At 43.9% G+C, this 72089-nt stretch overlaps 1 long non-coding RNA gene across 1 annotated transcript; it reads right to left on the bottom strand.

Annotated features, from left to right (window-relative positions):
- Nucleotides 1–25084: 25084 nt before the first annotated feature.
- LOC126203841 (uncharacterized) lies at nt 25085–53191 on the bottom strand. The gene is made up of 3 exons (XR_007540392.1): nt 53037–53191; nt 34214–34365; nt 25085–25293 (listed from the first exon to the last, which is right to left on the bottom strand). It is a non-coding gene; the product is annotated as an uncharacterized LOC126203841 (long non-coding RNA).
- Nucleotides 53192–72089: the final 18898 nt, after the last annotated feature.

Genomic DNA, 72089 nt, shown 5'->3' on the forward strand with positions numbered 1-72089 from the left:
TTCTGCAGTATTTTAATGAAAACAAACTAAAATTAAACACAAATAAATCTGTCTATATTGAATTTGATCTTGGGAGGCAAAAAACTCATGAAAACCAAATCTTAATGGGTGACGAATACATTAAAAAACAATACTCGACCAAATTTCTTGGCCTGACAGTAGATGCAGAGTTAAACTGGTCTGATCATGTGAATGATATTTGCAAAAAGCTATGTACTACCATATATGTCCTGAGAAAACTGACACCTTTTAGCAACATCACCACTCTGAGGCAAATATATTTTGCACTATTTGAATCCCATCTAAGTTATGGGATAGAGGTATGGGGATCCAGCAGTAAAGGTAATATGAAAAGTGTACTTACCTTACAAAAGAAGGCACTTAGAATTATGGGAAAGAAATGTGCCAGGGAGTCCTGCAGAAATTTGTTTAAAGAATTTAAAATACTAACTGTTCATAACCTGTATGTGCTGAAGATAATCATTATGGCAGTCAACAGTAACAAAACACTTAATAAAGAAATACACGATCACAACACTAGAGGTAGAGAGAGACCCCACATCATCTTTCATAGAACAACACTTTATGAGAAAAGCCCTCACTATGCAGGCATAAAACTACTGAATTGCTTCCATCCCAATATCTCCAAATTTCCCATTACAAAACTAAAAATGAAATTAAAATTATGGCTCCTAAACAATCCTGTATATTCAATAGATGAGTTTCTAGATTTAGTACACTCGTATGATGGAAGACCATCTATCTAAAAATATATGTAATATCAGGTCTTAGACTGTGTCACAAACTGTAAATATTTGAATGTCAGATATGAATACTGTTACAAACTGTAGAATCCTTAATCTAAGTATGGCAATAACAACTTTTTTTTTCTGTATAGTCCATATATGTAACTCTGTTCTCTCAACTAAATTTAGAAAAAATTGTGCAAATAAAAGTGCCAGCCAATAATATGTAACCCTAGTAAGTAAGGCTCTGACTTATCCAGAAGACTGGAACAAAAAAAAAAACCTTTTTTTGTAATCAGTTGATGTTGGATCAAAATAAAATAAAATAAATAAATAAATAAATGTACTATTTGTTCTAACAGCCTTTTCTGTTTTAGACAAAACATCAATTTTTTGTACTGTAAAATGTTTTGATAATACAGTTGTGCCCCAATTTCACTCATCCACATTATGTCAATAGCAAAAAATATTGTAGCATTCTGTTTTCTACTGGGAATACCCATTTTTGTAAACATCACAGCAGTGTCAGAACAACTTTCCACATCTCAGTGGAAATATTGGGATGACTGGCCCATTAATGGTTCAGAGCAACTTAAGCCCTAGAACCAATTGTGCTTACTCACGCTAAGTTTAATTTAGTAAAATTAAGAGGAAAGTTAGAGTCTTTAAGTGATGCTTCCAAGTATCGAACATATTATTAGTGTTATCCACATAAGGTCACCCATATTTATCATAAAATAATAGCTATCAATGTATGTTACAAGAGCAGAACAGGAATCTAGTCACTGAATCTGCACAGTTGTAGCATGTAGATGGAGTACTTGGAATGCAATGTTTTTCACTTTCCTTAAACATCAAGTTTTTTCTGTGTCCTTTATATCAAATTGTAGGTAGTTGATGGTAAATTAAATTGAAATATCTTATACTGAACTTGAGTGAAGTACCATTTTTATGAAACTGATGGCTTATTATGATAGTTTAATGTAACAAGAAGTTTGATAGTACACTAATGTACCAAGTTCAATCAGTCACATCTGTAACAGAAAATACTGTTCACTCTTATCTCCCATTGGGACAACAACTTTCCATCTTTTAGTGAACACTTCACAGCAACAAAATTGTCCATTATGTAACATTATTCCCATAAATATGTAAATTATTTGTGCTTACTCAAGTTGGTTTAACACAGCATAATTAACTGGAAAGTCGGTTTTTTAAGAAAGATATAGCAGATACCTTTTTTTATTTCTCAGTTACTAGTATTATCCACATAACCATATCCATATTTATCACAAAATAATTGTTATCTTAGTTTTTTTAAGAACATACACTCCTGGAAATTGAAATAAGAACACCGTGAATTCATTGTCCCAGGAAGGGGAAACTTTATTGACACATTCCTGGGGTCAGATACATCACATGATCACACTGACAGAACCACAGGCACATAGACACAGGCAACAGAGCATGCACAATGTCGACACTAGTACAGTGTATATCCACCTTTCGCAGCAATGCAGGCTGCTATTCTCCCATGGAGACGATTGTAGAGATGCTGGATGTAGTCCTGTGGAACGGCTTGCCATGCCATTTCCACCTGGCACCTCAGCTGGACCAGCGTTCGTGCTGGACGTGCAGACCGCGTGAGACGACGCTTCATCCAGTCCCAAACATGCTCAATGGGGGACAGATCCGGAGATCTTGCTGGCCAGGGTAGTTGACTTACACCTTCTAGAGCACGTTGGGTGGCACGGGATACATGCGGACGTGCATTGTCCTGTTGGAACAGCAAGTTCCCTTGCCGGTCTAGGAATGGTAGAACGATGGGTTCGATGACGGTTTGGATGTACCGTGCACTATTCAGTGTCCCCTCGACGATCACCAGTGGTGTACGGCCAGTGTAGGAGATCGCTCCCCACACCATGATGCCGGGTGCTGGCCCTGTGTGCCTCGGTCGTAAGCAGTCCTGATTGTGGCGCTCACCTGCACGGCGCCAAACATGCATACGACCATCATTGGCACCAAGGCAGAAGCGACTCATCGCTGAAGACGACACGTCTCCATTCGTCCCTCCATTCACGCCTGTCGCGACACCACTGGAGGCGGGCTGCACGATGTTGGGGCGTGAGCGGAAGACGGCCTAACAGTGTGCGGGACCGTAGCCCAGCTTCATGGAGACGGTTGCGAATGGTCCTCGCCGATACCCCAGGAGCAACAGAGTCCCTAATTTGCTGGGAAGTGGCGGTGCGGTCCCCTACGGCACTGCGTAGGATCCTACGGTCTTGGCGTGCATCCGTGCGTCGCAGCGGTCCGGTCCCAGGTCGACGGGCACGTGCACCTTCCGCCGACCACTGGCGACAACATCGATGTACTGTGGAGACCTCACACCCCACGTGTTGAGCAATTCGGCGGTACGTCCACCCGGCCTCCCGCATGCCCACTATACGCCCTCGCTCAAAGTCCGTCAACTGCACATACGGTTCACGTCCACGCTGTCGCGGCATGCTACCAGTGTTAAAGACTGCGATGGAGCTCCGTATGCCACGGCAAACTGGCTGACACTGACGGCGGCGGTGCACAAATGCTGCGCAGCTAGCGCCATTCGATGGCCAACACCGCGGTTCCTGGTGTATCCGCTGTGCCGTGCGTGTGATCATTGCTTGTACAGCCCTCTCGCAGTGTCCGGAGCAAGTATGGTGGGTCTGACACACCGGTGTCAATGTGTTCTTTTTTCCATTTCTAGGAGTGTAGTTACTTGCCATTCAGCAACAGGAGTCTTTAGTTTTTGATTCTAATTAATCGTAACAGTGGAGACAGAGACCAACAAGTTATGTTTTTAAAATTTCTCTTGAACTGTCTCATGTCATTCTATTTTTTTTTTTTTTTTTTCAGAAATGAGTGTTCCACCAATGAACCAGCTACTACAGACACTCGGATACTTTGCCTCTGGTGAATTCCTTCTGTCCATTGAAGACTTAATTGGTATAATTGACAAGGGGCAGCCAGCAGGATTATTAAGGGGATGTGTATGCATAAATAACATGCTTGAGAGACAGTTTTTTGTTATTTCTTTTCTCTGATATACTTAAATGAAAATAAAATTAAATCAATGTATATTAATATTTTTTATTCTGAAATCAGTTGCTTTAATTTTTATGTTCTGATCCTAATTCTGAGCTCTTTTTCAGTTCTTCAATTCTCTGGTTCTTGTCAAGCTACTTTTAGTTTTGAAGGAGCACCATATGCAACTCTGCCAATTCTTTCACATTTGAGAACACATATTTTTATTCTGAAAACAAAACTGACAGCTCTAAGCTGAGATGACTCAAGGAAAATAACACAGTGAAGGTGTCACATCTCCAGTTACTTCTCCTCCTTAACCAGATTACATATAGCTGGTAGAGATCATTACACTAGCCAAAATTATGCATGAAATAGTTATACAATTCCTCAGACATTTGTGGAGAGACAATGACAGCCTCCAGTTTGATATGTGCCATAGGTACATTTCTACTCCAGGATTATAAAAAAAAGATAATGGTTACTTATCATAAGTGTTGACATCTTATTCTTCATATATACACTTAATATATTTAATAAACATCACACCATAGAAGCAGGATTTATATATGCCAAAGAAGTGCGAAGTGGATGCAAAAATAGTGTTCAGTAACTCAGCAAGGATATTTCCTGTAGAACACCCATTGTTGCTGTAATGAATTAACCATTCTAAGATGCAGCTAGCCAGTAACATCTCCGAGAATTTTCTGTCAAATCAATATCTGTGTTGTCACAGTTTATTGGAGATCACTATTTACCATACACCTACGTTTAATGTAATGTTATTGTGTGTAGAAAGGTTTCATCTGAATCGAACTGCCTGCGACGTCTTTCTGTTGACAACTTTATCAAATGGTGTATTTCATAGTAAATAATTTGGAACTTATATTTTATGTACGGGGCAGCACCAAACTGTCGTCTCTGTTACCTTTTCTGGGCATAATATTTACGTGTATCTTTCTTACAAAAGGGGGAAAAAATTGTTCGTCTGTTACAGCTGCTCCGTCGATCTATACAAAGTTGTTTGTGAATGGAAACTGTTGCGTATTTTTCCCATACTTTATTCAGAAATCTAGAAAGATCTCTTACTGGTCGAGCAACAAATACCTGATCATTTAACTAATTTCAACATGGGTTGTTATACACTCCTGGAAATGGAAAAAAGAACACATTGACACCGGTGTGTCAGACCCACCATACTTGCTCCGGACACTGCGAGAGGGCTGTACAAGCAATGATCACACGCACGGCACAGCGGACACACCAGGAACCGCGGTGTTGGCCGTCGAATGGCGCTAGCTGCGCAGCATTTGTGCACCGCCGCCGTCAGTGTCAGCCAGTTTGCCGTGGCATACGGAGCTCCATCGCAGTCTTTAACACTGGTAGCATGCCGCGACAGCGTGGACGTGAACCGTATGTGCAGTTGACGGACTTTGAGCGAGGGCGTATAGTGGGCATGCGGGAGGCCGGGTGGACGTACCGCCGAATTGCTCAACACGTGGGGCGTGAGGTCTCCACAGTACATCGATGTTGTCGCCAGTGGTCGGCGGAAGGTGCACGTGCCCGTCGACCTGGGACCGGACCGCAGCGACGCACGGATGCACGCCAAGACCGTAGGATCCTACGCAGTGCCGTAGGGGACCGCACCGCCACTTCCCAGCAAATTAGGGACACTGTTGCTCCTGGGGTATCGGCGAGGATCATTCGCAAGCGTCTCCATGAAGCTGGGCTACGGTCCCGCACACCGTTAGGCCGTCTTCCGCTCACGCCCCAACATCGTGCAGCCCGCCTCCAGTGGTGTCGCGACAGGCGTGAATGGAGGGACGAATGGAGACATGTCGTCTTCAGCGATGAGAGTCGCTTCTGCCTTGGTGCCAATGATGGTCGTATGCGTGTTTGGCGCCGTGCAGGTGAGCGCCACAATCAAGCCTGCATACGACCGAGGCACACAGGGCCAACACCCGGCATCATGGTGTGGGGAGCGATCTCCTACACTGGCCGTACACCACTGGTGATCGTCGAGGGGACACTGAATAGTGCACGGTACATCCAAACCGTCATCGAACCCATCGTTCTACCATTCCTAGACCGGCAAGGGAACTTGCTGTTCCAACAGGACAATGCACGTCCGCATGTATCCCGTGCCACCCAACGTGCTCTAGAAGGTGTAAGTCAACTACCCTGGCCAGCAAGATCTCCGGATCTGTCCCCCATTGAGCATGTTTGGGACTGGATGAAGCGTCGTTCACGCGGTCTGCACGTCCAGCACGAACGCTGGTCCAACTGAGGCGCCAGGTGGAAATGACATGGCAAGCCGTTCCACAGGACTACATCCAGCATCTCTACGATCGTCTCCATGGGAGAATAGCAGCCTGCATTGCTGCGAAAGGTGGATATACACTGTACTAGTGCCGACATTGTGCATGGTCTGTTGCCTGTGTCTATGTGCCTGTGGTTCTGTCAGTGTGATCATGTGATGTATCTGACCCCAGGAATGTGTCAATAAAGTTTCCCCTTCCTGGGACAATGAATTCACGGTGTTCTTATTTCAATTTCCAGGAGTGTATTTTTATACATGCAAGTACCCCAATAACTTAGTTAAATGTCTGGCACTAATATTTCAGTGAATGAGACCTCAGCAGTTTTCTGCTACGCTCTTTAACTAATTTACAGTATCTACCAGCCTCAAAGTATCCTCAAGCAAATAGTCTTGCGATCTGGAACGCTTATCAATAATGTTTGACATGCTATTTCTGCAGACGACGACTTGTAAATATGAAATGACATACGCGAAAATACCAGGAGTGCTCTACAGTCGTTGCCAACTTAACTGGAGATGAACGCCACAGAACACCAATATATGAACGCTATTGTGAGAATAATTAACTGGGGAATAAAACGGCGTCATACAACGCGCGCTCCAAGTTAACCCATGGTTAGCCTATTCCTCGGTTAGCTACCTCCGGCCCCAAAAACAAGACTGTATAAAACGGGAGCAAATGTTACCTGTTACCCACGTATAAACATCTTTCATCTGCTTTCCATACCTTCGCTAGTATGTCAAATGTTTCAGTTGTAATGAACACGTTACAGCCATTTGTTTCACAGAATGTACAACTTGTAATTGTGACTTATCCATGTGTAACAAAACACAAAAGAACTTATGGGACCATTGAAAATAACATCACATAAGAAAATTAGAAACGCAGACTTAATGTTAGTCTTCTGTCTTGGGAAAAAGAAGATTCCTCTCAATTTGATGATGTACTACAAGGACCTAATAAACTGAATTGAATTTATTCGATATTTCAAAGCCAGTCATAGCTTAAATAGTAGTTCTTTAAGTTCGTGACGCATTAGATGGAGAATTCTGTAGATGCGACTTAATTATGCAAATAAAGTAGATTTTTGTAGTGCATTGAAATTGCCAGTACCCGTTAGAGTAACTTTAAAATAAACTGTAAAAGAGCGTAGAAATTAAAAATTTTGCCATACACCATTCGCAGATAGCAAATGATTAAAATGCAGCACTAATAAATATACCTCATGTTTGATACTGGACGATTACGATTTTACACTCGTCCCAGTTCTTGCAGGTCTACCGCGCTTTCTTCTTTGATGGGGAGTCCATTGCCATACACGTTTTGGCCATCTTGTGTCTGGCATACGCTGCAAGTAACCATAAGTAGGCGCTTCCTTTCTATGTAGTCTAGGATTGTGCTTTCGACATTCATAACCTCTCTGATCCTATCATTTCTAATATGATCAAGCCTGGAATAGCCACAACTCCGTCTCCAGAAATCCATCTCGACAGCCAGCAGGCGATCTCTCTGCCTCTGAGTTAGTTTTAATTACCATTGAAATCAATTCTTCGTTACGAATATGGAATAACTTTCGCTAAACCAACCACTCCGATTTCAAATATGTCTCTACACTGCTCCAGAGGGTAGGGTAAAATGAGTTAAGTAACATAAAATATAACTTTGATTCTATACGTTCTAGGGCGCTGTTGACCAATTAAGTATAATAATATATCCACTGTGCCTTGTAGTGAGTTAATCTGACTTAAATGCGGTCGTTTACCACAGTTGTGTTAAAGGGAAACACGCTGGTTTAACTTTTTATTTTTTCCTCCGTTAAAATGAAATATCTTAAGCTGGGGAAAAAACTACATCTAAATCTTCATCTACAGTTACCTATAAATACCCTGCAAACCATTGTGAAATTTGTGGCATAGGGTACTTCCCAATGTACCACTTATTAGCACTGTTGTCTGTCCACTGTTACGGGCACGGAATGCCAAAATATAAGTAGTGCAAGACTCGTGTTACGATACGGAAGCAAAGAACGACAGCAATGCTCCAAGTGGCCTGGCACTTGCGGGATGCAGAATGACATGCGGAAATGTTGCCACGAAACGTGCCACTTTATTAACACAAATCCACACATAGTAAGAAACGAACAATGCAGTCACAAGAGTACACAGAAAGTCGTATGCGAGAATGTGCTTAATTCTTGTAATTTCGGAGAACATTCTCAGGGTTGCATGAATAAAGCAATTCGGAGAACATTTTTCACCTGAGAATGTTATCACCTTGAGCATAAGGGTGAAGGAAGTTGCTCAACGCTAAGAACATTTTCCAGTTTCGTATGAATAAAACTAGACAAGATTTTCACAAGAACATTCCCTGAGTTTTTGAAGAGAGGTACGTTAACATGCTTCTAGTTGAGGACGTTTAGTTGAAGTTCGGTTTCTTGAGTTTTTTTAAAGTAAAATCGCAGAATTTATGCTGCTTGGAAGCAAATAACGATATATTTAGCCCAATGATATACTGAAGAGAGAAACTGTGGTAGTTTATACAGGTTTAACGACAAAAAATATTATTTAGTCGATGAATGACGCAACGATCCACAATTTACCAACAAATCACTTCCTTCCCGATAATCATGATAGAAGGGGACGACCTTTCAAGCAAAGTAAAAATGAAAACTCTTTTGTGTTATTTGGAAGACCCAGGTTTTCAGGCTCGTCTAGAAGACTAAGTTATACACAAGGCCGTGGCACTGAGATTCTTATATGTTCATCATCATATTACACAAAAATCACCTTTATGGATCCTATTTTCTAGAAACGTAGGAGAACTAGAAACAGTAGAAGTTAAGCAGCAACAAAGTTACCAGTTTTCATGTGCAGTGGGGACCCTCGATTGCACGTACATGCTAATCATGAAACCTACCGTACATGGAGGTGAATAAATAAACCGAAAGCTTTTCTGATATCAGGGTGCAGGCGATGTGTGATTATAGTGAACTATATACTAATGGCAGTGCTTCATGATCTGACTCCGTACATGAGGCTAAGATATGGAAAAACCTTGATGCGTGCCAGGTACTAATAGACAACTTGTGTAATGCTTTAATTTTAAGAGGTGAAAGGTATGGCGTTGCACGATGTTTAATGACACCATTCCAGAATCCTCAGACACCTGATTAAAGGGCCTGCAAAAGTCTTCAGCATGGCAGAACGAAGCTGTTTTGAAAAATTCAGGGGAAGAGATGATTATTTCACTAGGTAACTACAGCAACAGTGACACTTCAAACATCTTTCATCATGACGGGAGTGATGTCAATGGAGTTATTCCATTATCACCATAGAAATGAAACACAGATGGATCCAGCAGCCTGTTTGGAGTGCATAGTTTGTAACTGAAAGTAGCTACATAACAGAATTGTATTGCTATAAGTTTTGAAATTTTAATAAGAAGGCCTTAGCAGTAACTAATTCCACATGAAGTTCATTTCAGGAATTCAGTCTGTATCAAACAAAATAAATATTGCTGCAATATAAATGTACTGTGTTTTGTATCGCTTTTGTTCATTCTCCCAGTCAATTGTCTTATTGAAGATACGTTTTCTCACAGCATCAGTCTTATGTTTTGTTATGTTAGAAATAAGTAGGATTATCAGATAAATTAATAACTGGTTAATTACAAATCTAGTGATCTGTTTCTCATAACGAAACGGCACTGACGACCGTTTTAGTACAGAGTATTCTAAAGTGACTTTGCAACTTGAACTACATACGTAATTTTACTGAGAAGACTTATACAAGTGTTACAGGTGTCATCTTGTAGCAAAATACTGCAAGTTACGTTCTATACATTCGCTTTCACTTTAACTACTGCTTTAACTTTCAGTCTGAATGAATGTGTCTGCCATTGACCAAACAGCAAACGTCCCATCTGACATAAAATCTTGCCACTCTTTATTCAGCACATCAGGCGCCACTTCCGCAATTTCAGTCTGTACAGCTTAGGTGGTATCTTTTTCGTAACACTCTACAGAGTGTAGATTTAGGAAATCCAAGCTCTTGTGACTCATGATGCCTTGATTTCCTTAGACCTCGAACAAAACTCTCTCTCACTCGCTCGACAACAACCTCAGTATCTTGTGGGCGACCTGGAGATTTGTTGTGATGAATGCTACAGCCAGTTAGAATGAAATTCAGGAGGAATAAATCGTAGGCCTACTAGCAACTTCCTTACGGTACTCCGTACGAAATTGTTGAACCCTTGTTGCTGACTGTTTTTTTTTTTTTTTTCGTCCAAAACACGCAACGAGCATATTCTGATCCTGTGAGGTCTACTGTTTTGGTTTTCAGTTTTGTGTCGTTGCCAGTGGCGGAATTCGGTACTAGAACATTAGGCGAATGAAACTTTTACTACAATATTGCACCTTATGCACTAGATTTTCAATTTTATTGTCGTCCTAGTGACGTTATTTGGTTCTGCAACCATAAGCGAATGAAACTTTAAGTATTTTGTTAGAAGATGGCACCTTAACCATACGTCTAAGTCGTCTCAGTAAAATTCTATATGAATGTGAAGTTGTAAAGTGCTTTAGAATCATTCTATTCTTGACGAACGACCATTGTGTGTCTTACTTAACCAAAATAAACTCGTGGTAGAAAACTCTGACAGAGTTTCGGTGATGAAAAAGTGACATATTCGTAAGAGTACGTTAACATTATGTGCTCACCTAACATAAATAACAAAAAAATTTCCCGCATGTCGAAAATTCGGTAATATCGTCAAAATGCATTTTCGTAAACTGTCTGCAATGGTCTTAATAATTTGTTGCTGCGCATAAAACATGAATCGGAACATAATCCAATTCTTCCAGCACACATTCCAGGCAGTTCCATATTTGTACAGTGAATAGTTTGTCCGATTGGGCGAGTTGAATAAACTGGAATATTATGCATGTGTTCTGTGCGGGACGAGTCACACAACGCATACCGAGAATATTCTCAAGAAGGACGGGAAGTAATGAGAAAGAAATGTCTCGTCAGAGAATATGTTTAGAACTTTTTATTAATACGAAATTGAGAAGTTTCTCAGAGAATATTCTTTTACTCTGAGAATCTCCTCTGGAGAATGTCTTCTTTTCTCTTCGTACGACCCAATAACGAAACAGCGAGACAAAGACAATAATCAACATAAAGAGATATACTCGTTCATTGTTCTTAATGTCGATTTTGTATGTTTACATCGTTTTGGCGGTCCAGAGCAGAACACCGCGGAGGGGATAGGAATGGGACCCTACTCCAGAGCTTAGTCTTGCAGAAATGTGGGACACTGAAGCGGCCTACTGTAGCGAGAGCGGGGTGGAGGCAATACTTGAAGCAGTTGACTTGATGTCGAAATTCGCAGAGAAAGGTAGGATGACTGGCCCGACAGTGTGTGTCGCTAGATGTTGGTGTGGCTGAAGGAACCACTAGTAACTGTGGTTAGTTGTCTTCTTCCACATGGTTCCTCAACATCCAGGCTGACTTGAGGCACAAAATGGAGACAGTTAAAGGATTACCATTAGGTAATATGGTAAACGTTTGTTACCATTGTTGGAGTTCTCTCTGGGGTCGGGATAAGGCTCATGGAGTGCGCATGAACTGTGTCGACTCAGAGAGTCACATAGGTGCAATTGCTTAATGCGTTATACACGAAAACTTGCTGTACAGCGTGAGCTTGATGAGGTGGTATATGGATGTCAGCTATGTGATGTCTATTTTATTTACGAAGGTCGGCAATTCTGAAGTTGCAAGAGGAAGGCCACACCAGTGTCAGACATTCACCACACAAAAGGTCGGCGAGAGAGGATGTCAGATGATCCTTATAAATTCTCCATATACCTACTAGAACCCAAGTTAATGCTTTGGTCCGCTGCAAATCGTGACACATCAACGCGGCTTTCAGGGTTTGGTGCCACCTTTCAATCACCCCATTATTTTAAGGCTGGTAGATAGTTGTGTAGAAGCTGCTGTACCGATGCTTAACACTTGCAGTGTCAGCAGCCAATATCACTTCAGTGCTATGAAGGTGCCTAAAATATAGGGGGCAATTCTGCGAAAGACAGAGTTTCATGGTCGACCGCCCACCAGGAGGTGGCCCAAGCACTGCTAGAGGCCGCTGTGACGTCGGTGGCATTCGTTACGTCATATACAAAAGAAATTACATATATATTTTGTATATTTTTATTTTTAATTTATCAGCATGATTCTTTCTCTCAGGGATATTGTCTTTTCTTATCACTTTTACTTACGTGCATAAGTAAATATGAAACGGGTTCTTGAAGGGCCGCTGTTATTCATGTACCAACCTTAGATTTTGAACGTGGTGACTAAAATATAGTTGCCGTTAACTGAATTGAATGTAATTTTGTTAATTTCTATTTATTGATTGCAAAGCAAGGTTCGAGAGAATTTCGCTTGTTCCCGTGGAGCGGCCAAGATAAAACTTACTGAACTCATGGAATCTGTATAATTTAAAAACATGAACTTTAACGTAAATTAATTATCTGTTGTAATTTAAAAAGGTTCTTACAACGAAATCTCTCGCATTTACAGTTACTGTTAACACTGAAAAATAAACTAATACTTCGGCGCGTAATGGCCGACCAGAGGCTGCATCGGAAGATGAGCTTCTCGCAGCGCAAATTACTGCAAAAATGGTTATTAAAAATAATCAGCCACTGCGAGCATTTCAGGTGACAACTATTACAAAGAAATTCATTTTGTGATAATAATAACAATTTTATTTTAGCAATAAATACGAATAACTTACATAAAATATGTGTAGCCGCTCAATGGCTGCCTTCCGTACCACGAAACAAAACAGTGTGTGTCCCATAAAATACGTCCTTCCTCCTCGGCCGTACAATCGCGCCTCTTTCGATCCTTTTTTTATTTTCATAGACATTAAATAAAGATGATACTCTTAAATTATCGCTGCATATCTGTTGTTTCAAGAACATTAACTATATCTTTTACACTAATTATATTCATAAAATACTTCAACTGCGGTTTACAACCGATAAAAATGTCAATATTTATGCGACGTACCGTTACACCGCGGACCACACAGACCTGTTCTCGTCTGCAAGACATGTGATCGAAAATAAAACCAGCTGAATTCTAATACTGAGTAGTATCTAGGGCATCTCTTGGACCATACCAGACCAGTTCCCTCTTAGCGAACTTTCCTGGGCCGGGAACCGATTCTGCAAGGATTCCATCAATCAGGATTCTCATTCGAGAGCCACCTCCACGATGTCACTGCCATTCAAGTCTGCCTTTGCAACGCCAGGAGCTGCTAGCTGTAGACTTAGAGTGTTTGTGGCTTCCTTGTTGAATAAGATGGGGACTATGTTGTCATGGCAGACTTTTGGACTCGTCAGTCTATTTCAACTTACAAATGGCTACATATCAGACTTAGACGGTTTTGCTCCCTATGGCACTTAAACTTTGTTAATTCAGTTTGCGCTTTAACTTTGAGCGTCCTGTGGGACTTAGACTTTTACAAAGAGTGTATTTAAGGAATTTAATGACAATGTAATCGAACTTCAGCCACCAGAAGTATTACTGCTATATTTTAAGAAGTCATTTATATTTTGTTTCAGTCCACATCGGAGCAGATAGGCTATTAATCTTTAATAAATAAACTTCTTTAATCATTACTACCTGGATATTTTTTGTGCTCATTAGAAGCATTGCACTCCACACAATGCGCACAATTCTGTTGAAGGACATATTAGTTGGCGATGAGGTTTTGTGCTCACATAACGCTCACAAATGTGCTCCAATCCAGGTTGTCAGCGTTTGTGTGTGTTATCCACTTAACTGTGCGCTCATTACAACATTGCTTACAGCATTACAGAACCAGTGGATCCCTATATCCAGTTGTATACTGCGATAGCAATGGAAATATTATCTATGGCAGTGCTGCTAAAGCAGAGTTAATAAGCACAGCCTTACGAAATTCCTTCACTAAAGAAGACGAAGTAAATATTCCAGAATTAGAATCAAGAACAGTTGCTAATATGAGTAACTTAGACGTCGGTATCCTCGGAGCTGTGAAGCAATTTAAATCACTCAATAAAAGCAAGTCTTCCGGTAAAGACTGTATACCAGTCAGGTGCCATTCAAGTATGCTGATGCAATAGCTTCATATTTAAAAATCATATACAGCCGCTCGCTCGATAAAAGATCCGTACCCAGACTGGAAGTTGCACGGGTCGCACCAATATTCAAAAGACAAAAGAAGTAATTCACTAAATTACAGATCCATATCACTAACGTCGATATACAGCAGGATTTTGGAAAATATATTGTATTTGAATATACCTCGAAGAGAATGTCTCTTCACACACAGTCAACACGGATTTAGAAAACATCGTTCTTGTGAAACACAACTAACTCTTTACTCACACGAAATGTTGAGTGCTATCGACAAGTGATTTTAAATTGATTCCGTATTTCCAGATTTCCAGATGGCTTTTGACACCGTACCTCACAAGCGGCTTGTAATCAAATTGCGCACCTATGGAATATCACCTCAGTTATGGGACTGGATTCGTGACTACCTGTCAGAGAGATCATACTTCGTAATAATTTACAGATTCAAATGGCTCTAAGCACTATGGGGCTTAACATCTGAGGTCATCAGTCCCCTAGACTTAGAACTACTTAAACCTAACTAACCTAAGGACATCACACACATCCATGCCCGAGGCAGGATGCGAACCTGCGACCGCAGCAGCAGCGTTGTTCCGGACTGGAGCGCTTAGAACCGCTCGGCCAAAGCGGCCGGAAGTAATTTACGGAAAATCGTCGAGTAAAATAGAAGTGATTTGTGGGGTTCCACAAGGTAGAGTTACAACCCCTCTGTTCCTTATCTACATAAACGATTTAGGAGACTATCTGAGCAGCCGTATTAGGTTTTTTGCACATTATGTTGTCGTTTATAGTCTAGTTGTCTTCTAAAGATCAAAAGCAATTGCAAAACGATTTAGATACGGTATCTATATGCTACAAAAATTGGCAATTGGCCCCAAATGAAGATAAGTGTGAGGTCATCCACGTGAGTACTAAAAGGAATCCGTTAAACTTCGGTTACACGATAAATCTATCAAATCTAAAGGTGGGAAATTCCTGTAAATAGCTAGGAATTACAATTACGAACAAATTAAATTGGAAGGACTATATAGAAAATGTTGTGGGGAAGGCGAACCAAAGACTGCGTTTTACTGGCACCATCCTTTTAAGATGCAAGAGATCTACTAAGGAGAGTGCCTACACTACCCTTGGCCGTAATCTTTTGGAGTACTTGCCAGATAGGGTTAACGGAGAGACAGGCACGGACACGAAACAGGATCTGGGATGGACATCATTAACACAAAAGGGAAACCAGAGTTCCCACGAAAATATATAGAAGTCCGTTTTTGTTCGCGAACTGTTCGATATTGGAGTAATAGAGAATTATTGTGAAGTTGGGTCGATGAACCCTCTGCCAGGTATTTAAGTTTGATTTGCAGAGTAGGCACGAAAGTATATATATAGGTGCATATATGTATGGAGTGCCTTTCGTGAATTGACTTCATGTAATGTAACGTGGTACTTTTATGACAAGCTCCATAAGATACGTGAAATACTGTATTTTATATAACAGGTGAAATTAATTGTAGTCTCTCCACTCCACCCCTCATTATATTCACGTTCTTCCCTTGGATCGGATGATAGCAGCGTAAGACCTTTGAAACCGGTCACCTTGGAACAATGAAAGTTCCCACAGTGCGATAGCGGCGTACGAAGTTCGTTCTTCATTTCCGACCGAGAGAATTGCTATCTCTATTCTCATAAATGAAACGACCTGGGCTCCCACTTGTATTGATAAAAAAAAAACTATAGACAGCACTGCCGTTCTTGATGAACTCTGGCTTTCAAATGTGGGTTTTGTTCGCTAGTGCTATCGCCCCACTATGGAAGACTGGTGCACATGTTTTTCGGCACTGGAATCAAAGATAGCACTCATGGCACACCCTTCCCCACACGATTAAACTTAGCGTGTTTAACAACCTTCATCACCTCCTCTCCAGGCAGCCTGCCGAAATAGCCACTCGTGGCAGCCAGGACCTGAGTCAAATCGAATCTGGGTTACATCTATACTGTTCAAACCACTTTAAAGTGCGTGGTAAAGGATATTTCTAGTACCACTTTCTGACCCCCCGTCCCACTCACAAATGACACGTAGTAAAAATATCGGTAAACCTCCATATTGGCACTGCCTAACATATTCAGTTGCCACACACCTGCTCATTTCTGTTACATGCTGAGGTGACAAAAGTCACGGGATTCCTCCTAATATCGTGTCGGACATCCTTTTTCCCAGCGTAGTGTAGCGAAACGACGTTGCATGGACTCAACAAATCGTTGGTAGTCCCCTGAAGAAATATTGGGCAATTCTGGCGCTATAGTCACCTGTAATTGCAGAAGTGTTGCCGGGGCAGGATTTTGTGCACGACCTGACCTTTCAATTGTGTCCCACAAATATTCGATGGGATCATGTTGGGCGATCTGGTTGACAAATTATTCGCTCGAATTTTCCAGAATGTTCTTCAAACCAGTCGCAAACAACTGTAGCCTCGCAACATGACCGATTGTCATCCACTAAAATTCCGTCATTGAATGGCTTCAGATGGTCTCCAGGTAGCCGACCATAACCATTTTCAGTCAGTGATTGGCCCAGTTGGTGCAGGGGATCCAGTCCATTCCATGTAAACACAGCCCACACCATTATGCAGCCATCAGCAGGTTGCATCACGCCTTGTTGACAACTTGGGTGCATAGCTTCATGGGAATTAAGCCAGACTCGAACCCTATCATCGGCTCTTAGCAACTGAAATCGGGTTTCATCTGATGAGGCCATGGTTTTCGAGTCGTCTAGGGCCCAACCGACATGGTTGGCCCAGGAGAGGTGCTCCAGATGATGTCGTGCTGTTAACAAAGACAGTCGGCATTGTTCATCTGCTGCCATAGCCCATTAACGCCAAATTTCGCAGAACAGTCCTAACAGATACATTAATCGTACATCTCACAGTGATTCCTACAGCTATTTGATGCAGTGTCTGTAAGCATATCTGTTAGCACTGACAACTCTACTCAAATGCTGTTGCTCGTGGCCATTAAGTAAAGGCCATTGGCGATTGCGTTAGTAGTGGGCCAAAGACAGCAAGATCCCACTCTTCATTGTTGCCAAATTTATTCAAGATGGGGGATCTAAGATGGCAGCCATATATTTGGCAATGTCACTATGACGTCATGGTGGGAAGTACAATTTTGATACGTAAATAGGTCAACTGGGCTACCTCCACTGACTTTAACCCCACCCACCTTCCAACTCCTTCCCCATCTCCCCTCCATCCCCTTCCCTAACTGGAAATTGATGGGAAAAGGACACAGGCTGTGCTGGGCTGCTGGGCAGGACGGACTTAAGTCATTATTTTGTATGCATTGTTTATTTAATCAATTTGAGTAGTTATAACAGAAGCCCCTTCCTGTGTTCACCTTTAGGTCCAAAGTCCAACTGACCTAATTTACAGCATCAAAAGCAGGGGGCACTGTTGGCCCTCCCTCCCTCCCTCTTCCAGCAGAGACTCTGGGGTGAACGTGCTGCCTCTTGCACTTTGGAAGACTGACTGGACTTTTATCGAATGATCTACAGTTACAGCACATGCATTTATCAGGATAATCTGCGAAGAGCAACTTAACCCCATCCTAGTGCATCTTCATTATTTGATGAAGCATATTCATCTTCTTCCTACATTTACCAAAATTGCTATTGAGCATCATGCAGGTAGCTATTGACACAGTCCTCAGCTGCATGATTGCAGCTAATGTACCCATTAAACTCTTCTTTCTCCAGCACAGACATCTCATCCATTTGACAAATAGTAAACAATTATGCCCGTTGTCCCATTCCAGCAGTGAGGCACACAGTGAGCGAATTTCCCACCTGTTTGCATTGGACTGCCATTCTGGATTTCATGACAGGTGGGGAGGGAGGGAAGACTGACAGTGCCCTCTGGTGGTGATGTTGTGAACTAGATCAGTTGGACATCGGACTTCAAGGTCAACACAGGATGGGGATTCTGTCTATAACAACTCAAACTGTTTAAATAAACAATGCATACAAAATAAAGACTTATGTTCATCCTATCCAGCAGTCCAGTACAGACTGAGTCCTCTTCCCATTAATTTCCAGATGGGGGAGGGGATGGGAGGGTGGGTGGAGTTAGGTTATTGGAGGTAGCCCAGTTCACCTATTTTTCCGCCGAAATTTCAACTTCCTGTCATGGCATCACTGCAATATTAGCACATCTATGGCCGCAATATTGTATCTGCTATCTTGAATACATTCAGCAACAGTGCAGAGAGGGGTCATGTTGTCTGTGTCCCACTACTACTACTTGCATTGTCTGTGGTGACATGTAATGCCTGAAATTCGGTATCCTCGGCTCACTCTTGACACAGTGCATCCAGAAATACTGAATTCCCTAACGATTTCGGAAATGGAATGTCCCATACATCTAGCTCCAACTAACATTCCGCGTTCAAAGTCTGTTAATCTCTGTCGTGCAGCCATAGTCACGCCGGAAAACTATTCACATAAATCATCTGCGTTCAGTTGATAGCTCCACCAATGCACTGCCCTTTTATACCTTCTGTATGTAATACTATCGCAATCTGCGTATGTTCATAACGCTATCGCACTTTTGTCCCCTCAGAGTGCACTGAGGCAGCAGCGCACCAAGCAGAGAAAAAGCTACACTACTGCCCATTAAAACTGCTACACCAAGAAGAAATGCAGATTAAACAGGTATTCATTGGACAAATATATTATCTAGAACTGACATGTGATCACATTTTCACGCAATTTTGGTGCATAGATCCTGAGAAATCAGTACCCAGAACAACCACCTCTGGCTGTAATAATGGCCTTGATACGCCTGGGCATTGAGTCGAATGGCGCGTACAGGTACAGCTGCCCATGCAGCTTCAATACGATACCACAGTTCATCAAGAGTAGTGACTGGCGTATTGTGACGGGCCAGTTGCTCGGCCACCATTGACCAGACGTTTTCAGTTGGTGAGAGATCTGGAGAATGTGCTGGCCAGGGCAGCAGTCCAACATTTTCTGTATCCAGAAAGGCCTGTGCAGGACCTGCAACATGCGGTCGTGCATTATCCTGCTGAAATGTAGGGTTTTGCAGGGATCGAATGAAGGGCAGAACACGGGTCGTAACACACCTGAAATGTAACGTCCACTGTTCAAAGTGCCGTTAATGTGAACAAGAGGTGAGCGAGACGTGTACAATGGCACCCCATACCATCACGCTGGGTGATACGCCAGTATGGCGATGACGAATACACGCTTCCAAGGTGCGTTCACCGCGATGTCGCCAAACATGCGACCATCATGGTGCTGTAAACAGAACCTGTATTCATCCGAAAAAATGACGTTTTGCCATTCGTGCACCCAGGTTCGTCGTTGAGTACACCATCGCAGGCTCTCCTGTGTGTGATGCAGCGTCAAGGGTAACCGCAGCCACGGTCTCCGAGCTGATAGTCCATGCTGCTGCAAACGTCGTCGAACTGTTCGTGCAGATGGTTGCTGTCTTGCAAACGTCCTCATCTGTTGACTCAGGGATCGAGACGTGGCTGCACGATCCGTTACAGCCATGCGGATAAGATGCCTGTCATCTCGACTGCTAGTGATACGAGGCCGTTGGGATCCAGCACGGCGTTCCGTATTACCCTCTTGAACCCACCGATTCCATATTTTGCTAACAATCATTGGATCTCGACCAACGCGAGCAGCAATGTCGCGATACGATAAACCGCAATCGCGATAGGCTACAATCTGACTTTTATCAAAGTCGGTAAGGTGATGGTTCGCATTTCTGCTCCTTACACGAGGCATCACAACAACGTTTCACCAGGCAACGCCTGTCAACTACTGTTTGTGTATGAGAAATCGGTTGGAAACTTTCCTTATGTCAGCACGTTGTAGGTGTCGCCACCGGTGCAACCTTGTGTGAATGCTCTAAAAGCTAATCATTTGCGTATCACAGCATCTTCTTCCTGTCGGTTAAATTTCGCGTCTGTAGCACGTCATCTTCATAGAGTAGCAATTTTAATGGCCGGTAGTGTACATTTCTAAATACGACATCAAATGAGTGCGAGTAGGAGGTTTATAGTTTATATTGATTTGTCATATAGTTTTTACGTTAGAGGTCACATGTAGTGCCATAAAAATGGGCACCAACTAAAAATGTTACCACATTTGTTTTTCTTTAGTTTCCCAAGGGCCCTGGGAGGTATGAAACGGTACACTACAGGACAGTTTATCAACGACTCTGCTGTAACGTACAGACATTTACTGAAGAATGTTGTATTCTTTTAAGAACAAAAAGGGGCTAGCAAACAGTAGAAGCCCTGACCTTTTGCAGAAATACGGCTAGTGTCTACTCAACAATGCGAAGTTCTATTCTTTGCTTTCCAGTCAGATCATGAACGTGGAACGTAGGAAACTTTTGCGAAATACAATACCTGCATTAATGAAAGCACCAAATAAGCCACCACAAGTAGCTGATGGGAAAACCACACAACCGTGATAATAAAACGTCAAATGCAATAGAACTGTTTTAACGCAGAAAACTAGCCCTACAATTGTTGCCACCTCTGAGACAGCGCAAGAATTTTCAATACATTCGCTTTTGAAGCAATAGTAATTACATTTACAAATATATTCGTGCATTAGAAAGTCGAGTTAAATATAAGAATGTGCATACCACTGGACTCCATCCAAAATAGTTAAGTGACAATGAAAGTGTCTATCATAACAAGAATAGACAACAAAAGAAGTACATGCTACTCCTGTATGAAATATGTATTTATATTCTCTTCGTTTCACCGGAGTAAGTTGCAGTTACACACATATTCGAAAGTATTTCTTGATCAATAAACTGTAGCTTACGTCATTGAATGAGTGAGATGCGGCTGTTTTTATATGTATTTTACGATCATTCATGTCTGCTTATAATTTACTAATGCTTGAAGCAAAAATACACTCCTGGAAATGGAAAAAAGAACACATTGACACCGGTGTGTCAGACCCACCATACTTGCTCCGGACACTGCGAGAGGACTGTACAAGCAATGATCACACGCACGGCACAGCGGACACACCAGGAACCGCGGTGTTGGCCGTCGAATGGCGCTAGCTGCGCAGCATTTGTGCACCGCCGCCGTCAGTGTCAGCCAGTTTGCCGTGGCATACGGAGCTCCATCGCAGTCTTTAACACTGGTAACATGCCGCGACAGCATGGACGTGAACCGTATGTGCAGTTGACGGACTTTGAGCGAGGGCGTATAGTGGGCATGCGGGAGGCCGGGTGGACGTACCGCCGAATTGCTCAACACGTGGGGCGTGAGATCTCCACAGTACATCGATGTTGTCGCCAGTGGTCGGCGGAAGGTGCACGTGCCCGTCGACCTGGGACCGGACCGCAGCGACGCACGGATGCACGCCAAGACCGTAGGATCCTACGCAGTGCCGTAGGGGACCGCACCGCCACTTCCCAGCAAATTAGGGACACTGTTGCTCCTGGGGTATCGGCGAGGACCATTCGCAACCGTCTCCATGAAGCTGGGCTACGGTCCCGCACACCGTTAGGCCGTCTTCCGCTCACGCCCCAACATCGTACAGCCCGCCTCCAGTGGTGTCGCGACAGGCGTGAATGGAGGGACGAATGGAGACGTGTCGTCTTCAGCGATGAGAGTCGCTTCGGCCTTGGTGCCAATGATGGTCGTATGCGTGTTTGGCGCCGTGCAGGTGAGCGCCACAATCAGGACTGCATACGACCGAGGCACACAGGGCCAACACCCGGCATCATGGTGTGGGGAGCGATCTCCTACACTGGCCGTACACCACTGGTGATCGTCGAGGGGACACTGAATAGTGCACGGTACATCCAAACCGTCATCGAACCCATCGTTCTACCATTCCTAGACCGGCAAGGGAACTTGCTGTTCCAACAGGACAATGCACGTCCGCATGTATCCCGTGCCACCCAACGTGCTCTAGAAGGTGTAAGTCAACTAACCTGGCCAGCAAGATCTCCGGATCTGTCCCCCATTGAGCATGTTTGGGACTGGATGAAGCGTCGTCTCACGCGGTCTGCACGTCCAGCACGAACGCTGGTCCAACTGAGGCGCCAAGTGGAAATGGCATGGCAAGCCGTTCCACAGGACTACATCCAGCATCTCTACGATCGTCTCCATGGGAGAATAGCAGCCTGCATTGCTGCGAAAGGTGGATATACACTGTACTAGTGTCGACATTGTGCATGCTCTGTTGCCTGTGTCTATGTGCCTGTGGTTCTGTCAGTGTGATCATGTGATGTATCTGACCCCAGGAATGTGTGAATAAAGTTTCCCCTTCCTGGGACAATGAATTCACGGTGTTCTTATTTCAATTTCCAGGAGTGTATAATAACTGTTTAGTTAATTATGCAGAAAAATAATTAAAAATCAATATTAATCTTACGATTCGCTTTATCGCCGCTAGAGGTGCTAGTGTCGTTTAATTAGCAAACGGTAATAATTTTCACAGCAGTGAATACCGCAATTGTGTATGTTAGGCTATGACAATAGCTTTACTTTGTCGATTTTCTCGTTCTCATTTCGTTGGACTTAAGTGGGAGCAAATAAAATATTGCTCGACTCTTCCCGCAAAATACTCTTTCGGAATTTCAGTAGCAAATCTCTCTGTGAAGCTCAGCGCCTCTTTTTTAGCGTCTGTGACTTAAGTTCGTTGCTTATATCCGTAACGCTCTCGCGCCGACTGCGCCTGGATGCAGAGCATGTTCCCCAGCCTCTGTCTGTTTCTCTTCTTCCACAGTTGCTCTTGTGTTCTTCTGGTTGTTTTTCCACAGTTATTTTCACAATACCCAAGTACGCATACCTACAACTACATTGACCGTCCTTTAAATGCATGTTTTTCCAGTAAACTGCCAGGGCCCTTGGCCGATCTTAAGCCTTCTTGTAAAATTTGGGTGGGTTTATAGACTACGGCGATATTCCGTTTCTTCAAGATATGTCCTATGCTGTTATTAACATCTTTAATAAGTGATGGGGTCTCCTTGTAGTTAAGAGACGTCTGAACATCTCCACGATCTTTGCATCGCCGCTTTAATGTTTTTTATGTCAGTCGCCAACACATTAGTGTTTTGGATCAATATTTATTCTTCGTCAACAGATTAGTGAAATATTTCAATTGTGTATCGAGCAGCTCTGGTACAGATATACGCCTAGCTATACATTCCACTTTTACCGTATATGGTGATTTGAATCCCTGCGTAGGTTATGGTCCATGGTCCTGATACTCCGTGTGACCTAAGGTACCATCCTTTTTCTTGCAGACCAGAGCGCCCAGAAAATGTAATCTATCATTTACTTCCTCCTCCGTAGGTAAATGAATTTCCGGATGAGTCTCACTGTGCTGTTCATTAAAACGATCTTTGTGACGTCTCCACAACACACATAACGAAACCAGATGTCCAACTGTTTGGTTGCGGTTCTCCGTGGTTGTACTTTGAATTTTCCTGTGAAGGAACTTGAAAGTTAACCACGTGTGCAATAAAACCGAATTTGTTGTTATAACCTGATTGTTAACGTGACCCTAGTGAGGAACGTTACTGAAAAGTTACTGAAAAGTTACTGAATACTTGTTTTTTAATGAACCACTGATACAGTTCACTTTCAAAAATGACAGTTACATATTACAATATAGTTACTGCACCCTCGTGCCTCTTAAAGCAGTTATTCAAACCGTTGTTCTTGGAACTGGGTGAATTAATCTCTCCCTATTGAGTTTCAAATTGTTTTAAACAACTCCGGGTCATTTCTAAGCTGTCGTTTTCTCTAGTTCTCCCTTTCTAACGACATTTCTGCACAGGATCCTTTTAAGATGACGCCCAGACACACGAGTTTGGACAGCCAGGAAGCAACAAGAAGAAGAACAATAAGAAGCCGCCAGAGACATCTGGCAGATAGTTTCTTATGGTCCAGACAACCCAGAGGCCCATCTAGACTCAGAGGTACCAACAATGCGACCAGGCAGGAATAGAGGAGGAACAGCTTCCAACAGCTTAAACTCCCATGGCTCGAGCCAAGGCTAATAAGGCCCGTCATTGAGTGCCAGTGTCAGTGTCACAAATCTGAATGATTAAGATCACGAGATCTCGAAGACCAACGTACAAGCCTGTCGGGGTTACCTGGGATGTTACTTTTGAGCAAGTATGTGATCCAAGCGTCACGAAGCACCGTCCACTTTCCTGTTGTTGTGGGACTACATCTAACAGGGCGATATGGACAACGACCGATAATTCAAGGTGGACCTGAACGTTGGCCCCCAGGTTCGCTTGGGCATTCTGGTATTTTGCCAGATTTGAGGGAAAAGAGTCAAAGTATTACCCAGTTTGTTGTTTAGAGGGTAGTGGGACGTGGTACATCGAAAAAGTATTTTACAAGTTTAGTCTCATTTGTCAAATTTTACAGCAGATTTGTATATCTCTCTTTGACATTGTTATTATTTAATCTGTTCATTACTATAAATTTTGCTTCATCACTTTTAATTGATAAGTATTGCGATTCTCGTAAAGTTTCAGTTATGTTTTCATTTTCAATTTGCTTCCTTACAGGTACTTACTTTTAATTAATAAGTGTTATGACTCTCATAAAGTTTCAATTATGTTCACATTTACAATTGTGTAACCTCAGTCCTGGTGTATTTCATTGCTGTAGAAAGAGGAAAAATCATGTGCGTATTCCACTATCAGGTATCTAGCGTTAAAATTCTTTGGTAATGAAAGAGAAATTGGTATTTGTTATTCACTCTAAATTTATTTCATAACGAATGCAGAGGTTTTTCTGGAGCACTCGTGAATAGAGTTTTAAGACTATAGCAGAGAATTACAGAGGATTCAAGCATGAAGAGCACGTGCAGCAAGATCATCAGCGAGGCACTGAAGGAGACAGAGAACTACACATCCCGACTCCCAGCATCCTGGATGTGGAGGACCGGTGCCTGGTCTGAAAAGAGAAAAACGATTCTCGGTTACCATGGAGCCGTTTTCATGAAGCTCTACTAGGAGCACTCTAGATGTAACAATATTACTAGGGCATTGCTTTTGATCTTTTACACCAGTGTAAGAAGTTGCAGAAAATTAAAAAATGGTGGTGGTAGTTTTAATTAGTAGATAAAAGTACACATCGTGTTAGGTGCAGTTATCGCAAGTTACCATGAGTTAAACAATGAGAAAGTTACGACGCAAATAATCTTCTTCCAGAATCGGCTGCGTATCTTTGATCTCCCTCCAGTGATTGCCCAGAAGAGCATCTGCAGGGTCGCAACGTGTTACGCTGCACTTGCACTGTATTTGCACTTCAGAGTACATCTGCAAAGCATAAGTTCTCTGATAAAAATATACAGGATGTCCATGAAATGTTTCGACAAACAGTGGTTGCAGTGGGTGTCTTGAGGAGCAAATCGAGAACAGGAACCTGTGTCCTGAAACGTCACCCAATGACGTCACAGAGCGTCGAAGTTACAGGAGTCGGCGTCTGCCACTACGCAAGCCCTTCGGCATCAAACGTGACTTTCTAAACTGACGGACCGTAGGCGGAACGTCTCGCAACGTTGTTTCTTATTCGCTGATCGAGAGTGATTCGCACGGTCACCAGTGGAGAAGGGCCTTGTCTCCTATGAATGCCTTGCTCTGTTATCTTGGTGGGTAACAAACACATTTTTACATCCGTAGTTTGTTTTCTCCTCTACACAGAAAAACGTTGGAGATTTCAGAGGGCTCCAGGAGAAATATGAACTGTGGATGGAAACCCTTGTCTGAAGCCGTCATTCGCCGAGGCAACACAGCATAGCATTCATAGGAGACAAGGCCTGTCTACGCACTAACTAGCTCCATCTTCTCCATTGGCCACTGTAGCAATCAGTCGCGATCAATAAATAACACTGCCAGATGTTACGCCTACGGTTCGTCGGCATACAAAGTCACTGTTTCTGCCTAGCGGCAGGCTTCGGTGCCTGTAGCTCCGACGCTCTGTATCGTCGTTGGATGACGTTTCCGGACACTGATTCTTATCTTCGATTTTTTCCTTAAAAAGTCTGTCGCAACATTTCTGGGACACCTCGTAAATCATAGCCTTAGTTTTGGAGCACTGTAGTAGGGATAGCGGTTATCGCTGAAACAATTGGTTTTCGGTTAACCTGAGTGTTAAAACTGCACAAAACAACCGGTTTCTGAAATAGCCGATTTTCGCTTTTTTATTCCCGTTATTTCCTGCAATAACCATAGACACCGAACAGTTTGCATTAAATAGGCGAATAACAGAAAAACTTAGTCCGTCCACCGTTTGCTGGTTTTCACTAAAAATGATAAGTTATAGTATACTAGAAAAAGCCACCAGTTTTTTGAAACCTTACTCCAAAATCTTCTTGTAAGTGGAGGTGAAACCACTGTTTGGGCATCGTGAATAGTCAGTGTTAAAAGATGAAAACTTAGGTCAAAGAAATCTGTTTTTGATGTTAATTTGTCCGTTTTCAAGGGTATAAGCAGCTGAACGCATATTGTTTTAGACATAGGCAACATGTTAACTATTTTCTATTTTTATTTTATACTACTAATGAATTGTTGTGAAGTTTTAAATTTATTACTGTTAACATAATTAAAAAAATGGTTCAAATGGCTCTGAGCACTATGGGACTTAACATCGGAGGTCATCAGTCCCCTAGAACTTTTAACTACTTAAACCTAACTAACCTAAGGACATCACACACATCCATGCCCGAGGCAGGATTCGAACCTGCGACCGTAGCGGTCGCGCGGTTCCAGACTGAAGCGCCTAGAACCGCTCGGCCTTACATAATTCCTTCTTCATTTTTATTTCATAGAAACGGCTGATAAATCTCTAGCCTTTTACGCAAATTGTACTTCATTGGTACGTGACTTCGTAAAAACGTTTCCAGACTAGGGTTCTCGCCATTCTACAATACAACACATGTATGGCGACGTCAGCGGGAAACTACCGTATAGGAAGTGTGGGGACGACACACGGCAACAGGGACTTTATTGTCGCAGCAATGCTGCACCACCTCTTATGCTATGTGTTTGTCGCTCGTTTCTGTCGGCATTGTTATTAAAATAGTGCTGAGCGCTTTCTCCATTTTCTATAGCAACTCAGTGTTTCGAACCAATGCAAGTTTTACGAATAAAAATTACTCCTTTTTTTTTTAAAGAACGATTTATTTAAAAACGAAACATTTCAGCACTGCTGCTATGGTTAATTGGTATTTAGGTTTATTATTTGGTTATTAGTAAACAATAAAGAAAAACGGCTTCTCTAACCGAGACCAAAAAAACACTGAAAAATACCGGTTATTTAGAACTAAAATACCCATTTCCATTTTAACGGGTTGGTCTTTCCCATCCCTATAGTGCAGATGGTATAGAACTGATGTCAACCTCCACTGCTGATATAGGTCACAGCGGTCAAACGGTATGTGTGTGTGTGTGTGTGTGTGTGTTGTGTGTAGGCAGCTAATGCGGTTCCACAGTGTGGTAGCTGACGTAGCGACAGCAGCCCAGCAGCCGCTACGGACAGCTGGCATGGCCTGCCTCAGCGCTAACAGCAGCGGCCGAATACGGCTGCAAGGACCACATTGTCAGGCCGCCTTCTGTCTGGTCAGGTCTTAAGATGGCTCCACGTGGAGCCATGGCACATGATCACAGCACGAATCAAGTTGCGCGATTTCGTGGTGTCGAGGTGGATTGTCCAATGTATGGCTTATCATTCGCAACCATGTAACACGGCATGACAAAAGTGACTGGAAAAAAGTCCTGACAGACAGGGACCACAGTCCAGTGTCACTTCTTGTCAATGACAGCCAGTTCCAGACCCGACACGATTTTCTGCTGTCACTCTGGTCAATCTCAACCACTTTCCTATTGAAAATTGAGAAATGAACTACATGTGATGGACATTTGGAGACATTTACCTCACAAAAGGCCATTGATCACAGCGATACGTAAAGTAGCACGTCTTCAGTGGACCAAACTGTGCTGGCGTAAGCTGTCGCTGGCACACAGGTCGGCAAAGACGTAGCAAGAAGACCGACAGTAGGCGTTGGATCGAGCGCGTCTATCAGGAAGAGGCCAAAGAGACACTCGCAAGCAACACGCTGCCAATGCCCTCTCAGCCTCAAGTATTTAGATCGCCGCCGCTGACCGGAGGCCCTCAGTCTCAGTCACTAGCTCCGCCACTCAGTCTCTGGCGCACTAACTCGCACGCCAAGTTGGTGTCTGTCAGTACATTGCGACAGATTAGTGTACACAGCGGGACTTGTACTTGACCCATAGCGATACTACAGTTTGCAATAGCTAGAATACCGATATTGTCTGTAACAGGACTATTACAAATGGCTCTGAGCACTATGGGACTTAACTTCTGAGGTCATCAGTCCCCTAGAACTTAGAACTACTTAAACCTAACTAACCTAAGGACATCACACACATCCATGCCCGAGGCAGGATTCGAACCTGCGACCGTAGCGGTCGTGCGGACTATTACAGAACAGCATGTACCACAACACATGGACTCTCTTAAAGATAAGTAGCTTCATGTTAATGTAAATAAAGTACCTTGTTAATACACGTGTGCAGCTGTGTTGTAGAAATAGGATACCGGCCACCTAACAACATCCTCTCCCTATAGTAAAAGACACTACAGTGTCGACGAGGACACATCACAAACATCACAGAAATGGGACACTGGAGGCGTTTAGTGTGGTCCGATGAGTAGCGATTTTGCCTTTTATTTAGATGGTGGAAGGCCGACAGTACAATGAGGCGTTCAACTGCAATGTGTAGAGGGTGTAATCCAAGACGGAGGTGGTGCTGTGATGTTTAGGGGGGTTTCTCGTACGATGACTTTAGTCCATTCATTCAGATTACCATGGAGATGAATCAGGGTATTTATTTAGACATTCTCGGTGGCCATTTTCCATCGTGATAGCTATGTGGTAGGCACTTCCGCTTTCAAAGGTGACATTCGCATATTCACAAAGCTGTGCGCATAGATACCTGTTTCCCCAAACACTTGACCACACTGTCGCATCTCAACTGCCCCAAAAAGATTACTTGGTCTATACCCTAGAGCAAAAGTCTGGACTATTTGGAACAGCGGATGAAACTTAGCAATCAACAGTCCCAGAACTGAGGAGCTCTGTAGGATCCAATTTTCAGTGAGTGGTTTCAGCCAGATACGGGGCCATGATCAAATCTGGGGAGACAGTTGTACATTATTAGCCTGATGGCTTCTGATTAAAATGCAGATTTTATCAACTTTTTAATTTCATGTGTAAAAAAATGGTTCAAATGGCTCTGAGCACTATGGGACTTAACGTCTGAGGTCATCAGTCCCCTAGAACTTAGAACTACTTAAACCTAACTAACCTAAGGACATCACACATATCCTTGCCCGAGACAGGATTTGAACCTGCGACCGTAGCTGGGGCGCAGTTCCAGACTGTAGCGCCTAGAACCGCTCGGCCACACAGGTCGGCTAATTTCATGTCTAAGATGACAGAGATGCGCCGATGCTTGTTATCGAGTCTGTACAGCAGAACTGCACTTTGGGAATTCCATATGGACTGGGATGTGGATGGGAATGCAGTCCCCACCCCCCACCTTGCGCCGGACGGTGTGACCGTGCGGTTCTAGGCGCTAGGCGCTTCAGTCTGGAACCGCGTGACCGCTACGGTCGCAGGTTCGAATCCTGCCTCGGGCATGGATGTGTGTGATGTCCTTAGGTTAGTTATGTTTAAGTAGTTCTAAGTTCTAGGGGACTGACGACGACAGATGTTCAGCCCCATAGTGCTCAGAGCCATTTGAACCATTTGAACCAACCCCCCCCCCCCCCGTCTCCTCCAACCGTCAGTGGACGGTAGAAAATGAACTACCAAGTTAAATCGGTACATTTCCGACATATTCTTCTGTTAGAGTTCAATAGACGGGTTGCAGCAACGGAGGCAGCAATACGCTTTAGCGCCATGTATGAGGACAATGAAACTGGACAGAGCACGGGAAGGAAATGGTTTTCTCGTTTTAAGGAGGATTGCTTTGGCACTAATGAGTCTCCACGTACAAGAAGACGTTCGGGGTTTGATCAAGATCGTTTAAACACATTAATCCACAATGACCCACGTCATTGAACTCGAGAACTGACAAATGTGGCGAACTGTGATCAACCCACCATCGTGCGACATTTGCATGCAATGGGAGAAGGTTCAAAACTCGGCTTTATATCTACCGCAATGCTCTAAGTCTAAGCCAAAATCACAAAAATCAGCTGGTGGCCGTATGTGCATCTCTGCTTGCTCGACGTCAATTGGCTCGTGAACTACACCAACCATTCCTATCCTATATCGTTACTGGTGACGAGAAATGGTTTCTTTATGTTGTTGTTGTGGTCTTCAGTCCAGAGATTGGTTTGATGCAGCTCTCCATGCTACTCTATCCTGTGCAAGCTTCTTCATCTCCCAGTACCTACTGCAACCTACGTCCTTCTGAATTTGTTTACTGTATTCATCTCTAGGTCTCCCTCTACTACACTCCTGGAAATGGAAAAAAGAACACATTGACACCGGTGTGTCAGACCCACCATACTTGCTCCGGACACTGCGAGAGGGCTGTACAAGCAATGATCACACGCACGGCACAGCGGACACACCAGGAACCGCGGTGTTGGCCGTCGAATGGCGCTAGCTGCGCAGCATTTGTGCACCGCCGCCGTCAGTGTCAGCCACTTTGCCGTGGCATACGGAGCTCCATCGCAGTCTTTAACACTGGTAGCATGCCGCGACAGCGTGGACGTGAACCGTATGTGCAATTGACGGACTTTGAGCGAGGGCGTATAGTGGGCATGCGGGAGGCCGGGTGGACGTACCGCCGAATTGCTCAACACGTGGGGCGTGAGGTCTCCACAGTACATCGATGTTGTCGCCAGTGGTCGGCGGAAGGTGCACGTGCCCGTCGACCTGGGACCGGACCGCAGCGACGCACGGATGCACGCCAAGACCGTAGGATCCTACGCAATGCCGTAGGGGACCGCACCGCCACTTCCCAGCAAATTAGGGACACTGTTGCTCCTGCGGTATCGGCGAGGACCATTCGCAACCGTCTCCATGAAGCTGGGCTACGGTCCCGCACACCGTTAGGCCGTCTTCCGCTCACGCCCCAACATCGTGCAGCCCGCCTCCAGTGGTGTCGCGACAGGCGTGAATGGAGGGACGAATGGAGACGTGTCGTCTTCAGCGATGAGAGTCGCTTCTGCCTTGGTACCAGTGATGGTCGTATGCGTGTTTGGCGCCGTGCAGGTGAGCGCCACAATCAGGACTGCATACGACCGAGGCACACAGGGCCAACACCCGGCATCATGGTGTGGGGAGCGATCTCCTACACTGGCCGTACACCACTGGTGATCGTCGAGGGGACACTGAATAGTGCACGGTACATCCAAACCGTCATCGAACCCATCGTTCTACCATTCCTAGACCGGCAAGGGAACGTGCTGTTCCAACAGGACAATGCACGTCCGCATGTATCCCGTGCCACCCAACGTGCTCTAGAAGGTGTAAGTCAACTACCCTGGCCAGCAAGATCTCCGGATCTGTCCCCCATTGAGCATGTTTGGGACTGGATGAAGCGTCGTCTCACGCGGTCTGCACGTCCAGCACGAACGCTGGTCCAACTGAGGCGCCAGGTGGAAATGGCATGGCAAGCCGTTCCACAGGACTACATCCAGCATCTCTACGATCGTCTCCATGGGAGAATAGCAGCCTGCATTGCTGCGAAAGGTGGATATACACTGTACTAGTGCCGACATTGTGCATGCTCTGTTGCCTGTGTCTATGTGCCTGTGGTTCTGTCAGTGTGATCATGTGATGTATCTGACCCCAGGAATGTGTGAATAAAGTTTCCCCTTCCTGGGACAATGAATTCACGGTGTTCTTATTTCAATTTCCAGGAGTGTATTTTTACCCTCCACGTTGCCCTCCAATACTAAATTGGTGATCCCTTGATGCCTCAGAATATGTCCTACCAACAGATCCCTTCTTCTAGTCAAGTTGTGCCACAAATTTCTCTTCTCCCCAATTCTATTCAATACCTCTCCATCAGTTATGTGATCTACCCATCTAAGCTTCAGCATTCTTCTGTAGCACTACATTTCGAAAGCTTCTATTCTCTTCTTGTCGCAACTATTTATCGTCCATGTTCCACTTCCATACATGGCTACACTCCATACAAATACTTTCAGAAACGACTTCCTGACATTTAAGTCTATACTCGATGTTAACAAATTTCTCTTCTTTAGAAACGCTTTCCTTGACATTGCCAGTCTATATTTTATATCTTCTCTACTTCGACCATCATTAGTTGTTTTGCTCCCCAAATAGCAAATCATTTACTACTTTAAGTGTCTCATTTCCTAATCTAATTCCCTCTGCATCACCCAAATTAACACGCCTACATTACAATATCCTCGTTTTGTTTTTGTTGTTGTTCATCTTATATCCTCCTTTCAAGACACTGTCCATTCCGTTCATCTACTCTTCCATATCCTTTGCTGTTCCCGACAGAATTACAGCCGGCCGCGGTGGTCTCGCGGTTCTAGGCGCTCAGTCCGGAACCGCGCGACTGCTACGGTCGCAGGTTCGAATCCTGCCTCGGGCATGGATGTGTGTGATGTCCTTAGGTTAGTTAGGTTTAAGTAGTTCTAAGTTCTAGGGGACTGATGACCACAGGTGTTAAGTCCCATAGTGCTCAGAGGCATTTGAACCGACAGAATTACAATGTCATCGGTGAACCTCCAGGTTTTTATTTCGTCTCCGTGGATTTTAATTCCTACTCCGAATTTTTCTTTTGTTTCCTTTACTGCTTGCTCAATATACAGATTGAATAACATCGGGGATAGGCTACAACCCTGTCTCACTCCCTTCCCAACCCCTGCTTCCCTTTCACGCCCCTCGACTCTTTTAACTGCCATCTGGTTTCCGTACAAATTGCAAATAGCCTTTCGCTCCCTGTATTTTACCCCTACCACCTTCAGAATTTGGAAGAGAGTATGTTAATGTATGGAAAAGGAAGGAATGGTTGACGCCAAAAAAGCAGAAGTTCCCCGTACAGAGACCTGCGCACGTCCTCAAAAGATAACGTTATGTATCCGGTGGAACAGCGACGGTTTGGTGTACTAGGAACTGTTTCCTGGTCGTGCGGTTAAAGGCGCTGCAGTCTGGAACCGCAAGACCGCTACGGTCGCAGGTTCGAATCCTGCCTCGGGTATGGATGTTTGTGATGTCCTTAGGTTAGTTAGGTTTAACTAGTTCTAAGTTCTAGGGGACTAATGACCTCAGCAGTTGAGTCCCATAGTGCTCAGAGCCATTTGAAACATTTTTTGAAATGTTTCCCCGAATTGTAACCATCACTGCTGACATTTATTGTCAACAACTGAGAAGTCCTGCAGATGCAATTCAAGAACAACGACCAGGAAGTCTGCATGAAGTGATGATATTCTACGATAACGCCTTCCCACATTCTGGTAGCTGACAAAGAACACTATAAAAGAGTTAGGGTGGGAAGTCACTCTTCACCCACCTCACTCTTCTGATCTTGCTCCCTCAGATTTTCCCCTTTTCCGCTCTGTACCGAAGAGCCTTCAAGGAACTCCCTTTCCGGATGAAAACGCCCTCCGAACATTGCTCGACGAGTTCTGTGCCTCAAGCACGTTTCCTATAGTCGCTTAATCGCAAAGTTCCCCCAGCATTGGCAGAGTGTTGTAAATAGTGAAGGAGAATATATTATTGATGACTAAAGTTTCTGTTACGAGTTTTTTTATGTTTTTTAACGCCTGCGGCAGGCGAGCGTGTGGGCAGACTTACGTAGCAGAGTGGGCGGCTGCCCGGCTACCCGGCGCAGATCTTGGTGGTGCAGGAGGCGGCGGTGCCCTTGACGTTGCAGCGACACGTGTTGCAGTCCTGCATGAAGGTGCTGCCCGGCGTACACGTGGAGGCTCGCACCGCTCTAGTTGCTCCTGCAACAATGCACACAGGGCGGGTGAGTGCTGCGGTGACGGCAGTAGCAAAAGAGAGCCAGCTGCAAATTTTGTAACGTCTCGCGAAAAACTGAAATTGCTTAATATTGGTCTTGAGAACGACAGTGTAAGAAAGTTAAACCAGAAACTAAATGATTGGAAACATTTACAACCGGACATATTCAACATCACGACAGCAATGAATGACACCAGTGTACGAAACCTCGCGTCTTCAATGGACCAAATGAAACGGTACAGTAGTTTCCGCTCCATAAGCAGCAGGTTTCGCTGCTCGCTCGCACCGGGAAATACAAACGGAGGCGGCTCCGCCGCCAATTTTATTGCGCGACGCGGCCGGCCGCGGGTGCAACAGAACCCATGTGGACGGGTGGAAAGAAATGTGTCAGGCTTCATAATACGTATTTATATGTGTCGTGTATTATGAATTTCTTGTACGTGAATGTGAATCTGCATATGAACTTTCCTAATCCTCCTCACACCTTTCCATAAAGCGTGGGGAAATCTTAGTTGGGAAGTAGTTCTGCAGTATAGTTGTGCCAACCTTACTCCTGGGTAGGGGATCAGAGAGACAGCACAGGCAGGTAAAAGTCAAAGACGTTCCAGTGTCACAAGATTTGTGGTGGAGGGGTTGGTCACGGCCAAGTGATTCGACCACCCGATCCACCGGGGCCCAGGAAGACCTCTGGACGCCCGCGATATTGTGGGAGTATTACAGAAGACGGGATAAGTGAGCAGACATGCCCTCAGTGCGTCTGTCTCGATGTTCACGCGCAGAGAGGTATTTGAATATTTGCACTAATTCTTTTCTTTCCAGCTTCGGACTGTTTAAGGAAATGAATGTTCTCGTTTAATTTCGGAAATGTATCTGGTCCCCAGTTTGCCCATTATCCTCCTCACATAGTGGATGTCCCATGTAAAATATTGGGAGTCTTTGGTGGTATACATTTGGCCTACGCAATTCCCTCTTGCCCGTAGAAATGTGCGTGCAGATTAGTATATAACATACCCGAGCTATAAGTTGTAAAACTGTAATATCTGTAAACTGGAACAATTGCTGCAATCGCTGTTAAGTCGAGTGATAATGTTCAAAATAAATAGATAATCAATTGTCATCAATCTTTAACATACCAAAAAATTCACAAAAGAGTCAAGTTAAAGGAATCCATTAAAAAAAAAAATAGAATGCAGGGACCCACACATCAGCGAGTGAGCCCTCCAGCCCGTTGCCTAGTATCGTACAGAAAAGGCACGCTCTCTAGGTAGCGCTCTCAAGCTCCCCTCCCCTGTTGCGCAATTTTCATTCAGGGCTTGACGACATCAACTTTCATCTGGCGTCCCTAGGCTAGGAGGTTTGACGGTAATCTTTCACAAACAACGCAGTATCTGGACAGTAACTGGAGGCTATTTTTGCGCTTTTCGAACGATACAAAACGACAGGCCAGTGAGGGAGTTAGCCTGTAGTGTGCGAAGAGTGTAGTTCAAGCTGTCAGTGGTTCTGTGATGTTTCGAGGGTGTTTTACGTGCAACGACTTGGGCCCTCTCATTCAGGTTACTGTGGATATGAATCAGTACGTTTATTTCAATATTACTGGTGGTGAAGGGTTACTCTTTCTTCTACATCTTCATGGCAGTTATGTTCTGGACACATCTGTATTCCAATATGGAAACAGCCGCGTTCGCAGAGCTGCGTACCCACGTTCCTGATTTGATAAACAATCGGGTTCTCCATCGCACCTTGACTGTTCTACTAAATCACTCCATCATAATGCTATAGAAAAAACGCTCTAAGTAAAAAGCAACGCTCCACAAAGGAATTATCCGAACGGAACTGTGGGACGGAAATCAGTAGATGTGCTGCACGTGTACAGGCAAACAAATGATTAAAATTTCAGAAAAAATAGAGGATTTGTTCAAGAGGAAGAGCTTCGGAAATTGAGAAAGTCAATAATGCGTTGTTTCACCTCTGGCTCCTATGAAAGCAGTTTTTCGGCTTGACACTGATTCACAGATTTGTTGGATGTCCGCCTGAGGAATATTTTGCCACATTTTGTCCATCTGGCGCGTTACATCGTCAGAACGAGCTGGTTGGAGAGCCCTGTGTATAATGCCCCTAACGTTCTCAGTTGGGGAGAGGTCCGAAGGTGTTGCTGTTCACGTAAGATTTAGCAAGCACGAAGACAAACACTAAATACTCTTGCCATGTGCGGGCGGGCGTTATCTTGCTGAAACATAAGCCGACGATGGCTTGCCGTGAAGAGTAACAAAACGAGGCGCAGAATATCGTCGACGTAACGCCGTGCTGTAAGCGTACCACGGATGACGACCAAAGGGGTCCTCTTACGGAATGGTACCTCAGACCATGACTCCTGGTTGGCAGCCTGCACGGAGGGCGACAGTGAGGTTGGTACCCAACTGCTCTCCGCTGCTTCTCCAGACACGTCTTCGCTGGCCGTCGGGGCTCAGTTCGTAGCGGCACTCACCGCTGAAGACAATTCTACTCCAGTCAATGACGTTCCAGGCCGAATGTGCCCGACACCACTGCAGACGGGTTTTCTGATGTGCTAATGTCAATGGTAGTGAGCACAGTCCCCCTTTCTGTTAACCGCCTACAAATGGTTCGTGCGATCACTGAAGCACCAGTTACACGTCGGATGGATGATAATGATGTACCCGGAGCTCTGAGTGCCTCTCTGACGATTGATCGGTACTCAAGTTCTGTCGACTCCCTAGGTTCGACCAGGCTGCAGCCATTCGTTGTAACATCGTCTGATAGTGCTATCACTCCTGCTCAAACGTCGAGTACTCCAACCGGCTTCTTTGAGCTCAACTACACGTCCTCTCTCAAATTATGACGTTTGCGTGTGCTGTTTACGCGTCTATCTGCGAGGAATTGTTGCTGTCCAACTGAGTACACGGAGTGTAATCTGAAAAGACTTTATGTGCTAGTATCTACATGTCCCCTGTTTACTATCGTTGCCGGCTGCGTGGTGTCCACTGGACCTGACGGGATACCAATTCGATTCTACACAGAGTACGCGAAAGAACTTGTGCCCCTTCTAACAGCCGTGTACCGCAAGTCTTTAGAGGAACGGAAGGTTCCAAATGTTTGGAAAAGAGCACAGGTAGTCCCAGTCTACAAGAAGGGTCGTCGAGCAGATGCGCAAACCTATAGACCTATATCTCTGACGTCGATCTGTTGTAGAATTTTATAACTTGTTTTTTGATCGCGTATCATGTCGTTTCTGGAAACCCAGAATCTACTCTGTAGGAATCAACATGGATTCCGGAAACAGAGATCGTGTGAGACCCAACTCGCTTTATTTGTTCATGAGACCCAGAAAATATTAGATACAGGCTCCCAGGTAGATGCCATTTTCCTTGACTTTCGGAAGGCGTTCGATACAGTTCCGTACTGTCGCCTGATAAACAAAGTAAGAGCCTACGGAATATCAGACCAGCTGTGTGGCTGGATTGAAGAGTTTTTAGCAAACAGAACACAGTATGTTGTTCTCAATGGAGAGACGTCTACAGACGTTAAAGTAACCTCTGGTGTGCCACAGGGGAGTGTTATGGGACCATTGCTTTTCACAATATATATAAATGACCTAGTAGATAGTGTCGGAAGTTCCATGCGGCTTTTCGCGGATGATGCTGTAGTATACAGAGACGTTGCAGCATTAGAAAATTGTAGCGAAATGCAGGAAGATCTGCAGCGGATAGGCACTTGGTGCAGGGAGTGGCAACTGACCCTTAACATAGACAAATGTAATGTATTGCGAATACATAGAAAGAAGGATCCTTTATTGTATGATTATATGATAGCGGAACAAACACTGGTAGCAGTTACTTCTCTAAAATATCTGGGAGTATGCGTGCGGAACGATTTGAAGTGGAATGATCATATAAAATTAATTGTTGGTAAGGCGGGTGCCAGGTTGAGATTCATTGGGAGAACCTTAGAAAATGTAGTCCATCAACAAAGGAGGTGACTTACAAAACACTCGTTCGACCTATACTTGAGTATTGCTCATCAGTGTGGGATCCGTACCAGATCGGGTTGACGAAGGAGAAAGAGAAGATCCAAAGAAGAGCGGCGCGTTTCGTCACAGGGTTATTTGGTAAGCGTGATAGCGTTACGGAGATGTTTAGCAAACTGAAGTGGCAGACTCTGCAAGAGAGGCGCTCTGCATCGCGGTGTAGCTTGCTGTCCACGTTTCGAGAGGGTGCGTTTCTGGATGAGGTGTCGAATATATTACTCCCCTCTACTTATACGTCCCGAGGAGATCACGAATGTAAAATTAGAGAGATTCGAGCGCGCACGGAGGCTCTCCGGCACTCGTTCTTCCCGCGAACAATACGCGACTGGAACAGGAAAGGGAGGTAATGACAGTGGCACGTAAAGTGCCCTCCGCCACACACCGTTGGGTGGCTTGCGGAGTATAAATGTAGATGTAGATGTAGAAATTGCGTTGCAGCGTCACAGTCATCCACTAGCCGCCAAAGTTTTTGTGAGCAATTTGTACTGCTCCTCTGTGTTGCGTTTTTATTTATTTATTTATTTTTTATCTTAGAGTGTATCTGGTGCTATTTCGGGGCCGTCCACCTCTCACGTAGCATCCACTCCATCAGTGCTAACTGGGTGGCCGACACAGTAAAGCTGCGTGGGCCACTCCAGCAGACGACAGCCAGACGGCTTCGTCCGACCGACCGCTCAGCAGGCGGCAGCGCAATCGCCACAAGAGGTCGCTGACCCCGCGGACATGTTGCTTGGCCTCTGGAGGCTCACGTCCTCACAAACAGAACGGACTGTATCCTAGTGCCTTCACGGTATCCACATCTATATCTACATAGGTACTCCTCAAGCCACCGTAGGTGCGTGGTGGAGGGTACCATGCACCACTACTGGCGCCAGAGCTGTGCCAGGTCAGATGCTGACCCCAGTAGCAATTCGTCAGTCACAGTCTCGGTAAGGAACCAGCAGAGGCTTCGATTCCGTTTTCCAAACAGCAACAAACTCTGCGTGGACCAGCTAGTGTCGCCACCAGGCTTTCCCCACATGTGACCTCTGCACAGCGGGCGTCGTGGAGCTCTGTGTTATTAACTGTCTCCTTTCAAAGCGTACTCAGCATGTAACCTTGATATTTCTTGAGGCTGTCAGCCCAACAAATAGTAACTGTGCCATTCAAGTCCAACTCTGACTTAATAATATACTGTCAATGTGAAAACCTACTCTTTAGAGGAGACTTGAGTTCATATGTTTACTAATAAACTTGTTCTGCATTGTTTACCTGGGCTGTGTTCTTATTGCACCTCCAGCGGTGTGGAACATATCATCTGCGACTACATAGACTGAAAAAAAAAAACGTGACACCAAGAAGGAGTTTTGTGACAAACGAAAATTGGTCGGCGTGTTTCTACAACAAAGATGATGTCTATTCAAATTTCGTGCCAATCCCATAAATTTGACGATAGTAGCGCCACTATGAGGATGCAAATCAGTTTCCTTTTAAATACCCACTGTAACAATCGTGATTGTTAGTTACTTTTGAGAATGGACGTGGTGGGCTGACGTTAGTCAAGACAAAGGCGCCATTATCAACACCTGAGTCTCAACGAGGGCGCGTAATAGGGCCACGAGAAGCTGGATGTTCCTTTTGCGATACTGCAGAAAGGCTTGGCAGGAGTGTAGCCACTATAAATGACTGCTGTCAGCGGTGGACGCGAGAAAGTACGGTCGCAAGAAGACTCGGCCCCGGACAACCACTTGACACCACCGAAAGGGAAAAACATCGCGTTCGGCGTACGGCTCTGGCCCATCGTACTACACCAGCAGCAGTAATTTGAGCATCAGTTACCAGCACCAACACAGTGACACAGCGAATTGTTTCAAAAAGGTTACTTCATGGACAGCTTAGAACCAGTCCCCGTGTTGCATGCATTCCACTGACATCAAACCATCCCTTCAGTAGTGTCGAGCGAGAGCTAATTGGAGGGCAGGGTCGTGCTGTGTTGTGTTTTCTGATGAAAGCTGGTTCTGTCACGGTGCCAGTGATGGTCGTGATGGTTAGAAGGTGGACAGCTGAACGGCTGCAGACAACCTGTCTGTGTGCTAGACGCACTGGACGTACACCTGCTGGGGTGCGATTTCTTGTGACCGCAGCAACACTCTGGTAGTTTTCCTGCTCACCCTGACTCCAAAAGTGAAAGTCAGTCTGGTGCTTCGACCTGTTGTGATGCTATTCATGAACAGAATTTCAGGGGGTGTTTTCCAGCAGCCCACAAATCGCTGTTGTGACCCAACATGCTCTACAGGGTCTGCACATGTTACCTCGGCCTGTTGGATCAGCAGATCTGTCTCCAGACCACATATGGGACATCATCGACGACAACTCCAGCGTCATCTGCAATCAGCATTTACGGTCCATTAATTGACAGGCGCCGGCCGCGGTGGTCTAGCGGTTCTAGGCGCTCAGTCCGGAACCGCGCGACTGCTACGGTCGCAGGTTCGAATCCTGCCTCGGGCATGGATGTGTGTGATGTCCTTAGGTTAGTTAGGTTTAAGTAGTTCTAGGTTCTAGGGGACTGATGACCACAGATGTTAAGTCCTATAGTGCTCAGAGCCAATTGACAGGCCAAGTGCAGCAGGCATGAACTCCATCCCACAAACTGACATCCGACACCTGTTTCACACATTGCATGCATGTCTGCGTGCTTACATACAACATTCTAGCGGTTACACCGGTTATTAATGTAACAGCATTTCACGCTTGCAATGACTTAACTCGCGCTTACATTAATCTGTGATCTTGCAATATTAATCACTTAAATATATTACCTAGACGAATGTATTCCCGAAATTTCATTACCACACATTACTTATTTTTTGGTGTTGCGATCTTTTTTCCGTTATTGTATTTGGAACAGCTGTAGGGACCCTATCACACGTTTATCGTTCCGCTGAATCACACGGTCTTAATTCCATAGAAAATAATGAAGACTTTTTAGAACAGAGGGTGAAATGTAGCAGTGTACTTTTCCACAATGCGGCAACTCTACGGGATCAAATAATGAATGAATGGCTGCAGCTGGGTTTGGGTCACCTAAGGAAACCTGCAGACTCTCTTCGAGCCATGTTGGGCTCATGTTGTGCGTTGGTTTAAACCTTGGTTCCTATTCTGTGTTTGGTGTCCCGCGGTTATTGCGATTATGCTGTTGTTCGCTCTCTCCGTGAGAGGCAGCAGCGGTATGTATCGATATTCGCTTGGTTCTGGGCGTCCATGCCTTTTACGTTCCGCATTGAACTCTCGGTTGTGTGCTGGTCGAGTGGAGTGCAAGTTACCTTGTCGGTGGGTCCGTTGACTGTCTGTTGGTTGGGTTGTCGTCGGATGAAGAATGGCTGGGCCGACTGTCTGCCTCACCTAAGTGATCGTTAGTATTTCAAGTACTGGCCGACCCCCGAAACTTCTGAGCGCCGTAAGCTGCACTGCCTTTTCTTATTTTCTATTGTGTGTATTTGTACGGCTCATAGCCGAAGGCTTTGAATCAAAGTTGAATTGTTTTTAGTGGTGTTTTAAGTCATGGGCCTTCAGCAGCTTTAAAATTAAAGTTTCTTGCCTTTCAAGTGTTAGATTGTTTGGGCCTTCAACCTGATTAATATATAGTTTAAAGATAAAGCCTTGGGCCTTCTGCCTAATAAAAATTATTTTAGTTGTCTTGTAAGTCACGGGCCTTCAGCCGTTTTAAAATTAAGGATCTTTGTCTTTCGAGCATCAGACTGTTTCGGGCCTTCAGCCTAATTGAAGTTAAGGCCTTTTGCCTTGTGTTTTTTTATTTAATTTTACCTTGAGCCTTCAGCCGTCTTTAAATTACGGTTGTTGCTTTTAAAGTGTTAGATTTTTGGGCCTTCAGGAAAATTATAGAACTTACTTAACGTGAGGCCTTCTGTCTTCTAAATATTCTTTTGGGCGTCTGAATTTTGAGTTAAGGGCTTTTAGCCGATTTGTTTTTAAATTAAAGTGGTTGTGCCCTTAAGCCATAAGATAGTGTGGCGTATTCAGTCGGTAACTAAGTTCAAGAATTTGTACTGCAATGTTTGGTCAAATAAATAAAGTTATATGTGTTCGAGTGTAACTGACAGCCGCTCATTTTGGCCACTTTCCACAATTCCAACAACCTGTCCTGTCCTGCGGGCTTAGCAGGACGTCTCACTCTTCTTCGCAGAATTGTGGCTTTTCGCAGGGCTTGCGGCAGCGTTACACGGTAACCGTGTGATGTCTCGCGGCAGTGATCCATTTGTTGTCTAGTACGCTTAGTTTCATTTCTTAATGCGTACTACTGCAAATCTGTATTCGCGAGCTCTGCGATGGAAAATGCTGACTACTTCATTTCTCTCAGCTCATTATCTCCCTCAATACGGGGAGATTGGAAAAGGGTGGGGGGGGGGGAGGGGGGGGGGGAGGTTGTTGAATCAGTTTCTCAAACTCAGAAATGGGAAAGCATAATGTGTAATGTAGTATCTATTAGAAAAACGAGAAAATTAACATTAGGATTAATGGTAGCGAGGTAGATGAAGTTAAGGAATTCTGATACCTAGGCAGCAAGATTACCCACGACGGACGGAGCAAAGAGGACATCAAAAGCAGACTAACACTGGCAAAAATGATACTTCTGGCCTTAATTTGAGGAAGAAATTTCTGAGAAATATACGTCTGAAGCAGAGCATTGTATGGTGGTGAAACATGGACTATGGCAAAACTGGAACAGAAGAGAATCGGAGTATTTGTGAGATGTGGTGCTACAAACGAATGTGGACTGATAAGGTAAGGAATGAGGAGATTCTGAGCAGAATCGGAGAAAATGTGGAAAACACTGACAAGGAAAAGAGACAGAATGATAGGACATCTGTTAAGACATCGGGGAATGGCTTCCGTGGTGCTAGAGGGAGCTATAGAGGGCAAAAACTGTAGAAGAAGACAGAGATCGGAATACATCCAGCAAAGAACTGAGGATATATGTTACAAGTGCTACTCTGTGATGAAGAAGTCGGCACAGGAGAAGAATTCGTGCCGGACCGCATCAAACAAGTCAGAAGACTGATGACTCAAAATAAATTAATAAATAAAAAATAAAAGGCACTCGTCGTGGAACTAGATCTATAAGTAATTAAACGTTTAAATGGATGAATTTGTTGATATTCTTTTACGTTTTAGTGATAACTGTTAATAGAAGTCTCTCTTCCAAATTTTGAAACAATAAGGTCTGAAAACAAGAACCAGCCTCATTATTAGTAAAATACTAAACGATACAAAAACTAAGGTAAACTTCACAGGAGATATTTCGGAACATTTTGAAATTAAAACAGGAGTGAGAGAAGATGATGGACTGTCTCCATTGCTTTTCAACTCTGTCTTAGAAAAAAGGAATTCATGAGTGGCGGGAACTAAAATCAGAGCTAAAAATTCACGGACTCATAAAATTGGGAAGAACCATTATTACTGTGGACTGGTTATCTTTTGCAGACGACCTGTCAGTTCAATGCCAGCACTTTCAAACAGCTCGAAACAAATAGAAATTATTAAATAACCGGCAGAAAGAGGAGGGTTCGAAATATATATATATATATATATATATATATGTATATATATATATATATATATATATATATATATATATATATATATATATATATTTTCAGCAACAATTTGGCGCCGAAAATTCTAAAAACTACTAAATGCGTGTAAATCGAGAGAGTTGAGCATTTAAGATATTTAGCTGAGACCATTAAATAATCAGTTTTGAGGCTTAGAAGAGACGTCTACAAAAAAAAAAAAAAAAAAAAATGTATCTCAGAGGACACCAAACTCTGGCACTACAGCACTGTCATCAACGCAGTGTCTTTATGAGGCTATGACATTCGTTTTAAACAGAAAGACAGACTCTGAAGAAATCCGAAAGAGAAAACGAAAAGTATTAAGGAAAACTAAGTCCAGATTATACTGTAGAAGGATCGTACTGTAGAGAATCTATGTTTTTAACTGTGTCAGGGGTAGAACCGTATGCTTAAAAACGAATTTATCTCGAATTAACTGACTAATGTCTTTTTTTCCGATTGACGATCTTATCTGTTTTGTGTTGAGAAAAGCGTAGCACGAAAAGCCTTCTTCTCCTTATCGACTCTCTCTTGTTCCGACCGCCAATTTGTAAGGCCATGTAACTGTCATTTCTGTACTCTTGCTTGAGTAATAATTGATAAAAACTTAACTACGTATTCATTCTTTAGCCACGTACTTGACCCGTTTCACTAATGTTATATAAAAATTTATTAATGTTTAACCCTGTCAGATTTGTTGGAAGCGGTTAGTTTGGTAACGTATCTATCGCGGGCCATTAGCGCGCTATCCTTTATCCATTTTCATATCCACAAGTCGAGCCTGCGATCTAATCTTCTTTACGAAGTCCGACTATCGCTGTGTATTATCATACAAATCGTTTTGTTACAATGAAACTACATTGTGTCACAAGACTTCTCCCCTCTTCAACAACGAGTTCAGGATCCTACCACTGATTTAAAAGAAGATAACATTTACTTAATCTTTAAAAATATTAGACGACGCAGGGTTTTAGATCATTAATTCCATAACTCAATTTTTGATTGCTATAATATTCTCTCGCTGTCGTCAATGTGATGCGGCTATATTTCGCTAACATTTGCTTTCAGTTCTAACCATTTACAAAATCCACACAGTTAGCATCACAGTACATACTAAGAGCAAATAAAGAAAGTGAAAAGTATTTCGGCATGTATTCAGATAGCACAAAACACAAGCTACAATTCTACGGCAATATTATTAGAACGTTACGATCCATGTTAAGTAGATTGATTGTAGAATTCTGCTAAACACGGAGAAAAGCAAAAATTGGAACAGTAAGATGGATCGGTGCAGTAAAAGAAGACGAATCAGGCATAACACAACTTGCTATACAAGACAGGAAAATATTTAGGCGGAAAATTCACGAGTGGACAATTGGACAGACAGGAAAATCCAAGAAACGGAACAACTTAACCTGACGAGCAGAGGAGAGCCTATTCTGAAAGAATAACAGTAATGTGGACACAAACTAAAGCTGAAACGAAGTGCTTAAAATACCCCTTGTTGTCCATCGCGTGGTTCAGTAGGACCCAACGTCAGTAATAATAATAATAATAATAATAATAATAATAACGTAGCGTCAATAGTGTCAAAGTAGAAAAACCCACGGACAAAAACATCTACATCGCCAAGTAAATAATTTCTGTGATTTTTATTTCATTTATGGAAATCAGTGCTTTTATCTGTTTCGCGTTCATACATTACATTAACAAAACCGCAAGGGTAAATGAGTATTATTGTTGCCTCTCGCAGTGCATTATTCAGAAGAATTTGTCATTAATTATACGAGTTTTGTTGGGTGGTGGTAGGAGAAAGTCTGCTCTTCACGTTCGTACATACCACACGCACACGAGACAGTGCGTTGCGAGTTCAATAGTGGATTACAAACACGTATAAAAATAGTATTGTCTGGTAAATATGTCGTTCTTCGAAAGCAAAGACCAGGCATACTTTCATGCGAAGTGCTTAGCGCTGTGCGCTCTTCCTCTCAGGGCCGCCGATAGATTGGGAAGACAGTACTTCGAGGTCATGGCCTTCAAAGCGCCGCTGCCGCTGTGAGGCGTATTAAAAAACAATTACGTAAAGCATTGTCACGGAAACTTTGTGAAGTTTGCAAGAGACAGGCTGAGTGTTTGGTGCAATGCTTCCATCAGCATACGAAGGATCTCACCGATCTATTCCGACGATTTTGCGACTATTTTCAAAAGTGTTTACATCATAAAACATCACCATCCATATGAATGCAGGAATTATCAATATATTGTTTCAGAACAAACATAATACTGGACTATTTATTCAAGCTGTTCACGAAAAAATAGTAAGAATCAGTTTAGAAAGCAGTTGGAATTTATCAATCTGTGTAAAGACAGGAGACCTACAGCATTTAAAAACAAAGTAAAGCAAAAACAGAAATTGAGAAGTGTAGTTGATCTATTGTAGACGTTGATTTGCAAAGAAACCTCTGACGCAATAGAATTAGAGCGAAACCTGATACTATTTTTCTGCATGATCGGAGGTTAGTCACTGGAATCAGTCATAACCGCTGAAAATTAGGAATTTACTTATTTGTTTGTTGCTTATTTATTGCTACTATTACATCTGATCAGGAATAACACAAACCGAAGATATTACAAAACTTTTCCAATAATAATAATAATAATAATAATAATAATAATAATAACCGACAATACAGCAACAACAGTGATAATAATGGTAGATGGCATTTAAATGATATCGCTTAGCTCATTTAAAGCCATGTTTATCATTATCAGATGGAAGGAAGAGGAGAAAATAGAAATAACAGTGACAAGTGGCTGTTAGGAAAGAACTTTATATAAACAGAAAACTCTGCCGACCAGGGTTGGGAAAAGTCGTGGGGGAAGGGTCTGACGCGAATGAACCGCACAGTATGTACGAGACATGGCAGTTGTGATAGAAGATGGACCATTAGCTGCCTTTTGATGTTTGACAGGAATTTAATTTCTCTGATATTCCGAGGAAGATTGTACCAAAGTCTGATTCCTGATGCAGAAAATGATTTAGAAAACATGGCATTGCGACGTGAGAAAATTTTACTTTGTTGAGAGCCAGTATTTGTGCTGTCCTCTTCACATAGAGTGAGAAATAAAGACAAATAAGGAGTGCAATGACTGAGAAGACAAGGTAGCTAACACAGTATGATACTCTCTACGCTTATCGGTACGTAGCCGTGATAACTGTTCGTAGGCTGGTTGATATGGCCTAAAGAGCGTCCCAAGTGTGTCGTACACAGAATTCATCGCCAGTTGCACGAGCTTTCGTACGAAAGTCCTTGGTAAATGACACCCTCATAGTGAAGTATTAATGTCTCTGAAAGGAAATACGTGTTTATATTTCTGGCTTGAATGAAGTGACGCTTGACGCCTTTTTGCCGACTGCAGTTACGTGTTCAGTCCAGTCTAAATGATGTTTCAGAATTATCTTCAAATTCTTTGCAGAGGAAGGAAAGGTTATTTTTGTGCCGTTTAGGGTTAATAGTGGAAGAGATTCTCTGAACTGAAGGGTAATATGTATTTTGCAAGCTACTAAGATTGCTTGCGTTTTAGATGGGTTAAGTTTCAAACTGTGCTCTGCGCTCATACTGATATGGCAAGTAAATCGACATTTACATACCGGATGACTGTGCACGAGTTTGTTGGACTTGCACTTAAATGTAACAATGTCGTCAGCGTGTAAGTGATACCTACAGTCTTCGAGAGTAGTTGACACATCATCAGAATTAGCCCAATACTGATCCTTGTGGAAACCATGATACTACATCCTTCCACCGTAACATTTTTCTTCCAATCATTACACATTGTGGTAGGATGTAAGGTAGGAGTGGAACCATTGCGCAGAACTTGAAGAAAAATTTTGACTTTTGAGTTCAGCAAGTAGTATGTCAAAATTGGCAGTGTCAAAAGCTTTGCTGAGATCCAAAAAGCAACATAAGTGTCGCTTGTTTATTCATAGCTCTTTATGAGTCCCTGCTTCCAGGCTGTTGGAAAGATGCTGGAGGTCAGAGATTGGTTAAAAATGTCGGAGATGGAACACTACTCAAATCTAGTCTTGGGAAGGTAGATGCCAGAGAGATTTGTCAGCAGATTTCCAAAAGATACACCAAACTTCCACAGCGTTCGTGAGTGTTGTTGAAGAAAACCAGTGAATTTCCCATTGAAAAGTGAGTAAAACAAAGTGTATCTTCAAGACTATTTTCAGCAGTCCTGGAAAAAGCAATATCTAAACTAAATTGGGAAACGAAGGGAATCTAATTTCTGGGAAAGAAATGAAATAATCTAAGATTTGCTGATGACATCGTTTTATTTCAAGTAGTATAGAACTTCCAAATATTAGCCAACGAAATTGTAATGGTCTTCTCTCACGTTAGTATAAAAATGAACTATCACAAAACCAAGATCACGATGAATGAATGGACATTGGAAGGAAATATATGCGTTGGAAGTACACAACTGCAAAGGGTCGCAGTATTATGTCTATCTCTTCGAACTTGTAATTTTAAAAAGAGACTTAAAACCAGAACTATTTTGACTTATTAAATTGAGATGGCAAGCTCATGGAAGATTCTCTTCAGTTTTCAAACCTTTGACGTCAGCTGAGCAGACGAAAACAGTTTTTGATCGATGTATACTGCCAATAATGATTTACGGCTGTGAGATATGGACACTAACTGAGTTCATTGCTATAAAATTCATAGTAGTTCAAAGAGGAATGGAAAGATTAGTGCTGGGAAGCACAAAGAAGGACTGCAAGAAAACAGTAAATATCAGACGTACAAAAACGGTCAATGACATGACGCTAAGAGCGTTGTCCTCGATGGTGAGTGTTCATCGGAGGTGAGGGTATCATCTGGAGTGCCCCAGGGAAGTGTGGTAAGTCCGTTGTTGTTTTCTATCTACATAAATGATCTTTTGGATAGGGTGTATAGCAATGTGCGGCTGTTTGCTGATGATGCTGTGGTGTACGGGAAGGTGCCGTCGTTGAGTGACTGTAGGAGGATACAAGATGACTTGTACAGGATTTGTGATTAGTGTAAAGAATGGCAGCTAACTCTAAATATAGATAAATATAAATTAATGCATATGAATAGGAAAAAGAATGATGTAATGTTTGAATACTCCATTATTAGTGTAGCGCTTGACACAGTCACGTCGATTAAATATTTAGGCGTAACATTGCAGAGCGATATGAAGTGGGACAAGCATGTAATGGCAGTTGCGGGGAAGGCGGATAGTCGTCTTCGGTTCATTGGTAGAATTTTGGGAAGATGTGGTTCATCTGTAAAGGAAACCGCTTATAAAACACTAATACGACCTATTCTTGTGTACTGCTCGAGTGTTTGGGATCCCTATCAGGTCGGATTGAGGGAGGACATAGAAGCAATTCAGAGGCGGGCTGCTAGATTTGTTACTGGTAGGTTTGATCATTACGCGAGTGTTACGGAAATGCTTCAGGAACTCGGGTGGGAGTCTCTAGAGGAGGCGTTCTTTCCGTGAATCGCTACTGAGGAAATTTAGAGAATCAGCATTTGAGGCTGTCTGCAGTACAATTTTACTGCCGCCAACTTACATTTCGCGGAAAGACCACAAAGATAAGGTAAGAGAGATTAGGGCTCGTACAGAGGCATATAGGCTGTCATTTTTCCCTCGCTCTGTTTGGGAGTGGAACAGGGAGAGAAGATGCTAGTTGTGGTACGAGGTACCCTCCGCCACGCACCGTATGGTGGATTGCGGAGTATGTATGTAGATGTAGATGTAGAATACCTTGAAATGGGTGTGGACGGTCATATCGCTCGAAGAAACGACGACAGATGGCCAAAACAAATACTAGACTGGAGCTCGATTTACCAAAAAAGACCGAAGGAAAGACACTTTGCAGATGGACCGGAGACCTATGAAAGACAGCTGGATGCAATAAATTTGCAACGGGAAGCTCATTATCGGCAGAAATGGTAGAACCTGCTGGGATCCTTTGTTGCGTGCCGACTCAAAGAGACCACATCACCAAGTAACTGGATGGGCTGATGATGATTATGATGATGATGATTATTACGATGACGCTGATTCGACGTTATAGTGTCATTACGAAGTTAACGAAAGAGATAGAAAGGACTTGGAAAGAGCTGCACGGTGCGTAAAGAATTTGTTTAGCTGGCCTGAGAGCGTCACAGAACTGCTCAACAGACTCTTAAAATTCAGAGTCAGGGTCCAAAATGGGACAAAGGGAAGCGACAATCTGTCGGCCGGCGTGACATCCGCGAGTGAAACAGGAAGGGGGGAGGGAATGATACTGGTACACAATGTACTGCCACACACCGTACTGAACTTTGTGGCGTTCAGATCTGGAAGTAAAGTTAGTAATTGAAGACTACATTATCGATATTAAAAATTTGTCTTGATTTCCTTAGCAGCATCGGAACATCTGTAAAGAAAAAAAAGAGTACCGTTACCAAATAGATAGATACTATTCGAGGAGACAATTTCTCAGCCAAGCCACTTACGACTGTTTTTGGAGAAGGCTTTTGGGGATGGACAGCTAAAAGAGGGACAGTTAAAGTGTGAAATCACCCCACGTTTATAAGCAACGTAGCTTGCGAAAGAAGAAAACAGATTTATGCTGACCTGTTAACATGTAAGGCCAAAACTTATTATGCTAATCCAGTCAAACGCGAAAGTTTTGAATAAAATAATTTAGGGTATTAGGCCGCGTCATTATAAAACACTAAAGCTGCGGAATTGCCGACGTTTCGACCAACTCTGTAGCGGTCGTTTTCAGGGCAGTTAACTGCTGGATACTAGTGAATGTCTTTCTCTATGTACCGTCTATTTCTGTTCACTGATTGCTACTGACATCACATATCTGGGATGTAAGAGGACAGTTTGAAGAGAGGTGCTGTGGAGATTTCCTTACAACTGTCATTGTGTTCGTAAGGAGGAGGAGGGAAAACTGTCCAAGAAAGGCGTTCAATCCATACCAATTAATGCGTGTAAAATCATTTTATTAAACCCAACTATATCATGGACGTTGTGGCAAATGAGGAAACGGTAACGCTTCAAAAGTTACTACACTCGAACATTCTGGAGGCTTGGAATGGCTGGACAACTTCCTAACTAATAAAACACATTCTTATTCTTGAGCTGAATTTTCCGTCGTCAGTCATTCACTGTGGAACCTTTACACTAAACACGAGAGTGAGTACATAAGTTTGCAAATTAGCGTGCTACTTGAGATATCGGATTAGGGACATATGCCGAGAAAAAGTTTCTCTTAGTTTCAAAGCAATTTTAACAACGTTTGCATCACTAGATAAAGCAAAAGCTATTATCGCAATGCTATAAGAACATGTTCATCTGTCTTTTTATGTCATTTAGAAAACAGCGCGTCTGAGATTTTCATCCCTCTGAAGGTGAAGACCCCGTGAAGAAGGCAGTTGATGCTGTATCTAGAGGAATAATCGTAAGAAAAGCTGGACAACTGCACCAAATATCTAAATCAGCGCTTCATGGCTACGAGGAAAAAAATGTTCTGGGCGCCAAGGTGGAATCAACTTCAAGAAGAGGGACGGCCAATCCGTTCTTTCCAGAACCACTCAAGATGAAGTTATTAGATGTTTAGTAAAGTGTAGTGAGGAGGGACATAGTTGATGCTTTTGACTTACAATACTTTGTAAAATACTACCTAGAGCTGTAAAACATTTTAAAAGCAATTTTCCGGACAGGTAATAGGCAGTATCATTTATGACCAGCCACAAGGGCGGGTTGACCATGAATTACACGGTTTTTTGGACCAAGATAAGCTTTACTTGTGTCATACTTGTCCAAGTGTCCCCAGTCTTTCTTTGCGAAGTTAGCGGTGTAGCAACAGGTTTTTGATGTCTCTGTAAGTTTATTCCGTTTGTAGTACTTAATATTTGATGAAAGGTTGAGAAACGTTGCCTTATAAAGTGTATTTCACTACCGAAAACAACGAAATTAATAGATTTAAATGGATAATGTGGAAGTAACAAATTTCCGGTGTATAACTCAATAAAAGGATTAATATATGACTCGCCACCTTAGTATTCTAAAGTAGTTTAATAGGCAAAATTTGTACGTAGGTCTAAGATGTCATTGTATACTTTGGCAGTCATTGTACAACATTTTGACAATGTGCTTCCCATCTCCAGAGTGAACTGTCCGACAACATATTTGTGTCGTGTAGGGTTGCCGAAAGCGACATCGGTACGGGCAGCTGAATTACTCTGAATATTAATCTTTTTGCTGTGTTATATACCGGAAACCTGTTACTTCCATGCTTCCCATTTTGATATCTTCTGTCAAGTTCGTTGTTTCCGTTGGTGAAACACGCTTTGTAGGGCAACGTTTCTCCACCATTTACGAAAGATTAAGTACCAAAAACGGAATAAACTTACAGAGACATCCGAAACCTGTCTACTGCACCGCTAATTACACAAAAAAAGATTGGAGACACTTGGCATAAGTATGGCTGAAGAAAGATAGGTGCCTTGTAACTCATGGCCTATCCTCACTTGTATTTTTTACAATATGGCCCCGTTTTCTAACCCTAGCCCAAAACTCTGAAGGGGAACTTATATCGGTTATGTGGCTGCCGCCTGTCTGGATACCGTTCCTGATACAAACGCGGGTTGCTTGAAAACGAAATCGGTAGGAGCAGCTGATGCGCCCTGTATAAACGTAATCTTGTTGCGCGAAAATATTTCGCAGTTACATTTTGGGATTACGTTTTCGTGACATCTGTCCTCTTTTGTGTTGGGGCAAATTGTCGTACGCCTAACTTTGGTCCCAGCAGTTAATACTCAAAACATGTTTACATTTTACAGAACTGAATAAAACACTCCCTGATGATGGCACGAATGTGTCGGAACATGTTTGAACACAAAAAATATTGATGTTTGCATAATTGGAGCTTCTCGATTCACATAACTGAATGAGACTGTTGGCTTACCCTCGACTGCGTGCTGGGTGGTGACGGCGGCCAGAACGACCATCACCAGACAGAGGGCGGTGAGCGTGCCGGAGCGAGCCATGGTGGATGCAGCAGGTGGGTGCTGTCTGGTCCGCCGGACGCCGCCTTATGAAGGGCCGCTGAGGGCTTCTCCTCCCCTCCCCTCCCCCCACACTCGACAGATCTGTTGCGGCCTTCGAGAGGTTGCGCCCATTGTGCTCGCGTTTGATACGCCGCTCTGGCCGCGCACGTTTTGCCGGCTTGTCATCCTTCTCGGAGGCTGCAGGTCTCTGACGTCAGAGCCGTCTGTTGCCTGCCGATCTAGTCAGATTCCGGTGCTCGTGACTCGAGGCCAGAGCGAGTAGCGAGTGCGAGGCGTTTGACGTCGGCTGCTGTGCTTCTACAAAATACTTACTGGAGGAACGCTGGAGTATTTGTACTTCCACCTTGCATTTGTCGGCCATAGCAAAAGACACCGCACTTATCCACAACCTGTTTTGTCATCCCGTACGGATAATTGTACTACTGTAGTAGGCATGGGCTTCGTGTCTATCTTGGCCACAATAATGCGTTCACTATGCTGTTTGTAGTAGCTTACCCGCACTCCTATTTTTTTTTATTCATTATTAAACCTACTCCTGCATCACCCCTATTTGATTTTGTATTTATAACCCTGTATTCACCTGACCAAAAGTCTTGTTCCTCCTGCCACCGAACTTCACTAATTCCCACTATATCGAACTTTAACCTATCCATTTCCCTTTTTAAATTTTCTAACCTACCTGCCCGATTAAGGGATCTGACATTCCACGCTCCGATCCGTAGAATGACAGTTTTCTTTCTCCTGATAACGACGTCCTCTTGGGTAGTCCCGCCCGGAGATCCGAATGGGGGACTATTTTACCTCCGGAATATTTTACCCAAGAGAATGCCATCATCATTTAACCATACAGTAAAGCTGCATGCCATCAGCCGTTCGCAGTACCAGCACAGCAAGGCCGTTTTAGTTAGTGTCACAAGGCCAGATCAGTCAATCATCCAGACTTTTGCCCCTGCAACTACTGAAAAGGCTGCTGCCCCTCTTCAGGAACCACACGTTTGTCTGACCTCTCAGCAGATACTCCCTATATAGAGGGTCTATACAAGGGCGATGTACTTGAGGACAATATTATGTAAATGGAAGAGGATGTAGATGAAGATGAAATGGGAGATACGATACTGCGTGAAGAGTTTGACAGAGCACTGAAAGACCTGAGTCGAAACAAGGCCCCGGGAGTAGACAACATTCCTTTAGAACTACTGACAGCCTTGGGAGAGCCAGTCATGACAAAACTCTACCATCTGGTGAGCAAGATGTATGGGACAGGCGAAATACCCTCAGACTTTAAGAAGAATATAATAATTCCAATCCCAAAGAAAGCAGGTGTTGACAGATGTGGAAATTACCGAACTATCAGTTTAATAAGTCACAGCTGCAAAATACTAACGCAAATTCTTTACTGACGAATGGAAAAACTGGTAGAAGCCGACCTCGGGGAAGATCAGTTTGGATTCCGTAGAACTGTTAGAACACGTGAGGCAATACTGACCCTACGACTTATCTTAGCAAATAGCTTTTGACAATGTTGACTGGAACACTCTCTTTCAAATTCTAAAGATGGCAGGGGTCAAATATAGGGAGTGAAAGGCTATTTAAAATTGGTACAGAAACCAGATGGCAGTTATAAGCGTCGAGGGATATGAAAGGGAAGCAGCGGTTGGGAATGGAGTGAGACAGGGTTGTAACCTCTCCTCGATGTTATTCAATCTGTATATTGAGAAAGCAGTAAAGGAGACAAAAGAAAAATTCGGAGTAGATATTAAAATACATGGAGAAGAAATAAAAACTTTGAGGTTCGCCGATGACATTGTAATTCTGTCAGAGACAGCAAAGGACTTGGAAGAGCAGTTGAACGGAATGGACAGCGTCTTAAAAGGATGGTATAAGATGAACATCAACAAAAGCAAAACGAGGATAATGGAATGTAGTCGAATTAAGTCGGGTGATGCTGAGGGAATTAGATTAGGAAATGAGGGGAGCAAAATAACTGATGATGGCCGAAGTAGAGAAGATATAAAATGTAGACTGGCAATGGCAAGGAAATCGTTTCTGAAGAAGAGAAATTTGTTAACATCGAGTATAGATTTAAGTGTCAGGAAGTCATTTCTGAAAGTATTTGTATGGAGTGTAGCCATGTATGGAAGTGAAACGTGGATGATAAATAGTTTGGACAAGAAGAGAATAGAAGCTTTCGAAATGTGGTGCTACAGAAGAATGCTGAAGATTAGATCGGTAGATCACATAACTAGTGAGTAGGTATTGAATAGAATTTGGGAGAAGAGGAGTTTGTGGCACAGCTTGACAAGAAGAAGGGACCGGTTGGTAGGACATCTCCTGAGGCATCAAGGGATGACAAATTTAGCATTGGAGGGCAGCGTGGAGGGTAAAAATCGTAGAGCGAGACCAAGAGATGAATACACTAAGCAGATTCAGAAGGATGTAGGTTGCAGTAAGTACTGCGAGATGAAGAAGCTTGCACAGGGTAGAGTAGCATGGAGAGCTGCATCAATCCAGTCTCAGGACTGAAGACCACAACAACAACAACAAGGGATAATTGATTCCCAATAGAATAACTTGCTAGCGTGGTGATAGTAGCTGAGATATTTTGACAGTCTGAAAGTCCCATATCAATTTGTTTGGGGAAGGAACACGGTCTAAGTGACTGCGTGGCCAAATTGCACTATGACTTCCCCACATATGTCGTTCTGCGCCTGTAAAGATCATGATGCCAAAAAGACGTTCAACTACACTAAAGTGAATAGAGATCAGCCTCAGAAATGGATTTGGGCGTAAATTACTTTGATATTTCTATTAATTATGCCTTTCGTTAGAGACAAAATGGTTCAAATGGCTCTGGGCACAATGGGACTTAACATCTAAGGTCATCAGTCCCCCAGAACTACTTAAACCTAACTAACCTAAGGACATCACACACACCCATGCCCGAGGCAGGATTCGAACCTGCGACCATAGCAGCAGCGCGGCTCCGGACTGATGCGACTAGAGCCGCACGGCCACCGCGGCCGGCGTTAGAGACACAGAACAGCTCTAGCATCATAGTGTAACGACATGTAGAAAATAAACTGCGAGGAAACACAGACAAGAATGAAATTCAAGGAACTTACAGGAGTCCATAAAAGTCGGAACTACCTAGTCTTATGGAAAGGAAAAAAAGAATAGCATGAACCGAAAGAGATCCTGGGATAGCAGTATGGCTGCTGATAAAGTACACTACTGGCCATTAAAATTGCTACACCATGAAGATGACGTGCTACAGACGCAAAATTTAACGAACAGGAAGAAGATGCTGTGATATGCAAATGATTACCTTTTCAGAGCATTCACACAAGGCTGGCGCCGGTGGCGACACCTACAACGTGCTGACATGAGGAAAGTTTCCTGCCGATTTCTCATACATTGACCGGCGTTGTCTGGTGAAACGTTGTTGTGATGCCTCGTGTAAGGAGGAGAAATGCGTACCATCACGTTTCCGACTTTGATAAAGGTCGGATTGTAGCCTATCGCGATTGCGGTTTATCGTATCGCGACATTGCTGCTCGCGTTGGTCGAGATCCAATGACTGTTAGCAGAATATGGAATCGGTGGGTTCAGGAGGGTAATACGGAACGCAGTGCTGGATCCCAACGGCCTCGTATCACTAGCAGTCGAGATGACAGGCATGTTATCCGCATGGCTGTAACGGATCGTGCAGCTACGTCTCGATCCCTGAGTCAACAGATGGGGACGTTTGCAAGACAACAACCATCTGCACGAACAGTTCGACGACGTTTGCAGCAGCATGGACTATCAGCTCGGAGACGTGGCTGCGGTTACCCTTGACGCTGCATCACAGACAGGAGAGCCTGCGATTGGGTACTCAACGACGAACCTGGGTGCACGAATGGCAAAACGTCTTTTTTTCGGATGAATACAGGTTCTGTTTACAGCACCATGATGGTCGCATGTTTGGCGACATCGCGGTGAACGCACCTTGGAAGCTTGTATTCGTCATCGCCATACTGGCGTATCACCCAGCGTGATGGTATGGGGTGCCGTTGGTTACACGTCTCGGTCACCTCTTGTTCACATTAACGGCACTTTGAACAGTGGACGTTACATTTCAGACGTGCTACGACCCGTGTTCTGCCCTTCATTCGATCCCTGCGAAACCCTACATTTCAGCAGGATAATGCACGACCGCATGTTGCAGGTCCTGCACAGGCCTTACTGGATACAGAAAATGTTGGACTGTTGCCCTGGCCAGCACATTCTCCAGATCTCTCACCAATTGAAAACGTCTGGTCAATGGTGGCCGAGCATCTGGCCCGTCACAATACGCCAGTCACTATTCTTGATGAATTGTGGTATCGTGGTGAAGCTGCACGGGCAGCTGTACCTGTACACGCCATCCAAGCTCTGTTTGACTCAATGCCCAGGTGTATCAAGGCCGTTATTACGGCGAGAGGTGGTTGTTCTGGGTACTGATTTCTCAGGATCTATGCACCGAAATAGCATAAAAATGTAATCACATGTCAGTTGTAGTATAATATATTTGTCCAATGAATACCCGATTATCATCTGCATTTCTTCTTGGTGTAGCAATTTTAATGGCCAGCAGTGTAGATAGGCGGTGTGTGTGTGTGTGTGTGTGTGTGTGTGTGTGTGTGAGGGGAGGGGCTGCGGAGAAAAAATCGACTCGAACAGCTGTCGATGGATTTCACTACTGCCTGTTTGTTACTAAACAGATCCTAAGATCTTGCTGAACAAAGATGAATAATAAGCAAGTTCCTGAAGAGAGAGAGCCGTAGGGAGGAAATATTTTGTCTCAAAAGCATTCTGAGAATAAGAACAGTTGACGAAATGCTGTAATTGTGACCAGTAACGCCAGGAAATGGTGTGGCTCTATTGATAGACACTATCGAAAACTATGGAAGAGTTTGTAATAGACATTAAACGAGAGAAACATGGAGTAATTTCCGAGCCATTGTAGGTTCTGTCAGTAATCAGACAGGCCGACGGTCCGTAAGCAATCTTTTTTTAAAACTTTATCTTAGAAGATATTAAAACACGGAATATTGTAATAAAGGAAACAGAATATATCTGGTTTTGTCTGAAAAAGACAAAGCTCATAATTATCCCTGATGTCCACAGAAGGTGTGACATTACTAGGCTTAAGACGCCCAGAAAATTATTGAAAAATTGCGTCTGATTGCAGAAGTGATGGGATTCTAGATCTACTAAGAGAAAGAGTACATAGAATACAGGCACGATTAAGGAAAGAATATGGAAACGAGGACTGATAAAAACCAATAGTGTAAACAGAATTAAAATATTAATAGAACTTGAAGAAATTACAAAAATTATAGTTTGGACGATTACTCAGAAAATAGAAATATTAACATTTAACGTTTGATTAATGGTGTGGTAGCTTAAAGACGAAGCACTGTTTCGGATGGGGCGAAGGAGAAGGAAATCAGCTGTACCCTTTTCTACATCTACATCCACATATATATTCCGCTTTCCGCTAGCCACCAACCAGTGTGTGGCGGAGGGCACAATTCGCGCCATAGTCATATTCCCCCACCCCCCCCACCCCCCTCTGTTCCACTCGCGAATCGCGCAAGGGAAAAACGACTGTCTGATCGCCTCAGTACGAGCCATCTTAGGGATGGCGCTATGCGTATGAAGGAAACCATGGAAACTTAAATCTGGATGATCTGATCGAAGTTAAAATCCTGGTTCCTACGGAATGCGAGATCTGTGTCTAAATCACTGAGCTCCGTCGATGTTTCGTTTCACTCTGTTAAGGCGGTTAGCACCTAGGTGAATGCAAGCTAAGTAAAACTAGGAGGAAATGTTCTTTAAGTAAAAGATAAAGCATTCAAGCACAGCAGTGAGGGAACAAGCCCTCTATTATTCGAAACGAGCGGCGTCACCGAAATTGAGGTGGTTTGCCTAAATCGCTCAATGCCGGTGAGCGAATGGTTCCTTTGTAAGGAATATGGCCCCACCTATGGCTAATACGAGCTAGTGCTCCATTTTTAATGACTGTCGTAGAAGGGACGATAAACCTTAGTCATCCCTCATCTATAGTTCAGAATGTCTGACAATGAACTAGAAAGAGAATATAGGGACACTAGGAAAGAAAGAAATATTCTAAGGAAGATTTAAGGATCAGCAAAAATAAAAAAAATGATTGTAAAGATAAAACGAGAAGCTTTATACAACGGAGAATATAACACGCACGAAAAATAAGAGGTGACCTAAGCTGTGTGGGAACTGTACTGGGAAGACTAGATTTAAAAAAAGAGAGCTATATCACCAACTTATAAGAGGCCATAAAAGGGATGCAGAGAAAAAACGAACAAGATGTGGATGAAGTTGGCATTGTGTAAAGACGATCGGGAACTGAGGTGGTCATTGCTACCTCATCTGTTGACACAACTGCTGAACGGAAATAACCGCTAATGCAGCCGATAAGAGCGGCCACTTGCTCAAAGGAGACACAGGTATCGCCATGGTGAGAACCACGGGAATTTGCAAGCATCTTGGAGAGTGACGCAAGAAGCGTGTGCACAGTATGAAAGTTCGTAGAAAAGCTGAGAAACGTCTATTGCCTGAGTACATGTACTGTCTAATCTTGTATCCGGACATCTAATAGTGGACATTAAATTGGGGTGAGAACAGCCCTCGCGTTCATATCCTTCTGTTGGAGAAACTTTCAATGACGTGAATGAATGTGTAGGAATTCTTCTTCAACAACCGAAATGAGAGAACTTATGAAACGGAGAATGGGGAAAGAGAGGCGGGGGGGGGGGTGGTTAATACTGGTAATAGCTATTCTTCCTCCACAGGCTGTCTATATTGGAGGCTACGGGATGGCCTTAAACCTCATTTTTTATTTATGGACGTTCGCACATATCAGAGTTAGAAATTTTTAAATAGCTTGATGATAATCTTTGGGAATGTGCTTTTTCAGGATTGTAAGCAGATCGCTTTTATGGACTGACCATAAATACCTAATGAAGCAAATATAATTTTCGAAACCAGTCGTGTCTTTGAATAAAGAACTGAAACAGTCACAGCGCTCCTTCTTAATCAAAGTATGTATTCTGAATTAAGATTTTCCGATTGTGTTTATTGGGGCTCTTAGGGCGTTCCTGTGGCACGAGAAATTATTTTCCTGAATTTTAAGTTGTAATATCAGTTACTGAGTCATTTGCAAAACTGTGCGTGAACTCCTGGTTTGTTTTGTCCTTTCCATGCACTGTAACAATCGTATAGTTCATGCTGTTGGGCAAGAGCCCGCCCTCCCCACTTTCCCCTCTGCCCCCTCCCCACCCTCTCACTCTCCCCTCCAGTCAAACTCCGCTCCCAGCGAAATCCTGCGCCACACGTATAACGCAAAAATACGAAAATACGCAACTCAGCAGATTACAAAGGAAGTGGGCTGTTGACAAATAAGTAACTCTTATAAGGATTTTGAAACCATGTTGTCAAAGAAGTATTTCCGTCTCGCGGGAACGTGCGTATGTGTATCATAAAGATAAGGCAGCAGGATTTACAGCGGATGAAACTTACGCAGCATGCGTGGTGCTGAAAGAGCGGTACAGAAGCAGTAAAGATAGCACGAATTAAAGTCTTTTCATTTACGCAAGATGCGGAAAAAAACTATTGTAGTACTTCTATGACATCAGGTACCAGTTACCAAGATGGTTGTTATGACTTCTTGCGAATCTGAGACGCTCACTAATATTTAGTAACAGATTTTTAGAGCCATTGACCTTACTCAGTCGCTGTTAAACAAACCAAGGAGGACATCTGGCAGTTATCTGCTCAGGTACTGCTGCGCGGGGTGCTAGGACAGCGGAAGATGAAGTGTCAAAGGGAACTGTAGTTTATTTGCGGGTGGGAGGCAGGAGTTCTGTTGGATAAAAGACCGGAGGACACGTAGTTTTCCACTAAACTATCTCTGAGAATGGATTCGTAGTGTCTAAGGGTGTTACTGAGGCCAAGTTAAACCTTACATTTCAAAGTGTGCGAAAGTATGGAGACGTTAATTCACGGCGATTAATAAAACACACTCTTAATTGGGATCGGCGTGCTCTTTTTTAAAATTAGTTTCTTGCACTTAACTCTCCTCAGGTTTTTCAATGTGCGCCGTTACCTTTGTGCGTGATAGATTGAACGGCAAAGGTGATACTTAAATTAAATTTATTCTTGGCAATATTCCGGCTCTGATATTCCTGAACTTAACTGTTCCTTTGAATGGGGGGACACTGTCGGAGGCGACCGTGATTACTGCTCTTGGAGAAGGTGGAGATTAGTGTTTAACGTCCCGTCGACAACGAGGTCATTAGAGACGGAGCACGAGCACGGATTAAGGAAGGATGGGGGAGAAAATTCGGTCGTGTCCTTTCAAAGGAACCATCCCGGCATTTGCCTGAAGCGGTTTAGGGAAATCACGGGAAAGCTAAATCGGGATGGCCGGATGCGGGTTTTGAACAGCCGTCCTCCCGAATGGGAGTTCAGTGTGCTAACCATTGCTCCACCTCGCTCGATAAGTACCCTTGTTCCACTTTTTTTATAATGTGTCTGGAGAACCAATTAATATCAGTCGGAGATATTGTGAACGTGAACATCTTAATTTAGGTGGCTAAATAAAGCAGCGGAACAAGTTCTGAGAGAGTCCAGTACAACTGTAAAGGAAACTTCATTGAAGACGTTAGTGCGACCAGTTATCGAATACTGATTCACGATTTGTAGTGCGTACCAAGTATGGTAAATACCGAAAAACTTCAGAGATGCACTTCGTAGCAGTTCGATACAGTGAATACGAAAGTGAAACAGAAATACTTGGGAAGCTTCGTGGAAAATCAGGCGTTGAGGAAGACCGTGAAACACGTCTGCTGTCTTCATGGTATATCTGGAGTAGGAATGGTAAATGTAAGGTAACAGAGGCATACAGACATTCACTTTTCCTTCGCTCCATAAGTGAAAGGAACAGAGAAGGAAATCGCTGAGAGTGGTACGCAGTACCCTCCGCCAAGGACTGTACACTATGTTGCGGAGTTATAAACTAAGGCGACAAATCGGACTTCCTTCTGTCGGGTGTAGTGCTCAACTCGACGCGGCGTGGACTCAAAGTCGTTGGAAGAGTGTAGACCGTTCGCTGGGTGCAAGTCTTTCGATTTGACTCCACTTCTGCAACTTGCTTGTCGATGGGGATGAAATAACGAGGATTAGGGCAACACAACACCCAGTCCCTGAGCGGTGAAAATCTCCGACCCAGCCGGGAATCGAACCCGGGCCCTTAGGATTGACAGTCCGTCGCGCTGACCACTCAGCTACCTTCGTTTTCTTTTTTTTTTTCTTTTTTTTTTTTGTAACCTCATTTTGTTCGCTTTCGTTTGTCGGATCTGCTCGGGGCGGACGTCGTATGACAACGGTTTAAGTTCGTCGTTGATCGATTGACTCAGTTCTTTTGTTACAGAGGGCAGCTAACCCTCTGACCGAACACGCTGAGCTACCGTGCCGGCGCTACCGGGGGCGGGCGTACAAGAACTGGGATTAACGGAGGAATACCGGATTAGAGAAGTCCGATTGCATTGCCGCATGTGTTCTGAAGTGGCACATCTTCGTCCAAACAGTGTAGATAAAGTGTGGATATAATAATAGAGGAAATGTCCAGTGGAGAAATGGTCATGAAACCCGCAGACTGTAGGATCGGTCAGTGGATGGAAAATCCACCAGCTGAAATGTGGAATGTTTTCATCCAGCGGAACTGAACCACGAATGCTGTCGTAAGTTGATGTAGGAAACTAAACTCCGCAATAAATCAAAAACATCTGATCGCATACTTCCTGATAAATAATTCAAAGGAGGAAGCAGTAAATGCTAAATTTGCAATAAAAAATTCATGAACCTGCCTCTACAAAAAAGAAGAAAAAGATACATAGATCTTGACAAAAGTTTAAGGGATATTATATGAACATATAACGACTCCGGAATTTAAGAAATTTAAGATTTCTGACTTCCTTACGTAAAACTGAGGGGAAAATTAAAATTCACAGAAAAGACAAAGAGTTTAACGTTTGTTGCAGTAATGTTGTAGAAAGAAAGAAAGGTTAAAAAATAAAAAAGTATAAATAAAAAGTAAAATATTTGAACATACCTTTGTACACTAATCAGCTAGAACATTATGACCACCTTCTAATTAACCAGTATGTCCATCTTTGGCAGGGATAACAGCGGCGACGCGTCGTGGCATGGAAGCAGCGAGGCCTAGGATGGTCGCTGGAGGGAGTTGGCATCACATCTGCAAGCACAACTCACCTAATTCTCCAACATTCCGCGGAGAGACGATGAGCTCTGATGCCTAGTTCATTCACATCTCAGATGTGTTCAATCGAGTTTAGAGCTGGCGAGTTTGGGGCAGCACATCAGTTGAGACCCACTCGGTCATACTCCTGCCCTTGTGACAAGGCGCATTATCTTGTTGAAAAATGACACTGCCGTCGGGAAACATGATAGTCATGAAGGGGTGTACCTGGCCTTCAATCAATGTACGATACTTCTTGGCCGTCACGGTGCCTTGCACGAGCTGCACGGGTTCCATGGATGCCCACGTGTATGTTCCCCAAAGCATAAAGGAGTCACCACCAGCTTGTCTCAGTCCCCTGAAATTCACGCCCTCCCATCGGTATGATGAAGAAGGTATCAAGATTCATCAGACTATGTAAAGCTCTGCCACTGTGCCAACGTCCAGTGGCGATGGTCACTTGCCTATTTCAGCCATAGTTGCCGAAACCGTGATATTATGGCACATGCGTGGGTCGTCGGCTGCAGAGGCACACCGGTAGGGGTGCTCAGCGTTGGTTGAAATGGCTCGGAGCACTATGGGACTGTCCGCCCCCGGTCGCTGAGTGGTCAGCGCAACGGACTGCCAATCATAAGGGCCCGGGTTCGATTCCCGGCTGGGTCGGAGATTTTCTCCGCTCGGGGACTGGGTGTTGTGATTGTCCTAATCATCATCATTTCATCCCCATCGACGCGCAAGTCGCCGGAGTGGCGTCAAATCGAAAGACTTGTACCAGGCGAGCGGTGTACCCGACGGAAGGCCCTCGTCACACGCCATTATTACTATGGGACTTAACATCTGAGGTCATGAGTCCCCTAGAACTCAGAAGTAGTTAAACCTAACTAACCTAAGGACATCACACACATCCATGCTCGAGGCAGGATTCGAACCTGCGACCGTAGCGGTCGCGCGTTTCCAGACTGAAGTGCCTAGAACCGCTCGGCCACTGCACCCGGCGGTGCTCAGTGTATTGCGTGCGAGAGACTCTTGTACTTTGCCCAGCATTAAAGTCTGATGTTAGTCCCGCCACAGTTCGCCTCCTGTCCTGTTTTACCAGTCTGTTCAGGCTATGACGTCCGACATCTGAAATGAGGGGTGGTCGTCTAACCCCATGACCTCTAAACGTGGTTTCACGTTGGTTTCGCCACGTATTGAAGACACTCACCACAGTACTCCTCGAACCCCCGACCAGTCGTGCAGTTTCCGAAATGCTAGTGCCGAGTCTCCGTGTCATCACATCTGCCCTCGTCCAGGCTCAGATAGATCGCCCGCCTTCCCCTTCTACACACGCAGAGCACGCTCACTGATACTAGATGCACCGTGAGTGTCTCTGACTAGCAGTAATTCCCCTCCCCCTCCCTCCTCCCCCCGGATGACCCGGCTATCGCATGGATAGATTTATATCGATAGTAGGTGGGTGGTCACAATATTCTGGCTGATCAGTCTACATGTGCATAACCAGTACTAAGTCTGAATAAAACGTTAAGAGATGTTCTTATTACACTACTGGCCAGTAAAATTGATACACCATGAAGATGACGTGCTACAGACGCGACATTTAAACGACAGGAAGAAGATGCTGTGATATGCAAATGATTACCTTTTCAGAGCATTCACATAAGGTTGGCGCCAGTGGCGACACCCACAACGTGCTGACATGAGGGTAGTTTCCAACCGATTTCTCATACACAAACAGCAGTTGACGGGCGTTGCCTGGTGAAACATTGTTGTGACGCCTCGTGTAAGTAGGAGAAATGCGACCATCACGTTTCCGACTTTGATAAAGGTCGGATCGTAGCCCATCACGATTGCGGTTTATCGTATCGCAACATTGCTGCTCGCGTTGGTAGAGATCCAATGACTGTTAGGAGAATATGGAATTGGTGAGTTCAGGAGGGTAATACGGAACGCAGTGCTGGATCCCAACGGCCTCGTATCACTAGCAGTCGAGATGACAGGCAATTTATCCGCATGGCTGTAACGGATCGTGCAGCCACGTCTCGATCCCTGAGTCAACAGATAGGGACGTTTGCAAGACAACAACCATCTGCACGAACAGTTCGACGACGTTTGCAGCAGCATGGACTATCAGCTCGGAGACTATGGCTGCGGTTATCCTTGACGCTGCATCACAGACAGGAGAGCCTGCGACGGTGTACTCAACGACGAACCTTGGTGCACGAATGGCAAAACGTCATTTTTCGGATGAATCCAGGTTCTGTTTACAGCACCATGATGGTCGCATCCGTGTTTGGCGTCATCGCGGTGAACGCACATTGGAAGCGTGTATTCGTCATCGCCATACTGGCGTATCACCCAGCGTGATGGTATGGGGTGCCATTGGTTACACGTCTCGGTCACCTCTTGTGCGGCACTTTGAACAGTGAACGTTACATTTCAGCTGTGTTACGACCCGTGGCTCTACCCTTCATTCGATCCTTGCGAAACCCTACATTTCAGCAGAATAATGCACGACCGCATGTGCATGTTGGACTGCTGCCCTGGCCAGCACATTCTCCAGATCTCTCACCAACTGAAAACGTCAGGTCAATGGAGGCCGAGCAAATGGCTCGTCACAATTCGCCAGTCACTACTCTTGATGAACTGTGGTGTCGTGTTGAAGCTGCATGGGCAGCCATCCAAGCTCTGTTTGACTCCATGCCCAGGCGTATCAAGGCCGTTATTACGGCCAGAGGTGGTTGTTCTGAGTACTGATTTCTCAGGATCTATGTACCCAAATTGCGAGAAAATGTAATCACTTGTCAGTTCTAGTATAATATATTTGTCCAATGAATACCCGTTTATCATCTGCGTTTCTTCTTGGTGTAGCGATTTTAATGGCCAGTAGGGTAGGAAACAGTCGACAGAGCATCCCCCCACTGTTGCGGCTTCCTTCGACGGTCAGAAAACCCATGGCTAAAATATCTGTGGTCGAAACCCGACGTTGAAGTCACGGGTTGCAAAGCCGACCGTCGGAAAGACCACGACACCAGCCGAGCGGCTCTTGCTGGCCCAAGTGTTGTGTGACGCTGCCGAAAAGGCGCAAACGCGGACGCAAATTTTTTCACACCTATCGCGTGATTAAAATATGTACAATAGAAATATGGAACAGGGAATGGCATCAATGGAAGAGATCAAAGACGCGAGGATGCATGTCTGAACACTCTCTTTCTAGATATATAAGTACCTTAGATGTTGATGATGAAATATATGAACTACCTATCATCTTTAAAAATTGATTACTTCTAAATGTCTTAACCGATGTTTACGAGGAAAGTGCCAACAGATAGCGTTTGAACAGCACTATCGACAAACAGCTTCAGAATTTCTATCGAAGAAGTACAATTTCAGTTATATATACAGGGTGTTACTAAAAGGTATGGCCAAACTTTCAGGAAACATTCCTCACACACAAAGAAAGAAAATATGTTATGTGGACATATGTCCGGAAACGCTTACTTTCCATGTTAGAGCTCATTTTATTACTTCTCTTCAAATCACATTAATCACGGAATGGAAACACACAGCAACAGAACGTACCAGCGTGACTTCAAACACTTTGTTACAGGAAATGTTCAAAATGTCCTCCGTTAGTGAGGATACATGCATCCACCCTCCGTCGCATGGAATCCCTGATGCGCTGATGCAGCTATGGAGAATGGCGTATTGTATCACAGCCGTCCACAATACGAGCACGAAGAGTCTCTACATTTGGTACCGGGGTTGCGTAGACAAGAGCTTTCAAATGCCCCCATAAATGAAAGTCAAGAGGGTTGAGATCAGGAGAGCGTGGAGGCCATGGAATTGGTGCGCCTCTGCCAATCCATCGGTCACCGAATCTGTTGTTGAGAAGCGTACGAACACTTCGACTGAAATGTGCAGGAGCTCCATCGTGCATGAACCACATGTTGTGTCGTACTTGTAAAGGCACATGTTCTAGCAGCACAGGTAGAGTATCCCGTATGAAATAATGATAACGTGCTCCATTGAGCGTAGGTGGAAGAACATGGGGCCCAATCAAGACATCACCAACAATGCCTGCCAAACGTTCACAGAAAATCTGTGTTGATGACGTGATTGCACAATTGCGTGCGGATTCTCGTCAGCCCACACATGTTGATTGTGAAAATTTACAATTTGATCACGTTGGAATGAAGCCTCATCCGTAAAGAGAACATTTGCACTGAAATGAGGATTGCCACATTGTTGGATGAACCACTCGCAGAAGTATACCCGTGGAGGCCAATCAGCTGCTGATAGTGCCTGCACAGGCTGTACATGGTACGGAAACAACTGGTTCTCCCGTAGCACTCTCCATACAGTGACGTAGTCAACGTTACCTTGTACAGCATCAACTTCTGTGACGCTGACATTAGGGTTATCGTCAACTGCACGAAGAATTGCCTCGCCATTGCAGGTGTCCTCCTCGTTCTAGGTCTTCACCAGTCGCGAGTCATAGGCTGGAATGTTCCGTGCTCCCTAAGACGCCGATCAATTGCTTCGAACGTCTTCCTGTCGGGACACCTTCGTTCTGGAAATCTGTCTCGATACAAGCGTACCACGGCTGAAAGCAAGGGGAAACTACAGCCGTAAATTTTCCCGAGGACATGCAGCTTTACTGTATGATTAAATGATGATGGCGTCCTCTTGGGTAAAATATTCCGGAGGTAAAATAGTCCCCCATTCGGATCTCCGGGCGGGGACTACACAAGAGGACGTCGTTATCAGGAGAAAGAAAACTGGCGTTCTACGGATCGGAGCGTGGAATGTTAGATCCCTTAATCGGGCAGGTAGGTTAGGAAATTTAAAAAGAGAAATGGATAGATTAAAGTTAGATATAGTGGGAATTAGTGAAGTTCGGTGGCAGGAGGAACAAGACTTTTGGTCAGGTGATTACAGGGTTATAAATACAAAATCAAATAGGGGTAATGCAGGAGTAGGTTTAATAATGAATAAGAAAATAGGAGTGCGGGTTAGCTACTACAAACAGCATAGTGAACGCATTATTGTGGCCAAGATAGACACGAATCCCACGCCTACTACAGTAGTACAAGTTTATATGCCAACTAACTCTGCAGATGATGAAGAAATTGATGAAATGTATGACGAGATAAAAGAAATTATTCAGGTAGTGAAGGGAGACGAAAATTTAATAGTCATGGGTGACTGGAATTCGTCAGTAGGAAAAGGGAGAGAAGGGAACATAGTAGGTGAATATGGATTGGGGGGAAGAAATGAAAGAGGAGGCCGCCTTCTAGAATTTTGCACAAAGCATAACTTAATCATAGCTAACACTTGGTTCAAGAATCATAAAAGAAGGTTGTATAGATGGAAGAATCCTGGAGATACTAAAAGGTATCAGATAGATTATATAATGGTAAGACAGAGATTTAGGAACCAGGTTTTAAATTGTAACACATTTCCAGGGGCAGATGTGGATTCTGACCACAATCTATTGGTTATGAACTGCAGATTGAAACTGAAGAAACTGCAAAAAGGTGGGAATTTAAGGAGATGGGACCTGGATAAACTGAAAAAACCAGAGGTTGTAGAGAGTTTCAGAAAGAGCATAAGGGAACAATTGACAGGAATGGGGGAAAGAAATACAGTAGAAGAAGAATGGGTAGCTCTGAGGGATGAAGTAGTGAAGGCAGCAGAGGATCAAGTAGGTAAAAAGACGAGGGCTAGTAGAAATCCTTGGGTAACAGAAGGAATACTGAATTTAATTCATGAAAGGAGAAAATATAAAATTGCAGTAAATGAAGCAGGCAAAAAGGAATACAAACGTCTCAAAAATGAGATCGACAGGCACTGCAAAATGGCTAAGCAGGGATGGCTAGAGGACAAATGTAAGGATGTAGAGGTTTGTCTCACTAGGGGTAAGATAGATACTGCCTACAGGAAAATTAAAGAGACCTTTGGAGAGAAGAGAACCACTTGTATGAATATCAAGAGCTCAGATGGCAACCCAGTTCTAAGCAAAGAAGGGAAGGCAGAAAGGTGGAAGGAGTATATAGAGGGTTTATACAAGTGCGATGTACTTGAGGACAATATTATGAAAATGGAAGAGGATGTAGATGAAGATGAAATGGGAGATAAGATACTGCGTGAAGAGTTTGACAGAGCACTGAAAGACCTGAGTCGAAACAAGGCCCCGGGAGTAGACAACATTCCATTAGAACTACTGATGGCCTTGGGAGAACCAGTCATGACAAAACTCTACCATCTGGTGAGCAAGATGTATGAGACAGGCGAAATACCCTCAGACTTCAAGAAGAATATAATAATTCCAATCCCAAAGAATGCAGGTGTTGACATATGTGAAAATTACCGACCTATCAGTTTAATAAGTCACAGCTGCAAAATACTAACGCGAATTCTTTACAGACGAATGGAAAAACTGGAAGAAGCGGACCTCGGGGAAGATCAGTTTGGATTCCGTAGAAATGTTGGAACACGTGAGGCAATACTAACATTACAACTTATCTTAGAAGAAAGATTAAGAAAAGGCAAACCTACGTTTCTAGCATTTGTAGACTTAGAGAAAGCTTTTGACAACGTTAACTGGAATACTCTCTTTCAAATTCTGAAGGTGGCAGGGGTAAAATACAGGGAGCGAAAGGCTATTTACAATTTGTACAGAAACCAGATGGCAGTTATAAGAGTCGAGGGGCATGAAAAGGAAGCAGTGGTTGGGAAAGGAGTGAGACAGGGTTGTAACGGAAACCACGTGTGTACGTGTACCTCACCCCTCATGGTAATGTACATGTGCGTCAGTGAAAAAGACCAATAAAAAGGTGTTAGCATGTGGACGTAATGTGCTGTTCCAGTCTCTTCTGCACCTAAGGTCCATCACCGTTCCCTTTGGATCCCTACGTAATTCGGTGCTCTCCGATACACACGATCGAACAGCGGAGGAGTGGTACTCAAGCGTCAACTTTAGGTTACAATATCTCCGCATGTAATTAACATTTTACAATGCAACAAACGGCACTGATTACGTATTTGTTTATATGTTTAGATGTGCTAACAAAACTAACGTGGTTCCATTTAAAAGAAACGTAGGTTTGTGTTAAAAAACATACTTCCGTGCATTTTTTTATGGTTTGTATTAACCAGTTACACTAGCCCCTCTCCTCACGTTCGGTGTGTGGAATCGATTCGTCAGTATTTGATGTGGTTTACGAAATATATCCAGCGGTAATGTTAGGTGACTCACCCTGTATATAAATTAAGGATAATGCGGATATATGGTGAAACAACGCTCTGGTGGGCGGTTTGCGGGTTTAAATCACCTTGGGGTATGACCATGCGGTGCATTTGACCTGCGGTCGTCGTACGGCGGAGCTAGCAACAGTCCACATACGCAGAGGTGTGTTGGTGCAAGTCAGACTACGGTGCAGCGAGTAAGTGTGCAGACGGTTTCGACGTTGTAATGGTTACTGTGTGTTGAAAACGACTCAAAGAACACATATTGATGAGGTTATGAGGGGTAGAAAACTAGTGCGACTGGAGGCTGGTCAAACACACCAGGTCGTAGCACGGGCCCTCCGTGTGCGACAAAGTGTGATCTCAAGATTGTGGCAACGATTCCAGTAGACGGGAAACGTGTCCAGGCGCTACAGTACGGGATGTCCAGTATACAACACCACAAGAAGACCGATATCTCACCATCAGTGCCCGCAGACGGCCACGGAGTACTGCAGGTAGCCTTGCTCGGGAACTTACCGCAGCCACTGGAACAGTTGTCTCCAGACACACAGTCTACAGACGACTATTCGCCCGGAGACCTGCAAGATGCATTCCACTGACCGCTGGTCACAGGAGAGCCCGTAAAGCCTGGTGTCAAGAACACAGTACATAGTCATTGGAACAGTGGTCCCAGGTTATGTTCACGTACGAGTCCCGGTATAGTCTGAACAGTGATTATCGCCGGGTTTTCATCTGGCGTGAACCAGGAACCACATACCAACCCGTTAATGGCCTTGAAAGGGACTTGTATGGAGGTCGTGGTTTGATGGTGTGGGGTAGGATTATGATTGGTGCACGTACACCCCTGCATGTCTTTGACAGAGGAACTGTAACAGGTAAGGTGTATCGGGACGTCATTTTGCACCAGTATGTCCGTCTTTTCAGGGGTGCAGTGGGTCCCACCTTCCTCCTAATGGATAATATCGCACGGCCCCACCGAGCTGCCATCGTGCAGGAGTACCTTGAAACAGAAGATATCAGGCGAATAGAGTGACCTGCCTCTTCTCCAGACCTAAACCCCATCGAGCACGTCTAGAATGCTCTCGGTCGACGTATCGCTGCGCGTCTTCAAACCACTACGACACGTCAGGAGCTCCGACAGGCGCTGGTGCAAGAATGGGACGCTATACCCCAGCAGCTGCTCGACCACCTGATCCATAGAATGCCAACCCGTTGTGCGGCCTGTGTACGTGTGCATGGTGATCATATCACATATTGATGTCGGGGTACTGCGATTCTTTGTGACTTGTCAGAAAGCCACTTCATTAGCACTCCGTCAACCGTTTGGCAACTAGTACTTCATCCTGCCTGGAAGGTATTCAGTATTATTCCTATGTGATTT

This window comes from Schistocerca nitens, chromosome 9, assembly GCF_023898315.1.
Source record: "Schistocerca nitens isolate TAMUIC-IGC-003100 chromosome 9, iqSchNite1.1, whole genome shotgun sequence".
In the NCBI taxonomy this organism is placed as follows: Eukaryota; Metazoa; Arthropoda; class Insecta; order Orthoptera; family Acrididae; genus Schistocerca; species Schistocerca nitens.